The 72,089-nt window shown below is 46.6% G+C and overlaps 1 protein-coding gene across 3 annotated transcripts; it reads right to left on the bottom strand.

Moving 5' to 3' along the window:
• Window positions 1–47,291: 47,291 nt before the first annotated feature.
• On the bottom strand, window positions 47,292–48,660 carry LOC123439936. 3 transcript variants are annotated; one of them, XM_045116549.1, is made up of 3 exons: window positions 48,020–48,660; window positions 47,779–47,887; window positions 47,292–47,657 (listed from the first exon to the last, which is right to left on the bottom strand). In XM_045116549.1, the coding sequence occupies exons 1-3, from the start codon at window positions 48,029–48,031 to the stop codon at window positions 47,521–47,523; spliced, it is 258 nt and encodes an 85-aa protein (XP_044972484.1). In that variant the 5' UTR covers window positions 48,032–48,660; the 3' UTR covers window positions 47,292–47,520. The 3 variants fall into 3 exon arrangements, 2 of the variants coding, with proteins under 2 accessions (XP_044972484.1, XP_044972483.1); XR_006630224.1 differs by having other exon boundaries at window positions 47,565–47,657; window positions 47,738–47,887; window positions 48,020–48,658; XM_045116548.1 differs by having other exon boundaries at window positions 47,779–48,659.
• Between the last annotated feature and the right edge of the window lie 23,429 nt (window positions 48,661–72,089).

Genomic DNA, 72,089 nt, shown 5'->3' with positions numbered 1-72,089 from the left:
GGGGGAGGCAGGCCGGTTGTTGGGCCGGAGGGGAGGCTCGGCGCGGTGCTGGGCCGCGGGGAGGAGCTGCTCGGGCCGAGAGGCGAGCCGGCCTTGCGAGGCTGCGAGTTGGGCCTTGGGGCACCAGCCCACGCGAGGCTGGCGAGCGCTGCCTCGTCCCGTGCTCGACCCCGAGCGGGACGAGCGAGCGGCGGCGCAGGGCGCCCGCAACGGCGGCCGGCGGCACGGGGAGAACCCCCGGCGGGCGAGGCAGCAACAAGATGGGCGGGAGGCGGCAGAGTTGCCTCGGATCTGGCTCCCCTGGTTGGATCCGGGTGCGGTGCTTATGCAACAAAAGACCTTCCAACGGCGCCAGAAACACGTGCTAATGGGAGACTGTTCTTGATTCTCCTCAGCAACGGCACCAGGAATCCTTCTGCTACGCCTACGCCTTTAGGGACTTCCTAGGAAAATATGCAAAGGATTTCCCCGTGGCCTTGGAGCCTTGCGTTGGTGTTCCCTCGAAGCAGAAAGGGTGATGTAGCACAGCGGTGGTAAGTATTTCCCTCAGTTTTGAGAACCAAGGTATCGATCGAGTGAAGGAGTAGCACAAGTGCCTGCACAAACACAAAAAGCTTGCTCCCAACGCTATGAAGGGGTTGTCAATCCCTTATAGATTGTTTGCCAAGTGAGAACTGAAAGCAACAAAGTAACAAAGCAAAGTAAAAGCGGAGGTGTAAACGATAGGTGTGAATAGACCCAAGGGTCGTAGTGTTTACTAGTGGCTTCTCTCCTGAGAGCAATTAGACGGTGGGTGAACGAATTACTGTCGAGCAATTGATAGAACCGCGCAAAGTCGTGACGTCATCTATGGAAATGATTATATCTATAGGCATCACGTCCAAAACAAGTAGACCGATACTTTCTGCATCTACTACTATTACTCCACACGTCGACCGCTATCCATCGTGTATCTAGTGTATTAAGTCCAAAAGAACAGAGTAACGCCTTAAGCAAGATGACATGATGTAGATGGACAATCTCATATCTACGACAAAGTCCACCTTGTTACCCTTGATGGCAACTACACGATGTGTGCCTTGCTGCCCCTACTGTCATTGGGAAAGGTCACCACACGGTAAGAACCCAAAACCAAGCACTTCTCCCATTGCAAGAATCATAGATCTAGTTGGCCAAACAAAACCCAAGACTCAGAGAGACTCAAATGTAAATCATAGATAATCTGATCACAAATCCACAATTCATCGGATCTTGACAAACACACCGCCAAAGAGGATTACATCGGATAGATCTCCATGAAGATCATGGAGAACTTTGTATTGAAGATCAAAGAGAGAGAAGAAGCCATGTAGCTACTAACTACGGACCCGTAGGTCTGAAGTGAACTACTCACGAGTCATTGGAGGGGCGATGATGTTGATGAAGAAGCCCTCCAACTCCAATGTCTCCTCCGGCAGGGCACCGGGAAGGGTCTCTAGATGAGATCTTGCGGAAATGGAAGCTTGCCGCGGCAGAAAAATGTTTTTGTGGACGCCCTGATTTTTTCTGGATTTTTAGGGAATTTATAGGCCAAAGACCTACGGCAGGGGAGCGCCTGGGGGCACAAGCTTGGTTGCCGCGGCCTCCCCCTGGCTGCGGCAACATGGCTTGTGGGCTCCCTATGGCCCCACTTGCTTGGCCCTAAAGCCTCCCGATCTTCTTCCGTTCTGAAAAAAATCATTTTGGGGATTTTATTCCGTTTGGACTCCGTTCCAAAATCAGATCTGAAAAGAGTCAAAAACACAGAAAAAACAGGAACTGTCACTTGGCACTGAGTTAATAAGTTGGTCCCAAAAAATATATAAAAGGTAAACAAAACATCCCAAGTTGACAAGATAACAGCGTGAAACCATCAAAAATTATAGATACGTTTGAGACGTATCAAGCATCCCCAAGCTTAACTCCTGCTCGTCCTCGAGTAGGGAAGTGATAAAGAATTAATTTTTGATGCTTTCATGCTACCTAGCATAGATGTCCTTTGTAACTCCTCTTATGTGACGTGAATGTTCAGATCCATTAGATTCAAAACAATAGTTTGCTATTGACGTGGAAACAATAATACTTCAAGCAAACTAGCAAGGTAATCATGAACTTTCAAAATAACAAGGCCAAAAGAAAGTTATCCCTACAAAATAATATAGTCTGGCTATGCTCTATCATCATTGCACAACGAATTTAAATCATGCACAACCCCGGTATTGGCCAAATAATTTTTTTCACACCTTTACTTTCTCAAACTTTTTCAACTCTCACGCAATACATGAGCATGAGCCATGGTTTTAGCACTATAAGTGGTGTGGAGTGTGGTGGAGGTTGCAAGACAAAAAAGGAGAAGATGGTCAGATTAACTGGGCATATCAATGAGTTGTGGAGATGCTCATCAATAAGTATCAATGTGAATGAGTAGGGATTGCCATACAAACGATGCACTAGAGCTAAGAGTATGTGAAAGCTCTTAAAGAAAACTAGTGGGTGTGCATCCAACTTGCCTGCTCACGAAGACCTAAGGAAATTTTGACGAAGCCTATCATTGGGATATACAAGCCAAGTTATATAATGAAATATTTCCACTAGCTATATGGTGGTGACAAAACGAGAGACTCTCAATCATGAAGATCATGGTGCTTAATATGCACAAGTGTGGAAAGGTGGTAGCATTGTCCCTTCTCTCTTTTTCTCTCATTTTTTGGATGGGCTCTTTGGCCTCTTTTTTTTGGTGGGCATCTTTGGCCTCTTTTATTTCCTCACATGGGTCAATGCTCCATCAATGATGATCGTCACACTTAAAACTCAAAACTTAGAGCAACGATGACTCTATATGGAATGCCTTCGGTAGTGTACCGTGACAATGATCTAGCTTGGCATAGACATAAATGGAAACATCATGCTAGCTATCTTACAATCATGCAATGGAATGTAGACGTGGTGGCACATGTCATGGTGGTAGTTGCATCAGAATATATCTCAGAATGACTTTGAAAAAGCCATAGTAGGTAGGTATGGTGGCTGTTTTGAGGGAGGCTAATGGTGGGTTTTGTACACCGGCGAAAGTTGCACGGCACTAAAGAAGATAGTGATGGTGGAAGGTGAAAGTGCATATAAACCATGGACTCAACTTTAGTCATGAAGAACTCATATACTTGTTGCAAAAGTTTTAGTAGTAATCGAAACAAAGCATTCAACGCATACTCCTAGGGGAAGGGTTGGTAGGTATAAACCATTGCACGATCCCGACCGCCACACAAAGGATGACAATCAATAGACTAATCATGCTCAGACTTCATCACATAGCAGTTCACCATACGTGCATGCTACGGGAATCAATATCTTCAACACAAGTATTTCTAGATCCACAACACCTTACTGATATAACTTCAATATTACCATAACCACAACTCATAACTAGATGAGATGAATCAAACTTCTCTAACTATTCAATGCACATGAAGGTGGAAGTTTTCGTATCCCTTTGGATAACTACCCCTTTGAGACTACTTTCATAGCATAGATCAACTACCAAGCCACGCACCGCCATGCTCTAAAGATATAAGTGAAGCACATAGAGCAAAATCAACTAGCTCAAAAGATATAAGTGAAGCACATGTGAGCTGAATTGTCTACCAAAGGATATAAGTGAAGCTCGACAAAATCATGGTGAGTGCATGTCTCTCTCTACGTGTTCAGCAAGGATGATTGTGACACAAAAAAACAAAATACTCCTACGATACAAGACGCTCCAAGCAAAACACATAACATGTGGTGAATAAAAATATAGCCCCAAGTAACGTTACCGATGGATTGAAGACGAAAGAGGGGATGCCTTCCCGGGGAATCCCCAAGCTTAGGCTCTTACGGCATCCTTGAATAATCTTGGGGTGCCTTGGGCATCCCCAAGCTTGAGCTCTTGCCACTCTTTATATTTTTGTCCATAAGAACTTCACCCAAAACTTGAAAACTTCACAACACGAAACTTAAAGAGAAACTCGTGATAACATTAGTATAAGAAAGCAAACCACCACTTCCTTAGGTACTGTAGCAAACTTAAATTATACTTATGTTGATGTTGGGTTACTATATTTTCAATCTTCCATGGCTAATACCCCCCGATACTATCCATAGTTTCATCAAAATAAGCAACCAACACAACAAAAACAGAATCTGTTAACAGCAGACCAGTCTGTAGCAATATGTATACTTCGTATACTTATGGTACTTCAAAAATTCTGAAAACTTACGAAGGTCTGAAGAATTTGCGTAGCCATCAGCAGCAAAAAGAATCAACTCAATAGCTCTTACAGAAAAAAAAATGAAAATTATTTTCGTGAGCAGAAAGTTTCTGTCTTTTCCAGCATGACCAAACGATCATCCCCAAGACTAATCATAACGGTTTTGCTTGGCACAAACGCAAAAATAAACACAACAAAGACAATCATAACAAAATTATGGAAGTGTGGAAAACACAAAACAGAAAGAAAAAGGATAGATTCGTTGGGTTGCCTCCCAACAAGCGGTATTGTTTAATGCCCTTAGCTAGGCATTGATGATGCTCACACAAAAGACAAGGATTGAAGCACAACAAGAGCATCATGGAGCATATGGCTAGCACATTTAAGTCTAACCCACTTCCTATGCATAGGGCAACTTGTTGGAACAAGAATCAACTAGCATAGGATGGCAAAACAAGCATCGCTTCAAAAATTTCAACACATGGAGAGGAAGCTTGATACTATTGCAATAAGTAGAAGCATATAATCCTCTCTCATAGCAATTACATGTGGGATCATAATCAAATTCAACAATATAGCTATCACAAAGGATATTCTTTTCATGATCCACATGCATGCAAAGTTGACGCTCCTCAAAAATAGTGGAATTATCATCAAGTAAAGTCATGACTTCTCCAAACCCACTTTCAACATTATTGCAAATATCATATTCATCATGAGGCTTTTCAAGATCATAAGAAAAATCATCACCCCATTCATGATCATTGCAACAAGTAGTGGACATAGAAAAGCTAGCATCCCCAAGCTTAGGGTTTTGCATATTTTTAGCATGATTGTCACTAATAGGATTTATAGTGAAATCATTGCAATCATGCTTTTCATTCAAGGAGCCCTCGTGAATCACTTCATAAATTTCTTCCTCACAATTTTGGATTCACGCATCTCAAGTAAAACTCCATAAAGAAATTCAAGTGCACTCAACTCACTAGCAATTGGTTCCACATAAGTGGATCTCTTAAAGAGATTAGCAAGTGGGTGAGGATCCATATCAATGGATTTTTAGCAAGCAAAGATGCAAGCTAAAAGAAGGCACATGGTAACACAAGCAAACAGAAAGCGAGCGGAAGAAGGGCGAACGGAAAAAGGCAAATGAAAACGGCAAATGTGAAGTGGGGGAGAGGAAAACGAGAGGCAACTGGCAAAAAAGTAAATGCAAGAGATGAGTTTGTGAGACCTACTTGGATAGATCTCTCCATCCCCGGCAACGGCGCCAGAAATACTTCTGCTGATGCAACAAAAGACCTTCCAACGGCGCCAGAAACACGTGCTGACGGGAGACTGTTCTTGATTCTCTGCAGCAACGGCACCAAGAATCCTTCTGCTATGGCTACGCATTTAGGGACTTCCTAGGAAAATATGCAAAGGATTTCCCCGTGGCCTTGGAGCCTTGCGTTGGTGTTCCCTCGAAGCGGAAAGGGTGATGTAGCACAACGGTGGTAAGTATTTCAATCAGTTTTGAGAACCAAGGTATCGATCCAGTGAAGGAGTATCACAAGTGCCTGCACAAACACAAAAACCTTGCTCCCAACGCTATGAAGGGGTTGTCAATCCCTTATAGATTGTTTGCCAAGTGAGAACTGAAAGCAACAAAGTAAAAAAGCAAAGTAAAAGCGGAGGTGTAAACGATAGGTGTGAATAGACCCGGGGGCCGTAGTGTTTACTAGTGGCTTCTCTCATGAAAGCAAGTAGACGGTGTGTGAACGAATTATTGTCGAGCAATTGATAGAACCGCGCAAAGTCGTGACGTCATCTAGGGCAATGATTATATCTATTGGCATCACGTCCAAAACAAGTAGACCGATACTTTCTGCATCTACTGCTATTACTCCACACATCGACCGCTATCCAGCAAGCATCTAGTGTATTAAGTCCAAAAGAACAGAGTAACGCCTTAAGCAAGATGACATGATGTAGATGGACAATCTCATATGTACGACAAAGCCCACCTTGTTACCCTTGATGGCAACTACACGATGTGTGCCTTGCTGCCCCTACTGTCACTGGGAAAGGTCACCACACGGTAAGAACCCAAAAACCAAGCACTTCTCCCATTGCAAGAATCATAGATCTAGTTGGCCAAACAAAACCCAAGACTCGGAGAGACTTACAAGGATATCAAATCATGCATATAAGAAATCAGCAAAGACTCAAATATAAATCATAGATAATCTGATCACAAATCCACAATTCATCGGATCTCGACAAGCACACCGCCAAAGAGGATTACATCGGATAGATCTCCATGAATATCATGGAGAACTTTGTATTGAAGATCCAAGAGAGAGAAGAAGCCATCTGGCTACTAACTACGGACCCGTAGGTATGAAGTGAGCTACTCACGAGTCGTTGGAGGGGCGATGATGTTGATGAAGAAGCCCTCCAACTCCAAAGTCTCCTCCGGTAGGGCACCGGGAAGGGTCTCCAGATGACATCTCGCGAAACCGGAAGCTTGCGGCGACGGAAAAGTGTTTTTGTGGATGCCCTGATTTTTTCTGGATTTTTAGGGAATTTATAGGCCAAAGACCAAGGGCAGGGGAGCGCTAGCGGGCCACAAGCTTGGTTGCCACGGCCTCCACCCTGGTCGCGGCAACAGGGATTGTGGGCTCCCTGTGGGCCCACTTGCTTGGCCCTCAAGCCTCCCGATCTTCTTCCGTTCTGGAAAAAATCTTTTTGGGGATTTTATTCTGTTTGGACTCCATTCCAAAAACAGATCTGAAAAGAGTCAAAAACACAGAAAAAACAGGAACTGGCACTTGGCACTGAGTTAATAAGTTAGTCCCAAAAAAGATATAAAAGGTAAACAAAACATCCAAAAGTTGACAAGATAAGAACGTGAAACCATCAAAAATTATAGATACGTTTGAGGCGTATCTTGCAGCAACGAGGCACCGCGGCAGCAAGGCGATGCGGCGCGACGAGCGCAGGCGACGGCGAGGCGAGGTGGCCGGTGGCTGGAGGCCAGGCGATGGCGCTAGCTCCGGCGAGGGCGCGGTGAGGGCCTGGCGTGGTGGTGGCGATTCTCAGGCAGCGAGCGCCATGGGGCTGCGGCTACGGGCTGCTGCTTGAGATTGGATCGGATGGCACTGCGGACACCTGGACGTGTCTGGTTTGACCGCGGACATTCCTGTAGGTGGGGATTGGGGCTATGTGAGCCCTAGATCTCAGATCTGAGGGATGGGAAAGAGTAGGGAGGCTAGGGCTGCAGGATTTGAAGGGTTTGGGCTAGCAGGTGGAGTTTTTGAGGGGTGGCCGCAAAAATGACTAGGGAAAACCCTAGTGAAGTGAGAGGGGTCTCTCCAGGGGGTGACACTTATATAAGGTTGGTCTCTGGTGGGGTGGACCTCGTCCGTCCGATCGCGATCCGACGACCACGAACGGAGGAAGTGGCTAGGTGGCACTAATGGGCTGTGTAGATGGGCTATGTAGGGATGAGAGGGAAATGGCGCGGCGCGGCAACACGATTTTTAAAACACCGATAAACGTCCAACGATAGACCAAATATGGTGCCGCTACAGTCGACCGTTCGGGAACCAGACGGACTCCGATTGCGACGAAATTCGACAGGCGGCCTACCAATAATAAAATAAGACCGCGCGTCAAGTTCCAACCCAATCAGAGAAAGTTTTACACACCCTTTTTAAAACAGGGTTTTGATGATGCCGTGGGCGCGTGCGAGTGTGGTCGGGCTCAGAATGGACAACGACGAGAACTGGCAACTAATAACAGATGCACGTTTCGAAAACTGGCGGCAACGTGATGCCGATGCAATGCTGATGATGCGCATGATGCAATGATGATGCGACAAATAAAAATAATCACACGACGGAAACGGAATAGAAGGGGAATCTTCTGGAACGTCGGTCTCGGGCTGTCACAAAAGTGCAACAAAGTAATTTTCAGGATATGAAAATATGATGTGAAGTAGACCCGGGGGCCATAGTGTTCACTAGAGGCTTCTCTCATGATAGCAAGTATTACGGTGGGTGAACGAATTACTGTCGAGCAATTAATAGAATCGCGCAAAGTCATGATGATATCTAAGGCAATGATCATACATATAGGCATCCCGTCCTAGACAAGTAGACCCATACTTTCTGCATCTACTACTATTACTCCACACATCGACCGCTATCCAGCATGCATCTAGTGTATTGAGTTCATAACCAACAGAGTAACGCCTTAAGCAAGATGACATGATGTAGAGGGATAAATTCATGCAATATGATATAAACCCCATCTATTTACCCTTGATGGCAACAACACGATGCGTGCCTCGCTACCCCTTATGTCACTAGGTGAGGTCACCGCACGGTATGAACCCAAAACCAAGCACTTCTTCCATTGCAAGAATTATAGATCAAGTTGGCCAGACGAAACCCACAAGTCGAAGAGAATTACAAGGATACGAAAGCATGCATATAAGAGATCATAGGACACTCAAATAATATTCATAGATAATCTAATCATAAATCCACAATTCATCGGATCTCGACAAACACACCGCAAAAGAAGATTACATCGGATAGATCTCCATGAAGATCATGGAGAATTTTGTATTGAAGATCCAAGAGAGAGAAGAAGCCATCTAACTACTAGCTATGGACCCGAAGGTATGTGGTGAACTACTCACGCATCATCGGAGAGGCAATGTTGTTGATGAAGATGCCCTCCGTGTCCGAATCCCCCCTCCGGCAGGGCACCAGAATGGTCCCCAGATGGGATCTTGCGGAGACAGAAGCTTGCGGCGGCGGAAAAGTATTTTCGTGGCTCTCTTCCGTGGTTTTGGATTTTTAGGGAATTTATAGGCGAAAGAGGTAGGGCAGAGGAGCCACGTGGGGCCCACAAGCCTTCCAGGCACGCCCCCCGAGGCCGCGGCTAGGGGGCTTGTGGCCTCCCCCGAGGTCCCCTGCCTTGGTTCTCAAGTCTCCTGCGTATCTTTTGTTATGGAAAAAATCATCCCGTAGGTTGTATTCCGTTTGGACTCCGTTTAATATTCTCCTGTGAAAAAGGTCAAAAACACGGAAAAAATAGAAACTGGCACTTGGCACTGAGTTAATAGGTTAGTCCCAAAATAGATATAAAATAGCATATTCATGCATACAAAACATCCAAAGTTGACATGATAATAGCATGGAACCATCAAAAATTATAGATACGTTGGAGACGTATCAGTCTCACACTTGAGGGGTTGCACAACAGAGTCATCGTCGGGAGTGGTGAAGGAGGAATCACTCTCTATAACCACGACCGACTAGCTAGACTACAAAGGTATCATCATGAGTACTTGGCGAGGTGTCACCCTCGGTACCCGATAGTAGCTGTGCAGCATCGTACAACTAAGGGGGTGTAAGTGCCGTGTCGGGTCTTGGCTCGTCGATCAGGGATCGAGACTCAACAATAAAGCGGGGCAACTTGACTAAGGGGTCAGAGGGGATGATTGCTCCACCTATACTAAGCAGTTTAAAGTGCGGTACTGAAAGTAGCAGTTCATCAAAAACAGGCTATGCATAAGATATAGGAGCTAACTACAACAGTAGCAAAGTTCTAATGCAAGCATGAGGGAGAAAGAAATGGGCGATATAGGAATGATCAAGGGGGTTTGCTTGCCTTGTTGCTGTGTGGCAAAGGGCTGGTCATCGGGATGGTAGTCGTCCCCGGCAGTATCGTCAGTCACAGGGTCTACCGGTAAGAAGAGGGGGAAGAAACAATAAATAATAGCAACAGTGCAACACTAAGCATGACATGTCAATAAGCAGGGCTAGGCATGAGCTAACGCAGTATCATCCGTCATAGACGAATCGGGATGATATCATATGATATTTTCTGGGTCTTCTTTTTGTTCTTTTTGTTGTTTGTTTTCTCCTTTATCTTTTTATTATTTTCAGTTTTAGTTTTATTTTATTTTAGTGCAATAAATACCAAAAAAATAACAATTCCTAAATGACAATTCTCCTATGTATTATTTGACACCCCCGAACAATTTTATTTTTATAATTGAAAACTTTTAGCGTTTGACTTTATTTCAAGTTTTGAATTGACTTGGTTTGGAACTAATGCGAGATTAACAACAGGAATCATGGGACGTGGCATGATACGTCTCAAACGTATCTATAATTTTTGATGGTTTCATGCTGTTATCTTGTCATCTTTGGATTTTTTATGTACCTTTTATATCTTTTTTGGGACTATCTTATTAATTCAGTGCCAAGTGCTAGTTCCAGTTTTTCTGTGTTTTTTGGCTCTTTCCAGATCTGATTTTGGAACGGAGTCCAAACGGAATAAAATCCCCGAAATAAATTTTTCCCGAACGGAAGAAGATCAGGGGGCTTGAGGGCCAAGGCACGAGAGCTACACGGGGCCCACAAGCCCTGTAGCCGCCACCAGGGGGCGGCGGCTACCAGGCTTGTGGCCTCCCTCGCACCCCCTGACCTAGATCCTTCGCCTATATATTCCCTAAAATACAGAAAAAATAGGGGAATCCACGAAAACACTTTTCTGCCGCCGCAAGCTTCCGTTTCCGCGAGATCTCATCTGGCGACCCTTCCCGGTGCCCTGCCGGAGGGGACTTTGGAGTTGGAGGGTTTCTACATCAACATCATCGCCCCTCCAATGACTCGTGAGTAGTTCACTTCAGACCTACGGGTCCGTAGTTAGTAGCTAGATGGATTCTTCTCTCTCTAGGATCTTCAATACAAAGTTCTCCATGATCTTCATGGAGATCTATCCGATGTAATCCTCTTTGGCGGTGTGTTTGTTGAGATCCGATGAATTGTGGATTTGTGATCAGATTATCTATGGTATATATTTGAGTCTTTGCTGATTTCTTATATGCATGATTTGATATCCTTGTAAGTCTCTCCGAGTCTTGGGTTTTGTTTGGCCAACTAGATCTATGATTCTTGCAATGGGAGAAGTGCTTGGTTTTTGGTTCATATCGTGTGGTGACCTTTCCTAGTGACAGAAAGGGCAGCAAGGCACGCATCGTGTTGTTTCCATCAAGGGTAACAAGATGGGCTTTTATCGTAGATATGAGATTGTCCATCTACATCATGTCATCTTGCTTAAGGCGTTACTCTGTTCTCATGAACTTAATACACTAGATGCATGCTGGACAGCGCTCGACGTGTGGAGTAATAGTAGTAGATGCAGAAAGTATCGGTCTACTTCTTTTGGACGTGATGCCTATAGATATAATAATTCCATAGATGACGTCGCGACTATCAATTGCTCGACAGTTAATTTGTTCACCCACCGTCTATTGCTTTCATGAGAGAAGCCACTAGTTAACACTACGGCCCCCGGGTCTATTCACACCTATCGTATCCACTTTTGCTTTTACTTTGCTTAGTTACTTTGTTGCTTTCAGTTCTCACTTGGCAAACAATCTATAAGGGATTGACAACCCCTTCATAGCGTTGGGATCAAGCTCTTTGTGTTTGTGCAGGTACTTGTGATATTCCTTCACTGGATCGATACCTTGGTTCTCAAAACTGAGGGAAATACTTACTGTCGCTGTGCTACATCACCCTTTCCGCTTTGAGGGAACACCAACGCAAGGCTCCAAGGCCACGAGGGAAATCCTTTGCATATTTTCCTAGGAAGTCCCTAAAGGCGTAGCCGTAGCAGAAGGATTCCTGGTGCCTTTGCTGAGGAGTATCAAGACAAGAACAGTCTCCCGTCAGCACGTGTTTCTGGCGCCGTTGGAAGGTCTTTTGTTGCAGTAGCCGAAGTATTTCTGGCGCCGTTGCCTGGGAAGGAGAGATCTATCCAAGTAGGTCTCACAAACTCATCTCTTGCATTCACTTTTTTGCCAGTTGCCTCTCGTTTTCCTCTCCCCCACTTCACATTTGACGTTTTCATTTGCCTTTCTCCTTTGCCATTTTCTTTTGCCCGTTTCACTCTCTCTTCCTGCTCGTTTGTGTGTGAGATAGTCCATCAATGGCTAGACCCACCACTCCAAACGATACCCCTAAGAATGAAGTTCTCAATTTTAGGCAGAATGAGGAAGAAAATTTGAAGGACGCTTGGTACAAGATTTGCAATGCTCAAAGTAGATCTACTCGTAAGCAATCCACTACCGTCCTTCTTCGCAGTTTTTATGTTGGAATTTCTCCTTGGAATAGGTATATCCTTGATACCATTGTAGGCGGGAATTTTTTGGGGAGCCATACTGTTGACTCCTATGGATCTATCATTAATTTGGTAGGCTCACCCCCGCTCATGGTTAATGGAACTACCTTAACCTTGGAACACGTGATGCAAAGGCTTGACGCTATTGAAAACAAAATTGCCACAGTTGAACTTATTGAGGGTTTGGATAGAAAGATCCACAATCAAATTACTCAGTACAGATCCAAAGTGGGAAATGTTTTGAAAAATTTAAGGGAGAAGGAACTTATAGTTAATGATTCTTCTAGAATTGGCAAACTAGAATATGTCATAACCAACTTGGGTTCCGCTTTTGCCGTTGTGCAAAATACTCCAAATCTCACTCTCAAAAAGACCGTCAAGTCTGTTTTTGTTCCTAAAGCTAGTGGCGAGTCATCCAATAAAGATGAAGATCTTAAGATGATAAATGATCACACTACTTATGGTTTGAGCACCAAGGATGACTATACGTGATTCCATCACCTTTTGCCTAGCTAAGGGCGTTAAACAAAAGCGCTTGTTGGGAGGCAACCCAACGAATCTATCCTTTTTCTTTCTGTTTTGTGTTTTCCACACTTTCATAATTCTGTTATGATTGTGTATTTTGTGTTTCTTTTTGCGTTTGAGCCAAGCAAAATCGTTATGATTAGTCTTGGGGATGATCGTTTGGTCATGCAGGAAAAGACAAAAACTTTCTGCTCACAAAAAGAATTTTCATTTTGTTTCTATAAGATATTTTGAGTTGATTCTTTTTGCTTCTGATTTCTACGCAAATTCTTCAGACCTTCGTAATTGTTCAGAATTTTGGAAGTACCAGAAGTATACGAAGTATACAGATTGCTACAGACTCGTCTGCTGTTAACAGATTCTATTTTTGTTGAGTTGGTTGCTTATTTTTATGAAACTATGGATAGTATCGGGGGTATTAGCCATGGAAGATTTAAAATACAGTAACCCAACATCAACATAAGTAGAATTTAAGTTTGCTACAGTACCTAAGGAACTGGTGGTTTGCTTTCTTATACTAATGCTATCACGAGTTTCTGTTTAAGTTTCATGTTGTGAAGTTTTCAAGTTTTGGGTGAAGTTCTTATGGACGAAAAGATAAAGAGTGGCAAGATCTCAAACTTGGGGAAGCCCAAGGCACCCCAATATGATTCAAGGATGCCATAAAAGCCTAAGCTTGGGGATGCCCCGGGAAGGCATCCCCTCTTTCGTCTTCAATCCATCGGTAACGTTACTTAGGGCTATATTTTTATTCACCACATGTTATGTGTTTTTCTTGGAGATTCTTGTATCGTAGGAGTCTTTTATTTTTTTGTGTCATAATCATCCTTGCTGCACACCTAGATAGAGAGACATGCACTCACCGTGATTTTGTCGAGCTTCACTTATATCCTTTGGTAGACAATTCAGCTCACATGTGCTTCACTTATATGTTTTGAGCTAGTTGATTTTGCTCTATGTGCTACACTTATATCTTTTAGAGCACAGCGGTGCCTGGCTTGGTAGTTTATCTATGCTTTGAAAGTAGTCTCAAAAGGGGTAGTTATCCAAAGGGATATGAAAACTTCCACCTTCATGTGCATTGAATAGTTAGAGAAGTTTGATTCATCTCAATTAGTTTTGAGTTGTGGTTGTGGTAATATTGAAGTTATGCTAGTAAGGTGTTGTGGATCTAGAAATAATTGTGTTGAAGTTAGTGATTCCCGTAGCATGCACGTATGGTGAACCACTATGTGGTGAAATCTGAGCACGATTAGTCTATTGATTGTCATCCTTTGTGTGGCGGTCGGGATCGCGCGATGGTTTATACCTACCAACCTTTCCCCTAGGAGTATGCGTTGAATGCTTTGTTTCGATTACTACTAAAACTTTTGCAACAAGTATATGAGTTCTTCATGACTAATATTGAGTCCATGGTTTAGATGCACTTTCACCTTCCACCATCACTATCTTCTTAGTGTCGTGCAACTTTCGCCGGTGCACAAAACCCACCATTAGCCTCCCTCAAAACAGCCACCATACCTACCTATTATGGCTTTTTCAAAGTCATTTCGAGATATATTGTCGTGCAACTACCACCATGACATGTGCCACCACTTCTACATTGCCATTGCATGATCGTAAGATAGCTAGCATGATGTTTCCATTAATGTCTATGCCATGCTAGATCATTGTCACGGTACACTACCGAAGGCATTCCATATAGAGTCATCGTTGCTCTAAGTTTTGAGTTGAAAGTGTGATGATCATCATTGATGGAGCATTGTCCCATGTGAGGAAATAAAAGAGGCCAAAGATGCCCACCAAAATAAAAAAGAGAGGCCAAATAGCCCACCAAAAAAAGATGAGAGAAAAAGAGAGAAGGGACAATGCTACTATCCTTCCACACTTGTGCTTATTAAGCACCATGATCTTCATGATTGAGAGTCTCTTGTTTTGTCACCACCATATAGCTAGTGGGAAATTTTCATTACATAACTTGGCTTGTATATTCCAATGATAGGCTTCGTCAAAATTACCTTAGGTCTTCGTGAGAAAGCATGTTGGGTGCACACCCACTAGTTTTCTTTAAGAACTTTCACATACTCTTAGCTCTAGTGCATCATTTGTATGGCAATCCCTACTCATTCACATTGATATCTATTGATGAGCATCTCCACAGCTCATTGATATGCCTAGTTAATGTGATCATCTTCTCCTTGTTTGTCTTGCAACCTCCACCACACTCCACACCACTTACAGTGCTAAAACCATGGCTCACGCTCATGTATTGCGTGCGAGTTGAAAAGGTTTGAGAAACTAAAGTTGTGAAAACAATTACTTGGCCAATACCGGGGTTGTGCATGATTTAAATTCGTTGTGCAATGATGATAGAACATAGCCAGACTATATGCTTTTGTAGGGATAACTTTCTTTTGGCCTTGTTATTTTGAAAGTTCATGATTACCTTGCTAGTTTTCTTGAAGTATTATTGTTTCCATGTCAATAGCAAATTATTGTTTTGAATCTAATGGATCTGAACATTCACGTCACATAAGAGGAGTTACAAAGGACATCTATGCTAGGTAGCATGAAAGCATCAAAAATTAATTCTTTATCACTTCTCTACTCGAGGACGAGCGGAGTTAAGCTTGGGGATGCTTGATACGTCTCAAACGTATCTATAATTTTTGATGGTTTCATGTTGTTATCTTGTCATCTTTGGATGTTTTATGTACCTTTTATATCTTTTTTGGGACTAACTTATTAATTCAATGCCAAGTGTCAGTTCCTATTTTTTCTGTGTTTTTTGGCTCTTTTCAGATCTGATTTTGAACGGAGTCCAAACGGAATAAAATCCCCGAAATAAACTTTTCCCGAACGGAAGAAGATCACGGGGCTTGAGGGCCAAGGCAGGAGAGCTAAAGGGGGCCCACAAGCCCTGTAGCCGCCATCAGGGGGGCGGCTACCAGGCTTGTGGCCTCCCTGGCGCCCCCCTGACCTAGCTCCTTCGCCTATATATTCCCTAAAATACACAAAAAATAGGGGAATCCACGAAAACACTTTTCCGCCGCCGCAAGCTTCTGTTTCCGCGAGATCTCATCTGTAGACCCTTCCCGGTGCCCTGCCGGATGGGACTTTGGAGTTGGAGGGCTTCTACATCAACATCATCGCCCTCCAATGACTCGTGAGTAGTTCACTTCAGACCTACGGGTCCGTAGTTAGTAGCTAGATGGCTTCCTCTCTATCTTGGATCTTCAATACAAAGTTCTCCATGATCTTCATGGAGATCTATCCGATGTAATCCTCTTTGGCGGTGTGTTTGTTGAGATCCGATGAATTGTGGATTTGTGATCAGATTATCTATGATATATATTTGAGTCTTTGCTGATTTCTTATATGCATGATTTGATATCCTTGTAAGTCTCTTCGAGTCTTGGGTTTTGTTTGGCCAACTAGATCTATGATTCTTGCAATGGGAGAAGTGCTTGGTTTTGGGTTCATACTGTGTGGTGACCTTTCCTAGTGACAGAAAGGGCAGCAAGGCCCGCATCATGTTGTTGCCATCAAGGGTAACAAGATGGGATTTTATCGTAGATATGATATTGTCCATCTACATCATGTCATCTTGCTTAAGGCGTTACTCTGTTCTCATGAACTTAATACACTAGATGCATGCTGGATAGCAGTCGACGTGTGGAGTAATAGTAGTAGATGCAGAAAGTATCGGTCTACTTGTTTTGGATGTGATGCCTATAGATATAATCATTTCCATAGATGACTTCACAACTTTGCGCGGTTCTATCAATTGCTCGACAGTAATTTGTTCACCCACCGTCTACTTGCTTTCATGAGAGAAGCCAGTAGTGAACACTACGGCCCCTGGGTCTATTCACACCTATCGTTTCCACTTTCGCTTTTACTTTGCTTTGTTACTTTGTTGCTATCAATTCTCACTTGGCAAACAATCTATAAGGGATGGACAACCCCTTCATAGCGTTGGGAGCAAGCTCTTTGTGTTTGTGCAGGTACTTGTGATATTCCTTCACTGGATCGATACCTTGGTTCTCAAAACTGAGGGAAATACTTACCACCGCTGTGCTACATCACCCTTTCCGCTTCGAGGGAACACCAACGCAAGGCTCCAAGGCCAAGGGGGAAATCCTTTGCATATTTGCCTAGGAAGTCCCTAAAGGCATAGCCGTAGCAGAAGGATTCCTGGTGCCGTTGCTGAGGAGTATCAAGACAAGAACAGTGTCCCGTCAGCCACGTGTTTCTGGCGCTGTTGGAAGGTCTTTTGTTGCAGTTGCATGGCACCATTAGCATAGGTTTACTGTAGCTTAATTTAATGGGGCATCGCACACTCACCTCCCCAGCAACGGCGCCAGAAAAGTGCTTGATGTCTACTACACAACCTTCTTCTTCTAGACTCGAGTTGGGCCTCCAAGCGTAGAGTTTTGTAGGACAATAGCAAGTTTCCCTCAAGTGGATGACCTAAGGTTTATCAATCCATGGGGGGCGTAGGATGAAGATGGTCTCTGATGACCCACAAGTATAGGGGATCTATCGTTGTCCTTTCGATAACTAAGAGTGTCGAACCCAACGAGGAGCAGAAGGAAATGACAAGTGGTTTTCAGCAAGGTATTCTCTACAAGCACTGAAATTATCAGTAACAGATAGTTGCGGGATAAGATAATTCGTAACGGATAACAAGTAACAATAGTAACAAAGGTGCAGCAAGATGGCCCAATCCCTTTTGTAGCAAGGGACAAGCCTGGACGAACTCTTATATAAGGTAAAGCGCTCCGAGGACACATGGGAATTTCTGTCAAGCTAGTTTTCATCATGTTCATATGATTCGCGTTCACTACTTTGATAGTTTCATAGTTTGAGATGGTGCTGATGAAGATGAGTCCCCTCCGATGAGAGGAGTGTTGGTGATGACGATGGCGATGATTTCCCCCTCCGGGAGGGAAGTTTGCCCGGCAGGACGGCCCTGCCGAAGCTCTAGATTGGTTCTACTTAAGTTCCGCCTCGTGGCGGCGGCGTTTCTTCACGAAAGCTCTCCCTTGATTTTTTTCTGGGATGAAACCCTCTATATAGAAGAAGATGGGAGCCGGAGGGGTAACAGGGGGCCCACGAGCCACCCAGGCGCGCCTGGCAGGCTCGTGACCTCGTGGTGGCTCCCGTCTGGTATTTTTTCCGCCCAGTATTGTTTATATATTCCAAAATAATTCCTCGCTGATTTTCACGGCTTTTGGAGTTGTGCAGAATAGGTATCTCAAACTTGCTCCTTTTCTAGCCGAGAATTCCAGCTGCCGGCATTCTCCCTCTTCATGTAAACCTTATAAAATAAGAGAGAAAAGGCATAATTATTGTACCATAATGTGTAATAACAGCCCATAATGCGATAAATATCAATATAAAATCATGATGCAAAATGGACGTATCAACTCCCCCAAGCTTAGACCTCGCTTGTCCTCAAGCGGAAGCCGAGATCAATAAATATGCCCACATGTTTAGAGATAGACGTGTCGATAAAATAAAATACAGACATGCAGGCATCATAATCATATTTAGAACAACAATATCGTCATATAATCTCTTATGCTAAAGTGACAATTCCTTCACAATGTAAAGTATGGATCAAGAACCTTATTGAGAATTAACAACCAATAGTCTTTAGTCATTGAAGCAATTACAATTTATCATAACATCGGAAAGAGTCAAATAAGAGCTTGTAGAGCAAATCCACATACTCAATCATCTTTTAGTCTTCTACAATTGCTAAAACTCACGCGGTACTCATGAGATCAAAGTTTTAGTTGGACACAAAGAAAGATAGGGGCTTATAGTTTCGCCTCCCAACTATTTACCTCAAGGGTAATGTCAACAATAATGATTCATGATTACTTACTTCCAAGTTGATATATGAATATAGATCTTTCCCTAGCACATGACGCTTGCCACGATAATGGCTAAATAAGGAATTGGTGTCGATCACCATGACTCTTTAAAGATAAAAAGTAAAGGTACAAGATAGGCCCTTCGCAGAGGGAAGCAGAGGTTGTCATGCGCTTTTGAGGTTTGGATGTGTGATCTCTTAGTGTGAAGGAACGTCACTTTATATTGCCTCCTGTGATAAAGAACTTTACTATGCAGTCTGTCGCTTTTATGTCTTCATCATCATAGATTCGTACAAAGCTTATTTTCCACACACTAATAGATCATACATATTTAGGGAGCAATTTTTATTGCTTGCACCGATGACAACTTACTTGAGGGTTCTTACTCAATCCATAGGTAGGTATGGTGGACTCTCATCACAAAACTGGGTCGAGGGTTTATGGATGCACAAGTAGTATCTCTACTTAGTGCATAAGTTTTGGCTGATATGAGGTGGAAGCAAGCGTCACATGCTAAGGGATCTCTAGTCATATAACATTGTTCGGAACCAAGCAAACATAATTCATTATGTTGTCTTCCTTGTCCAACATCTACTTCTCAGCATGTAATAGTTTAATGAGTGTTCACAATCATAGACGATGTCAAAGATGATATATTTATATGTGAACCTCTATTTCTTTATTACTTCCTATTAATTGCAAAAATGACCAAGGTCTACGTTTTTCCACCCACAACAAGTTTCAGTCAACATTCTTTTTATATGTGAAGCCACCACTTCCCATAGGATCATGACATGATCTTTCATGCTTTTATTCTATTATTATTCTTTTCTTTAGATCATGTCATGAAGCAAAGCCCTTAACTAAAACACTCTTTATTATATGACTCACGAACTCGATTACATTGGGGGTAACACAAAGCAAAACTCAAGCCTAGATCATACTAAGAACTTTATTCTACTAGATAAAGATATTACCAAAAAGGATCGAACTAAGATAAAGGTAAAGGCAAAAGATGTGATGGTGATACGATACCGGGGAAACTCCCCCAAGCTTGGCACAAGCCAAGGGGAGTGCCCATCCCCATGTGTTTAATTGTCTTCCTTCGGAGGTGATGGTGGTGGAGTTGGGGCAGAATGCTTAAGCTTGTTTAGTTTCCTTTTTAGCACAAAGTTCTGCTCTTTTAGATCGTTAACTTCCTCTTCAAGCCTCAACACCCTTTGACATAATTCTTGCTTACTCTCCTGCAAAACACGAGAAGGGGTAAACAAAATCTTAGGCTTCTTCCTTGAGTTAGGGATACTCAACTTCTTGAGCTGCACATGCATGTCCCCAGGTTGGGGTAGAGGAATTTCCTCTTCGTCGGAACTTGTTCCTTCCTTCCCCTTAGGATCATAATCTTCTTCCTCATCTATGGTCCAATCATAAGGATCTAAGTCTCCGTAGACCTTCGGGTTAGCAAGGTAATTAGCCACATAGCTCCCTCTCTGAATCTTGAGAAGACATCTTTGCTCTAAATCTACTGCAGAAACAGGCTCGAAACAAAATCAGAGGATATTTGCATGATACGAGGGTCAGACCTTTCGGGAGATTATATAATGAATTTTTACCAACCATAAGGAGTATTCCACAAGAAAATGGAGTCCGGGAGACACACGAGGTGCTCACGAGCCCCCCCAGGCGCGCCTGTCAGGCTTGTCACCTCCTCGTGCGCTTTCCAGACTACTTTGATTTTTTCTATTTTTCTAAATATTCCAAAACGGAGAAAAAATGCTATTGGAAGAGTTTTGGAGTCGGTTTACTTACCGTATCACATACCTCTTCGTTTTTGGAGTCTGAAACAAGCTGGTAAATATCCCTTATGTACACCTCCGGAGTTATGGTATTAATAATATTGCTTTCAACATTTATGGGAGTACCTAAGATATAATTCTTGATTCTTTGCCCATTTAGAACTCTTGGAAAATTACCTTCCGCGTTGTTGATTTTTATGGCACCGGAACGATATACTTCCTCAATAATGTAAGGTCCTTCCCATTTAGAGAGAAATTTGCCTACAAAAAATCTTAAACGAGAATTGTATAGCAAGACATAATCACTGACATTGAACTCACGTTTTTGTATCCTTTTATCATGCCACTTCTGATCTTTTTCTTTAAACAACTTGGCATTTTCATACGCCTGAGTTCTCCATTCATCAAGTGAGCTAATATCAAATAATCTCTTCTCACCAGGAAGTTTGAAATCAAAGTTGAGCTCTTTGATTGCCCAATAAGCCTTATGCTCTAGCTCAAGAGGTAAATGACATGCTTTACCGTAAACCATTTTATACGGAGACATGCCCATGGGATTCTTATAAACAGTTCTATAAGCCCATAGTGCATCATCAAGTTTCTTAGACCAATTCTTTCTAGACCTATTAACAGTGTTTTACAAAATTAATTTAATTTCTCTATTACTTAACTCTACTTGACCACTAGACCGAGGATGATAAGGAGATGCAATTCTATGGTTGACATCATACTTAGCAAGCATTTTACAGAAAGCACCATGAATAAAATGTGAACCACCATCGGTTATTAAATATCTAGGGACTCCAAATCTAGGAAACACAACTTCTTTAAGCATCTTAATAGAGGTGTTATGATCAGCACTACTAGTTGGAATAGCTTCTACCCACTTAGTAACGTAATCAACAACAACTAGATTATGAGTATACCCGTTGGACTTTGGAAAAGGTCCCATATAATCAAAACCCCAAACATCAAATGTTTCAATAACAAGTGAATAATTCATAGGCATTTCCTAGCATTTACTGATATTACCTATTCTTTGACATTCATCACAAGACAAGACAAACTTACGAGCATCCTTGAAGAGAGTAGGCCAATAAAAACTGAATTGCAATACCTTGTGTGCAATTCTATCTCCCGCATGGTGTCCTCCGTAAGCCTCGGAGTGACACTTCTGTAGGATCTGTCCCTATTCATGCTCAGGTACACAACGTCTAATAACACCATCTAATCCTTCTTTATAAAGGTGAGGATCATCCCAAAAGTAATGTCTCAAATCATAAAAGAACTTTTTCTTTTGTTGGTATGTGAAAGTGGGTGGTATATATTTAGCATAATCAGCATACCATGGTGTACTGCGTGAAGCATTGATGACATTCACTTGTTCATCAGGAAAGCTATCATCAATAGGTTGTGGGTCATCAAGAACATTCTCTAACCTAGACAAGTTATCTGCTACGGGGTTCTCAGCACCCTTCCTATCAACAATATGCAAATCAAATTCTTGTAGCAAGAGAACCCATCTAATAAGTCTAGGTTTAGCATCTTTATTTTGCATGAGATATTTAATAGCAGCATGATCAGTGTGAATAGTAACTTTTGAATCAACAATATAAGATATGAACTTATCACATGCAAACACAACTGCTAAAAAATCTTTTTTAGTAGTAGCATAGTTTCTTTGGGCACTGTCTAGAGTTTTACTAGCATAATGAATAACATTTAATTTCTTATCAACTCTTTGTCCTAGAACAACACCAACAGCATAATCACTAGCATCACACATAATTTCAAAAGGTAGGTTCCAATCAGGTGGTTGAACAATAGGTGCAGTTATCAAGGCCTTCTTAAGTATTTCAAATGCTTCTTCACAATCATCATAAAAAAACGGAATATCTTTTTGCAAGAGATTGGTGAGAGGCCTAGAAATCTTAGAGAAGTCTTTAATAAACCTTCTATAGAAACCAGCATGACCATGGAAACTTCTTATACCTTTAATGTCTGTAGGGCATGGCATTTTCTCGATCGCATCAACTTTAGCCTTATCGACTTCAATACCTCTTTCAGAAATTTTATGTCCCATGACAATGCCTTCATTAACCATAAAGTGTCACTTCTCCCAATTCAAGACAAGGTTAGTGTCTTTACATCTCTGCAAAACTCGATCAAGGTTGCTCAGGCAATCATCAAAAGAAGATCCGTAAACGGAGAAATCATCCATGAAAACCTCAACAATCTTTTCACAAAAGTCAGAGAATATAGCCATCATACATCTTTGAAAGGTAGCAGGTGCATTACATAAACCAAAAGGCATACGTCTATAAGCAAAGGTACCGAAAGGGCAAGTAAAAGTGGTTTTCTCCTCATCAGATTGTGCAACAGGTATTTGGGAGAAACCAGAATAACCATCTAGAAAGAAAAAGTGTGTATGTTTAGACAATCTTTCTAGCATTTGATCAATAAAAGGTGAAGGGTAATGATCTTTCTTAGTAGCTTTATTTAATTTCCTAAAATCAATTACCATCCTATAGCGAGTAACAATTCTTTGTGGGATCAATTCATCTTTATCATTAGGGACAACGGTAATACCTCCCTTCTTAGGGACACAATGCACCGGACTTACCCAATCACGATGAGAAACAAGATAAATAATACCTGCTTCTAGGAGCTTTAGCATTTCTTTTCTTACCACCTCTTTCATCTTAGGATTTAATCTTCGTTGGTGATCGGCAACTGGTTTGGAATCAGGATCGGTTTAATTTTATGCTGGCATAGAGTGGGACTAATGCCCTTAAGATCATCATGAGTATATCCAATAGCGGCAGGGTGCTTCCTCAAAGTTTTCAATAATTTCTTTTCTTCATGCTTTGAAAGGTTAGCACTAATAATAACATGATATATCTATTTTTCATCAAGATAAGCATACTTAAGAGTATCAGGTAATTGTTTAAGCTCAAACACAGGATCACCCTTTGGTGTAGGTGGATCTCCAAGTAATTCAACACGCAAATTATTCTTAAGGTTAGGACGTTGTTCAAAGATAACTCTATCTATCTCATTCCTTTCATCCATATGCATATCATTTTCATGTTCAAGCAAGTATTGCTCTAAAGGATCAATAGGAGGCACAGCAATAGAAGCAAGAGCAATAATTTCATCCTTACTAGACAATTCTTTTTCATGAGGTTGTCTACCAAACTTAGAAAAATTAAATTCATGTGACACACATCCAAAGCCAACAGTAACAGTTTGTTTCTCACAATCAATTTGACCATTAACAGTATTGAGGAAAGGTCTACAAAATATGATGGGACAAAATCTATCTTGTGTGGTAGCAAGAACGATAAAATCAGTAGGATACTTAGTTTTACCACACAAGACTTCAACATCTCTAACGATTCCCACAGGGCAGACATTATCTCTATTAGCAAGTTTAATAGTAACATCAATAAATTGCATCTCGACATGTGCAATCCCATATTTAATTTCATTATATAAAGATTAAGGTATTGCACTAACACTAGCACCCATGTCACATAAACCATGATAACAATGATCTCCTATCTTAACGGAAACAACATGCATGCCAACAACAGGTTTATGTTTGTCTCTAGCATGAGGTTTAGCAATTCTAGCAGAAGCTTCACAGAATTGAATAACATGCCCATCAAAATTATCGGCCAAGAGATCTTTAATAATAGCAATACTAGGTTCAACTTTAATTTGCTCAGGGGGTGTGGGTGTTCTAATGTAGCCCTTACGTATCACAGTTGAAGCTTTAGCATGATCCTTTATTCTAACAGGGAAAGGTGGTTTGTCAATGTAAGCACTAGGAACAATAGAATCATTATAAGCAATAACTTTCTCTTCAACTGGATTGGGTTTTACTACATTAACTTCTATGGGAGGATGATATTTAAACCACTTCTCCTTAGGGAGATTAACATGAGCAGCAAATGATTCACATAAAGAAGCTACTATCTCAGAGTCAAGTCCATGTTTAGCGCTAAAATCACGAAAAGTATTTGTTTCAACGAAGGATTTAACGCAATCGAACTTAAGATTCATACCTGACTCCTTACCTTCATCAAACTCCCAGGCTTCAGAGTTGCATTTAATTCTTTCCTATAAATCCCATTTGAAATCAATATCTCTCTTCATAAAAGAACCGATACAAGAAGTGTCAAGCATGGTGCAATTGTCATGAGAAAGCCAAGCATAAAAGTTCATAATAATAATTTCTCTAGGGAGCTCATGGTTGGGGAATGAATATAACATTGACTTAAGCCTCCCCCAAGCTTGAGCGATACTTTCTCTATCACGAGGCCAAAAATTATAGATATAATTCCGATCACGATGTACCAAATGCATAGGATAAAACTTTTGATAAAATTCCAATTTCAATCGGTTGTAGTTCCATGATCCAGTGTCATCACATAGCCTATACCATGTCAATTATTTATCCCTCAAAGATAAGGGAAAGACCTTCTTCTTAACCTCATCCTCGGTCTGACCTGCAAGCTTAAATAACCACAAACTTCATCTACATAGATTAGATGCAAGTCGGGATGTGATGTTCCATCTCGTGTAAAAAAAATTAGCCAACAGTTTCTCTAGCATACCCGAAGGAATTTCAAAATAAATATTTTCAGTAGGTGCAGTAGGTTGAGGAGCAAATTTTTGTGCTTCCGGTAGAGGTGAAGATACCATGAACAAGCCCCTCAAAGGATTAGTTTCCATAGTGACAAGTGACAATAAATTTCAGCACACTATATAAATGTTTCATTACCAAATTCCACTCACCAAAGGCGCTTCACTCCCCGGAAACGTCCCAATCCCTTTTGTAGCAAGGGACAATCCTGGACGAACTCTTATATAAGGTAAAGTGCTCCCGAGGACACATGGGAATTTCTGTCAAGCTAGTTTTCATCATGTTCATATGATTCACGTTCGCTACTTTGATAGTTTGATATGTGGGTGGACCGGTGCTTGGGTGCTTTCCTTACTTGGACAAACATCCCACTTATGATTGACCCCTCTCACAAGCATCCGCAACTACGAAAGAAGAATTAAGACAAAGTCTAACCATAGCATTAAACTGGTAGATCCAAATCAGCCCCTTGCGACGCAGCACATAAACTAGGGTTTAAGCTTCTGTCACTCTAGCAACCCATCATCTACTTATTACTTCCCAATGCCTTCCTATAGGACCAAATAATGGTGAAGTGTCATGTAGTCGACATTCACATAACACCACTAGAGGAAAGACAACATACAACACATCAAAATATCGAACGAATACCAAATTCACATGACTACTTATATCAAGACTTATCCCATGTCCTTAGGAACAAACATAACTACTCACAAAGAATAATTATGTTCATGATCAGAGAGGTATTGAATAGCATTAAGGATCTGAACATATGATCTTCCACCAAGTAATCCAACTAGCATCAACTACAAGGAGTAATTAACACTACTGGCAAGCTTACAAGTACCAATCGAAGTCGCGAGACGGAGATTGGGTACAAGAGATGAACTAGGGTTTGGAGATGAGATGGTGCTGATGAAGATGTTGATGGAGATGAGTCCCCTCCGATGAGAGGAGTGTTGGTGATGACGATGTCGACGATTTCCCCCACCGGGAGGGAAGTTCCCTGGCAGGACGGCCGTGCCGGAGCTCTAGATTGGTTCTGCTCAAGTTCTGCCTCGTGGCGACGGCGTTTCTTCCCGAAAGCTCTCCCTTGATGTTTTTGGGATGAAACCCTCTATATAGCAGAAGATGGGAGACAGAGGGGTAACAGGGGGCCCACGAGCCCCCAAGCGCGCCCAGGGGGGTGGGGCGCGTCTGGCAGGCTTGTGACCTCCTGGTGTCTCTCCTCGAGTATTTCTTCCACCCACTATTTTTTATATATTCCAAAATAATTCCTCGCTGATTTTCACGTCTTTTGAAGTTGTGCAGAATAGGTATCTCAAACTTGCTGCTTTTCCAGCCCAGAATTCCAGCTGTCGGCATTCTCCCTCTTCATGTAAACCTTATAAAATAAGAGAGAAAAGGCATAAGTATTGTACCATAATGTGTAATAACAACCCATAATGCGATAAATATAAATATAAAAGCATGATGCAAAATGGACGTATTAGTCTCTGTGAAGCAACCCTGGAATCAAATAACAAAGAGTCTCTTGTGTCCCCAACACACCCAATACAATGGTAAATTGTATAGGTGCACTAGTTCGACGAAGAGATGGTGATACAAGCATAATATGGATGGTAGATATAGGATTTTGTAATGTGAAAATATAAAAACAGCAAGGTAGCAAATAGTAAACAACGAGCAAAACGTTCTATAAATGCTTCGAAACAAGGCCTAGGGTCCATACTTTCACTAGTGCAAGTTCTCCCAACAATACTAACATAGTTGAATCATATATAAATCCCTGACATGCGACAAATAGTTCACTCCAAAGTCACAAACAACAGAGAACAAACGAAGAAATTATTTTAGGGTACGAAACCACCTCAAAGTTATATTTTTCGATCAATCTTATGAGCTATCCCTATAAGTGTCACGAACATCCCTAGAGTTCGTACTAAAATAACACCTTAAGATACACATCAACTAAAACCCTAATGTCACCTAGATACTCCAATGTCGCTACAAGTACCCATGGGCTTGATTATACTATATGCATCACACAATTTCAGATTCATCATGTTCAATCCAACACAAAGAACTTCAAAGAGCGCCCCAAAGTTTCTACCGGAGAGTCAATACGACAACATGTGCCACCCCTATGCATAGATTCCCAAGGTCACGGAACCTGCAAGTTGACCACCAAAACATATATCAAGCGGGTCAATAGAACACCCCATTGTCACCACGGATATCCCATCACAAGACATACATCGAGTGTTCTCAAATCCTTAAGGACTCAATCCGATAAGAAAACTTCAAAGGGAAAACTCAATTCATCACAAGAAGATAGAGAGGGGAAAACTCCATATGATTCATCTATATTAACAAAGCTCGCGATACATCAAGATCGTGCCATCTGAAGAACACGAGAGAGAGAGATATCAAACACATAGCTACTGGTACATACCCTCAGCCCCGAGGGTGAACTACTCCCTCCTTGTCATGGAGACCGCCGGGATGATGGAAATGGCCTCCGGTGATGGTTTCCCCCTCCGGCAGGGTGCCAGAACGGGCTCCCGATTTGTTTTTCATGGCTCTCGAGGCTTGCGGCGGCTGAACTCCCGATCTAGGTTTCTTTGTGGAGGTTTCTTGATTAACAGGAATTTTTGGCGTCATTCTCACGTCAAAGCGGTGCCTGAGGGGCCCACAAGATAGGGGGGCGCACCCCTTGGCTTGTGGCCAGGTGGTGGCCCCTCCTCTTGATTCTTTTGCCAGTATTTTTATATTTTGCAAAAAATTTCTCCGTAAATTTTCAGCTCATTCCGAGGACTTTTATTTCTGCACAAAAACAACACCATGGTAGTTCTGTTGAAAACAACGTCAGTCCGGGTTAGTTCTAATCAAATCATACCAAAATCACATAAAATTATTGTAAACTTGGCATGAATACTTCATAAATTATAGATACGTTGGAGACGCATCACCTACTCATCCAACAATGGCGTCAAGTGAGGAGTCAAACTTATGTTTAGTGACAAACGACCTCCCGAAACAAAACACGTGCATCCACCAAAAAAAGTAAAGATCTGCACACACACACGAACCAACTAAGCCGCATTGGAATGCCACCCGAACTGCACTCGATGGGGCGCCGGTGGATTGCATTATTGCCGACATGTCTTTTCTGGGCTTCTGTTGCAACTGAACTTTCAACGCTAGTGAGCACAAGGAAGATTAGCGAGGGGGGTGTTTGGACAACACAATCGACCTACAGAACTTCGTTGCAAAATAAAGAGAGCGGCAAGTCATGCACCACAGAACTTCATGACTCGGGGCACAATTATATTTGGCGCCACATACATCGATTTTGGTCCGCTCGTGAGCTTGGAGCAGAGTCATACCAACTGACTGAGGTCGTTTCATCGTCCTTGGTGTCGCCTCTTGTCCATGAATTACAAATTCCAGCATACGACAGGAAGTTGAAATTCAGCATTGCTATCTAGCTCTGCAAGTCAGTGGACAGTGGTTCGATGCCACGCATCGACATGTTAAATTGATCACAATTATCAAAAGGGAAAAGGGGCGTGACTAAATCAGCATGGACGATGTTGTGATAGTTTCTCGCCTTGGAACCGGCATGATCGGACACGGAGAACGGCCTCCCTCCACTTCTTGGCCTGCCACGTTCCCTCTCTGCCGCTGACGGCCCGAGATCTGTGCATGTCATGCTTGGATAGGGCCTTGGCGGAGCCTAAGAAGTACCAGCACCGCCTCTCCTCGTCACTCATGGGCGCCAGTAGGACCACGGGTAGGAAGCCAGAGACGATGGCGTGCGGGTCGTCGGAGTGTAGGAACCTTGTGGTGGGATCATGGAGGGGCTCGCAGGCTATCATGGCGTGGAGGTAGGCATAGATGAGGTTAGCGTCGGACTGGCTGAACCTACAGTATCCGGACCAAAATCTGAGGGCGTCGACGAGCTATCTATAGGGCGGTTGCCGGGTCGGATCCATCGCCGGTGATGAGGCGGGCCTCAGATACTTCATCCTCCCCATGAATCTCTCCATGGGTGGTTGATACGTCTCCGTCGTATCTACTTTTCCGAACTCTTTTGCCCTTGTTTTGGACTCTAATTTGCATAATTTGAATGGAACTAACCTGGACTGACGTTGTTTTCAGCAGAATTGCCATGGTATTGTTTTTGTGCAGAAATAAAAGTTCTCGGAATGTCGTGAAAATTTACGGAGATTTTTTCTGAAATAAAAGAAAAATACATGCGTAAAGATCCACCGGAGGAGGTGGACCAGTGGGCCACAAGTCCACAGGCCGCGGCCACCCCCTGGCCGCGCCGTGAGGGCTTGTGGCGCCCACGTGGCTCCACCGCCCCCAAAATCAGGAAAAAAATCAGAGAGAAGGTTTCATCGCGTTTTGCGATACGGAGGTGCTGCCACATCCTGTTCTTCATCTGGAGAGCAGATTGGAGTCCGTTTCGGGCTCCGGAGAGGGGAAATCGTCGCCATCGTCATCATCAACCTTTCTCCATCGACAATTCCATGATGCTCTTCACCGTTCGTGAGTAATATCATCGTAGGATTGCTGGACGGTGATGAGTTGGATGAGATCTATCATGTAATCGAGTAAGTTCTTGACGGGGATTGATCCCTAGTATCCACTATGTTCTAGATTGATGTTGCTACTACCTGGCTATGCTTAATGCTTGCCACTAGGACCCGAGTGCCATGATTTCAGATCTGAACCTATTATGTTGTCGCCAATATATGTGTGTTTTAGATCCTATCTTGCAACTTGTAGTCACCTACTATGTGTTATGACCTGGCAACCCCGGAGTGACAATGGCCGGAACCACTCCCGGAGATGACCATAGTATGAGGAGTTCATGTATTCACCGCGTGTTAATGCGTTGGTCCGGTTCTTTATTAAAAGGAGAACCTTAATATACCGTAGTTTCCATTAGGATCCCGCTGCCACGGGAGGGATGGACAATAGATTTCATGCAAGTTCTTTTCCCTAAGCACGTATGACTACATACGAAATACATGCCTACATTAGATTGACGAACGGGAGCTAGTTACATATCTCTCTGTGTTATAGCTGTTACATGATGAATCACATCCGTCATACTCATCCATCACCGATCCACTGCCTACGAGTCTTTTACTAATGGTCCTTGCTACGTTACTTTGTGTAGGCTTGTCCCTTGCTACAAAAGGGATTGGGCCACTTTGCTGCTACTGTTGCTACTGCTGTTACTCTGCTGTTGCTGCTACTGCTGTTCCTTGCTACTTCGCTGTTACTTGTTGCAAGATCTTTTCCGACACTGTTGTCGGGGAAGAATAGTTACTCGCCCGCGTGCAACCTATTGGCGCCATTGATACAACAGTTAGGAATAGTCTGCCGTCAACAGATCGTTTCTGGCACCGTTGCTATCATACTACTTTGCTACTGATACTTTTCTTGCAGACACTAATCTTTCAGGTGTGGTTGAATCTGACAAACTCAGCTACTAATACTTGAGAATATTCTTTCGCTTCCCCTTTGGCGAACCAACAAATTTGGGTTGAATACTCTACCCTCGAAAAATGTTGCGATCCCCTATACTTGTGGGTTATCAGTGGTGGCCGTAGCTTGCCGATCTCGTTTTTACCTCGGCAAGGCGTATCCCCACCGGTGCTTCGGTGTAGGCCGACCGCTGATTTTGCCAGATCAGGCCACCAACGCATCGGGTGGTTTGATTTTGGGAAGGTGGTCGTGCGCCCTGGATTTCGCTCAGGCTAGGGGTGGGTGGTGGGGCATTGGAGGTAGGGCTGGGTGGTGAGGCGCCATATGGAGGGGGTGGTCGGGAGGGAGGGGTCGGTGGTGGTGGGCGCGGGGTGTGTGGGCGCCGCCATCAGTGGAGGTAGTTGGGAAAAAACCGACAGTGCATGGATGGCGGCGGGGTTTGGACTAAGCCCACGTGAGAGAAGGTGGATCATGGGTGGGGTGAGTTCGTGGAAGAAATGAGTGGGTGGGGCGCTACTGTGTTTTTTCTAGGAACGATGCGGTTCACAAGTGTTAGCAGAATAAGCTATTTTTGTTATGACAATATGGTCTTAATGGGTGTTATTAGAGTAGACCCACCCTATCTATATATATATATATATATATGTGTGTGTGTGTGTGTGTGTGTGTGTGTGTGTGTGTGTGTATATATAACCACTCTCTCGTTGTTAGTCAATGTGATGGACATCCACGTGAACCCATGAATGGCTTCCCATCGACAACATATGTATGGAAATGTTGTGTCATGTTTAAATACCCAACACACAAACATTGATGTGGCACCCTCGCTAATCACGAAGTCCCCACATGGAGAGAGGTTCACGACACATATATAGTATACATACCCCCCTCCCACACAATTCCAGTCAACGGGAGGCATTCAAGCGTATTCATACGTCCATTTTGCATCATGTTTTGTTAGTGTTATTTATATTGTTTTTATGCATTTTTGCACTTAGTGGAGTAATTCTAATGCCTTTTCACTCATAATATGCAAGGTTTACATCAAGTGGGAGAATGCCGGCAGATGGAATTCTGGACTTGAAAAAGCAACGCTAGAGACACCTATTCTGCACATCTCAAATTGGGCTGAAACTTTCCAGAGATTTATTTAATAAAAAATAAAAAATACTGGAGCGAAGAAGTACCGGATTGGGGCTACTAGGCGCCCACTAGACACTAGGGCGCGCGAGGCCCCCCTGGCGCGACCTGATGTCTAGTGGGCCCCTGGCACACCTCCGACGATCATCTTCTGTTATAAAATCCCGTTTACCCTGGAAAAATTAATAGAAGGACTTTCGGGATGAAACGCCGCCATCTCGAGGCGGAACCTGGGCAGGAGCACTTTACCGCTCCAGCGGAGCGATTCCGCTGGAGGAACTTGCCTCCGAGAGGGGGAAATCGAGGCCATCGTCGTCACCAACAATCCTCTCATCTTGGGGAGACCAATCTTCATCAACATCTTCGTCAACACCATCTCCTCTCAAAAGCCTAGTTCATCTCTTGTAGTCAATCTTGTACATGAATTTTGCATTGGTACCCGGGGTGTGTCTAGTAGTGTTGATTACATCTTGTAGTTCATGCTTTATGGTTTATTTGGTTGCCAGAATCGGGGCTCCGCAGACCCAAGGAAAGGTTCGAACACTTGGGTGCATTCGCCCTCCAATCCTGTTCAGCCTCTCAACCTCACGACGACTCTACGGTGGTGCGAGCTAAGATGACGAGCTAGGACGCGCGGCAATTTACCCAGGTTGAGGCCACGATGTGGTGTAAAACCCTACTCCTGCTTGGATAGATTGCTCGAGGTGGAAGAAGGGTACAAAGGTGGGTTCTTTCCCTAATACAATAAACTAGGCTTCGTATCCCCTTCTCTACGGAGGTCGGACTTCTATTTTATACCGGCCTTGGTGCTCTTCCCCGAAAACACACCCGGCGGGAAGAGCAGCCACAACAACCATTTTGAAAGGGGGCAAGACTGCAGCTTGCCGTGGCAAAGGTGGTCTTCGCGTGCAAAAGCTTCTCTTAGTGACGCGCGGGTGGGCTCGGGGTTGACCTCCATCCTGCCGAGCTCCCAACCTTGGTCCTCTTGCACTGATTATGAAACCTTTGGTGGCTCCCCTAGGGAACCCGCATCCGGCCTTGGTCCCCTTAACACCAAGGGAGAAAACCTCCCCATCAGTGCCTCCTCGCACCAGCCGTGGCACTGCGGGGAGTGGCTAACATCACCCACATTAGGAGTCCAGACTATGCGACCCTGGCAAGCCTCCCTTGGCAGTTCCGCCCCTCGGGAGGAAGGGCGTCAGGAGGTGCTTCCTCCTCGCGAGCGTCAAGAGAAGCCTTCTTTGGAGAGGGCCCTGCGAGTGGCCCCTCATGAGGAAGGGTCCTGATCAGTGTCGTATCCTTGGGTCTTGATAGGGGGTGCTCTGTGGCCTGCAAAGTGTAGTGGGCCCTGGACCGCAGGCCGGAGGGCCTATGTACCCTTGGTCTGAGGGCCCCGATAGTAGCCCTCAAGCCCGTGGCATTCGCGGCACACCAGACTGGGGCGAGACGGCTTGGGCTCTCATCGCCTACGGGCCCAGCCCAACGCGCGGCCCGTGTTGGGCCACGGGCCGCCCCACCTTGTCGCAGTGCATTTGGTAGAGGCTAGGGTTCTACCAGGTCTCGGACGTAGGTTGTAGGGGTGGAAGTGCGGGCTGCGAGGTTGGGGACGCCGGCGCCGGCTGTTGGGCGCCGGCGCGGCGTGAGAGAGAGAGAGAGGCGGCTAGGGTTTGGGGCTCTCGTCTCCTGAGGGAGGCGACAACAGAATATACTGTTTATTGTCTGCTTAATATCGAAGGGGTACATGTGTTTATATAGGAGGATAGCCTCCACTAAACCCTAGATAACTTGGACTCTAATATAACTTGGACTCTAAGATAGGTAAGATAACTTGGGCTAAGACCGTAATTAACCCTGCCCATTGGGCCTCCTTCGTTGGTACGTTGTACCGGTCATAACATCTCTCCACGCCTTCTCAAACAGCTCGTCCTCGAGATGAACATCTGGAAACTGCTGGCGGAAATCGTCAAGCTTCACCCAAGTCGCTTCCTCCTCTGGCAGGCCGGTCCACTGTACCAAGACATGCCAGACACCGCGACGCTGCTGCGCCTGCAGCACCTTCGCCACCTGTGCGGAAGCTGGAAGGAGGCGGCCATCCGAAGTAGGAGGAAGGGCCGGCGTCGCTGCAGGAGGGTCCCCGCGGTAGGCCTTCAGTAAGCCGACATGGAAGACGTCGTGGAGGCGAGAACCAGCTGGCAGCTCCAAGCGGGATGCGAGTGTGCCGACACGCTCCAGCACACGAAAGGGACCAGCGTAGCGAGGTCCCATTTTGCGCTTGGAGCGCGGGTCCAGAGACTGCGTGGTCCTGTGGAGGAGGCGCAGCCACACCCAATCACCCACCGCGAACTCCGCCTCGCGATGATGAGCATCGTAGTACTTCTGAGCCAGCTGTTGTGCTTGGAGAAGACGCTAGCGTGCCTCAGCCAGAATGTCATCGTGGGTGCGGAGTAAGTCACCCGCCGTCTCAGACCGAGCCGTCCCAGGTTTGTAAGGGAGCATCGCTAGAGGTGGGCGCCCGTAGACCACCTCGAAAGGCATGGTGCGCAGGGCGGAGTGATAGGAGGTGTTGTAGCAGTACTCCGCCCACGCCAACCAGTCCACCCAAGCTCGTGGACGATCACCGGTAACACAGCGCAGGTACATGGCGATCACCTTGTTGACCACCTCGGATTGGCCGTCTGTCTGAGGGTGGAACGCCGTGCTCATGCGGAGCTTCATGCCCGCCAGTTCAAAGAGATCCCGCCAGACATGTCCCGTGAACACGGGATCACAATCGCTGACGATGGACGACGGAAAACCTTGGAGGCGGACGATGCCGTCGAAGAAGGCCCGTGCCACGGAGGCGGCTGTATATGGATGACCAAGGGCGATGAAGTGCGTGTACTTGGAAAAGCGGTCAACCACTGTGAGGATGACGGACTTGCCGCCCACCTTGGGAAGGCCCTCGATGAAGTCCATGGAAATATCCGCCCACACCTGGGAGGGTACGTCCAGCAGCTGCAGTAGACCCGCGGGTCGTAGTGTCTCCGTCTTGTTCCGCTGGCACGTCACGCATGACCGCACCCAGTCGCGGACCATCGCGCCATCACCGGGGATGTAAAAATCAGCACGGAGATGATGGAGAGTCTTCTGCACGCCCTCGTGCCCTGCAGAGTGCGCCAAGGTCAGGACCTGGTGGCGTAGGTCGCCATGGTCGGGCACGAAGATGCGGCGGCCATGTAGGAGTAGCCCCTCGTCCAAGCGCCAAGGCGCGTCCAGCTCGCCGGCGTCAAGGCGCTGGCGCAGGCCCTGGGGTCCACGGCCGTCGAAGTTGCCCGGCGAATGTCGTCGATGAAGGTGAAAGATGGCCTGGAGCGAATGCACATGATAGTGCCAGCCATGGCGACGTCGTCCGCGACATCCTCAGTGTCGTGGCGAGACAACGCATCGGCGACCGTGTTGAGACGGCCGGGGTGGTACTCAACGGTGAAGTCAAAGCCAAAGAGCTTGCTGATCCACTGGTGTTGCGGAACTGTGGAGAGGCGCTGGTCCAGCAAGAACTTGAGGCTGTAGTGGTCCGTGCGCACATGGAATGACCGGCCCCAAAGATAAGGCCGCCAGTGGCGCACCTCCTGAACCGGCCCAATAAGCTCGCGCTCGTAGGCCACGAGCTTGTGATGGCGAGCGGCCAAGGGGCGGCTGAAGAAGGCGAGCGGTCCCTCGCCCTGGTGGAGGACGGAGCCGAAGCCGATGCCAGAGGCGTCGCAGTCCACCATGAACGGCATATCAAAGTCCGGCATCTGGAGGACGGGTCCTGTCGTGAGCGCCCGCTGGAGAGCCTCGAATGTCGTAGTCGCCTCCTCGTCCCAGGAGAAGGCATCGCGTCGAAGGAGACGCGTCAGTGGCGCGGCGATGAGGCCGAAGTCCCGGATGTACTTCCGGTAGTAGCCGGCGAGGCCCAAGAAGCCGTGGAGCGCCCGCGGTGACTGCGAGATCGGCCACGCAGCGACGACGGCGACCTTGTCATCGTCCATCGCTACCCCGTCCGCCGAGATGACGTGCCCCAGGTACGCGACGGAGGTCGTGCCGAACGAGCACTTCGAGCGCTTGAGGTGAAGACGATGCGCTCGTAGCTCGTTGAAGATGATGGCCACGTGTTGTAGGTGCTCCGCCCAAGATGCACTGTAGATGAGAATGTCATCAAAGAAAACAAGCACAAAGCGACGCAAGTATGGGCTGAGCACGTCGTTCATCAAGGCCTGGAAGGTCGCCAGCGCATTGAAGAGGCCATGGTGAGTGCGGAACGTCGTCTTCTCGATGTCGTCAGGGTGCATGCGCACCTGATGGTAGCCCGAGCGAAGGTCAAGCTTGGTGAAGAAGTGCGCTCTGTGTAGCTCGTCCAAGAGCTCATGCACGACGGCGATGGGAACTTGTCCTTGGACGTCAGGGCGTTGAGGGCGCAGTAGTCGATGCAGAAGCGCCATGTGCCGTCGGGCTTGCGCACAAGGAGCACCGGGGCAGATAACGGCGATGTCGAAATCCAGATGATGCCCTGCGCGAGCATGACCGCCACCTAACGCTCGAGCTCGTCTTTCTGCAGCTGATGGTACCGGTACGGATGCACGGCTACACGTGTCGTGTCCGGCAACAGGTGGATGCGGTGGTCACAGGGCCGCGCGGGAGGGAGGCCCTGTGCTCGTCGAAGATGTCGCTGTGCTGCTGCAGGAGGTCGGCCAGGAGGGGATGCGCCTCATCCAGTGCGGCCGCCATCAACTGGAGTTGTGGAGTCACGGCGCCGGAGCCGCCGATGCCTGTCCACTGAACGCGACGGTCGTCCTCGCGCCAGAAGATGAGGGACAGCACATCGAGGTCCCAAAGGATGGGGCCGAGAGTGGACAGGAAGTCGATGCCGAGGATGAAGTCATAGCAGCCCAGGTCGATGCCGACGCAGTCGATGGAGAACGGTTCGTCGCCGATGAGGACGGGAACCTGCCGCGCCACCCCCTGGCAAGCAAGGCGGTCCCCGTTTGCGACGGTGACACTGAACTTCTCCGACCCGTCGGTTGGAGCGCGAGGCGGCGCATGGCGTCCCCGGACAGGAAGTTGTGCGTCGAACCTGTGTCCACGAGCGCGGTGAGACGCTCCCCGTTGATCGTCACCGGAAGCAGCATCGTCTTTGCCGTCTTGTTGCCAGCCATGGCATGAAGGGAGACGACGAAGGCGGTCGCGTCGACCGGCCCGTAGGTCGTGACGCCGGCCTCGGAGAGTGTGGTGGCGTCGACCTCCGCGGTGAGGGCCTCCACCTCCGCGTCGTCGATGGTCTCCAAGTAGAACATGCGGGCGCACGTATGACCCAGCGCATACGGCTCGTCGCAGTGGAAGCACAGGCCCTTGCGGCGCCGCTCGAGCTGCTCGGCCGACGTCAAGCGCCGGAAGGTGCGTGTCGGCGCGGGGGCAGCCGCAGTAGCGGCTGGCAGGGCGGGGCGTCTCGGGGTGGCGGCCGTCGGGGTGGGGCGGGTCAGGGGATGCGTGCCGCGCCCCGGGAACGCCTGCTGCAGGGCGTTGGCGCGCTGCTCGTACGCATGTGCGTAATACATGGACGTCTGCAGGTCCTGGGGGTCGCGCATCTCGACGTCGATGCGGATGTGGTCGGGAAGGCCGCCGACGAAGAGCTCGGGGCGTTGGCGAGCCGTGACGTCAGGCGCATGGCAGGCCAACGTCTGGAAGCGGTCGGAGAAGTCCTGCACCGAGGTGGTGAAGGGAAGGCGACCGAGCTCGGCCAAGCGGCTTCCACGTATGGGCGGGCCGAACCGGAGGAGACACGGGTCGCGAAAGCGCTCCCACGGAGGCATCCCACCCTCGTCCTGCTCGAGGGCGTAGTACCAAGTCTGGGCGGCGCCACGGAGGTGGTAGGAGGCGATCCACGTGCGGTCGGACGCCATGGTCCGCTGCCCCCTGAAAAATTGGTCGCACTGATTGAGCCAGTTCAAGGGGTCGACGGTGTCGTCGTAGGTGGCAAACTCCAGCTTGGTGAAGCGGGGTGGCTGCTGCACGTGTGGCGAGGCCGCGTAGGTGCCCTCGTGACGACCCAGCGCGGCGGAAGGAGAGTGATGCGGCACCACGGAGCTCCCGGCGTATGGATCAGTGTACCCGCCGAACCCCCGAAGGTGGGGGCGGGTGGCTGCAACACCGTCGGCTGTAGTGGCGCCGTCGTGTAGGTCGGCGTGTCAATCCACGTTGGTAGGGGGGACGGCGACGGCGGCCACTGGACCTGGGTGATCGGCAGGCCCTGGGGCACGACAGTGGCCGGGGGCGGTGGCGCGAAGGGCGCCGCCCGCGGAGGCGGTGGTGGAGGGGTTGCGTACGGAGCCTGGAGGAAAGTCCGGAGGTTCGAGACCGCCAGGTTGAGGTTGCAGATCGCCGAGGACATCTCCGCCGGGGAGAGGATGGGGGCGGGTTCGGCCGCCAGGGCCGCGGGACTGGAGGCGGCCGGACCTGAGGTGGCCGGCGGCGACGGCGGCTGCTGTGAGGTGGCGGGGAAGGCGGTGGTGGCGGCGGCGGTGGTGGTGGGAAGGTCCAACAAACTCATCGAACCCAAGCTACCTGATACCAAATTGGTAGAGGCTAGGGTTCTACCAGGTCTCGGACGTAGGTTGTAGGGGTGAAAGTGCGGGTTGCGAGGTTGGGGACGCCGGCGCCGGCGGTTGGGCGCCGTCGCGGCGTGAGAGAGAGAGAGAGAGAGGCGGCTAGGGTTTGGGGCTCTCGTCTCCTGAGGGAGACGACAACAGAATATATTGTTTATTGTCTACTTAATATCGAAGGGGTACATGTGTTTATATAGGAGGACAACCTCCACTAAACCCTAGATAACTTGGACTCTAATATAACTTGGACTCTAATATAACTTGGACTCTAAGATAGGTAAGATAACTTGGGCTAAGCCCGTAATTAACCCTGCCCATTGGGCCTCCTTTGTTGGTACGTTGTACCGGTCATAACAGCATCGCTATTCTCCCTAGCTGTCATTACTCTCTTGCACGCCATTCTCACCTTCCTGCAACTTCTCCTTTCGTGCTAGGGTGTGCCAGATCCAATCTTCGAGCAAGTCGCCACCTCGCCCCCTTTGCTGCTTCGGACGACAAATGGTGCCCACCGGCAAGAAGGGAAGGCCGCGACACCTCCCGCAAGCGCCGCCACCACCGGGCCACCTCTCTTGCCTTCCAGTGTCTCAAAGTTGGAGGAACTGGGTCCGGTGCTCCCGTTCGTGGCCAGAGACACGCACGAGTGGTATGTGACTGATGGCTGGCTGCGCTCAGCGGTGCCGAGCATCTCGGTGAGGTCTGCCTACCCCTTCTTCCTACACAGCGTTTACGCTAGGCTCGTCCCGCCATTCTCCGACTTCTTCTAGACTATCATCTCCCATTACCAGATCCGAGCTCTGCACCTCCAGCCCAACTCCAATCTCCTCTTGGCCATCTCCGCCTTCTACTGTGAGGCTATCATGAGCGTGAGGCCCTCGGTGGCACTATTTCGTCACTTCTTCAGTCTGCGATCCACCGTCCCAGGCCAACGCTCCGCGTGCGTCTCCTTCGTTGATGTCGGAGCAAGGGGCTCGACGACAAGGACTCAAGGTGTTTCTTCTGCCATGGGAGCACAGTTTTCTATGGAAAGGACATTCGGGCTCGCCGGAGCCACTTTCTCGCTGGCAGCTGTCCTGTCTCCCCCGACAATCTTCTTAGCGGACACTGGTGGCTGTGCCAGGAAATAGTTGTCGGAGTTGACTTTCCATTTCTTGGCTCCTCGATGTGAGGCTACGATAGATGGCTAAGTAAGTCGGAGTACAAAAGTGCCTGGTTCCACAAGCAACTTCTGAGCTGCTTGTTTCAACAGGTCGTCGGCAATGTCATTCTCTGCACAGGGGACGTGCTCCATTTGTAGACCGTCAAAACGTTCCCCCAACTTCCTCACTTCATCGACTTATGCTTCCATCCGAGGAATTTGGTAATCTTTTTCACTTGACGCACAACCAGTGAAGAATCCCCTTCGACTATCATCCTCTTGATACAAAGGTCGGCTGCTATTCGTAGTCACACAAGCAAACCTTCGTACTTTGTTGTGCTGTTCATCGATGTGTCCCGTGAAAAGTGCATTTGTCCCACGTACTTGAGGTGCTCTCCGGTGGGTGTGACAAGCAGCACACCGGAACTGGCACCTTGTAGCGAGAAAACCCCGTCAAATTACATGACCCATTCTTGAGGTTCCTCATTTCAGTGGAGGGCCATTTCCGGGATCTCTTCATGTTGCGTTAGTGTTCGTTCTGCAATGAATTTTTCCATGGCTCTAATCTGAATGGTTGATGTACTCTCAAAACTTGCTAGCTCGAGGGACCACTCAACAATCCTGCCCACTGACTTGCAGAGCCACACAACAATGCTGAATTTCAACTTCATGCCATTTATTGGAATTTGTGATTCCTTGACAAGAGGCGACACCAAGGACGATGAAGCGGCATGACTCAGCTGGTATGACTCTGCTCCAAGCTCACCAGCGGACCAAAATCGATGTATGCGGCGCCAAATATAATTTGGCCCCGAGTCATGAAGTTCAGTGGTGCATGACTTGTGGCTGTCTTTCTTTTGCCGCGAAGTTCTATAGGTTGATTGTGATGTCCGAAGAACCCCCCTCGCTCATCTTCCTTGTGCTCGCTGGCGTCGAAAATTCAATGGCAGCGGAATCCCACAAAAGACATGTTGGCAATAATGTAATCGAGCGGCGCCCCGTCGAGTGCAGTTTAGGTGGCATTCCAATGCGGCTCAGTTGGTTCATGTGTGTGTGCAGATCTTTACTTTTTTGGGTGAATGCATGTGTTTTGCATTTCGGGAGGCCGTTTGTCAATAAACATAAGTTTGCCCTCCTCACTTGATGCCATTGTTGGATGAGTAGGAAAAATCTCGATGGAGCTCACATGGTGTTCGATTCTGAATTGCACTTCGCCACGCTTCTCGACGTGGTTTGGTTGCCCCGATGCTGCAGTGTGCTTTGCAGTGTGCTTGGAGTTTTTCTTTGGTGTTCCACTTTGTTCTTGAATATGTGAGAAGAAAAATGAAAAAAATGAAAAATAGATGCAGTCCGTTGTAATGCGTAGTGTGCAAAGAAAAAATGCAGTCCACTCACCACGTACGTGTAGTGCATATGCAGTACAGAAAATTGTTTTAGACATGACAAAAAAATAATGCGGTTAGTTTTTCGATAGTGATGCGGTTCACTTACGTTCGATGCGAAGCACACTTCCCTTCCTCATCTCGGACATTTAAGTCACACGAAAATATATCATGCAGTGCACTTGTCCGTCGGATGCAGTGCGGTTTTCCATCGAAAAGTAGTGCGCTCTTCTATCCGATGCGGTTCACGCGTTGATTTGGGTGTCGCAAAAAAAAAAACAGAGTGTCCGCATTTAGGTAATCTCAAAGTTGTTGTTAAACCATAAGGAATTAGATAAATCGTTCTACATGAAAAGGTTGGTCTCGTCGATATATTTCAAAGGTCGTGTCATTTGCATCGTTCCGACAAGCAGTTTGGAAAAAAATACGAAAATACGCTTGCTGCCACTCGTAGGCAGCTACACCATTTACAAAATTCATTTAAAACTGCGAGGAATCTCAACAAATGGACAACATATAAAATTTGCACCTATTCCACATATTTTCAACGCCATATCATACATCTCGTTCCGATGAACGCTTTAAAGACTGCAGCGAAAAACATACAGAAAAAATCAAAAAGTTTGAAAAACCAAATTCTGTTTTTAGTAAATTTGAAATTACTCTCAAAACGTAAGGAATAAAATGGAGTAATATACAGGAAAAATATGTGGCTCGGCGTTATCTTTCCAACGACGTATTGTTTGCTTCGTTCTGGCGTGCGGTTTAGAAAACGTCGCAAAAATACGCTCTGTGCAGCCTGTCACTCGCCACTATTTTTGAAACTTCTCTCAAACCACGAGGAACCTTGAAAAGTGTTCAACAAGACGAAGTTGGAAATTTTCCGTAGCAATCCAACGGTATACTATATGTCTTGATTCAACTAATGGTTTAAAAATTGGGGCTAAAACGGTGTCAAAAAAACGCGTACAGTTTTTTCTCATGACATTGCAATGTTTTGTATATGTATATATATATATACATATATATATATATATATATATACATATATATATATATATATACATACATATATATATACATATATATATATATAGGAAGTCTATTAATCATCGAGGATGCAAAAAAAGTTATTCTTCACCCGAGGTAATCTTACGATCATTTCATAAATAAATTATATTTGAAATGTAAATAGCTATATTTATATTGATTCACTACATAAAGTTTGACATAAGAAAACAAAAATATAGGTCATAAAACCACGAAAATTGCATTTTATGCATATTTTGCATTATGTTTTTATGTTTGTAATTTTACATGACATAAAATATTTTTTGCGATGACTATATATTGTCTTAGTCTCTTTTTACGTATGAAATAAGACAAAATTTACGGAATGTAAAATTAAGGTGCATTGACATGAAAATAGAGGGGTTGAAGAATAACTATTCCTCGTCCAGGATGACGAATAGTCAATCTGTACACACAGACACACACACACATACATACACACACATATGGTGGGTCTATTCCACGATCACCCTCTAAGACTTGATTCTGATAACACTTGGCCTTATTGTGCTAACAGTTCTGCACTACTCTATCCTACTGAACTTGACCGCACAGCGACGCGTGAAAACTACATTAGCCCAAAACCACCTCCTTCCAGCTCTGCATGAATCCCACCTATGTGTCCACCTTCTTCCCCCACCTAACCCGCACTATCAGAACCGACCCACCATCGGTGTCCGCATGTGCAAACCGATCCTTCATCCCCTCCTCCCCTGCCTTCTTTCTCCCCTCCCCCCAACACCACACCACCTCCCTTCCCCAACCACCCCACCACCTCCTTGCCTTCCACCACAGCCACAACCAGCGTTGTTCTCCTGCGCCCCCGCTCCACCCGTGACCTTCCTCCCCTCGCCTGTGGCCCACCTCTCCCCCAACTACCTCCCATCATGAGCCGACATCGGATCCGGGCCGCGACTACCCCTACAACATCTCTACCTCGAATCCAGGCTATGGCGCACCCGCGATGCCCCGCTGCTGGAGCGAGGCCACGATAGTCTCCCGTGACGCCGCAACCAACGTCACGTGGATTCACCCGCCTCCGCATCGCCTAGGCGACAAATCCGAGCTCTCCCGCCACCATGCGACCAACCAACGACAAATCCGAGCTCTCCTGCCACCCAGTGCCAAGCTGTGACGGATCTAAGTTCTCGCGCCACCCCGTGCCCAGCCGACGACGGATCCGAGCTCTCCCGCCACCCTGCACCTATCCGACGACGGGTCCGAGCTCTCCTGCCAACTCCGACGATGGTTCCAAGCATCCTCGGTCTCATCCAGCGGCCACGGTTCGTGCAAGCGAGGGATCCCGAGCGGGTGCGCCTCTTGCTCCTCCTAGAGTTGTCGTCTCCTCTTCGTACATGGGCCACCCCATCGCATGGACCCGAGTCCAAGACCTCCTCCCCGATGAGGTCAACATCATTGACCCGCTACTGTATGATTTGGTCATCGTCGACCCCGTCCACAATACAGTGAAGTGCATCCGACATTGCAGCTCACTCCCTCCGGTGTTACTTTTTTGTCCAAATGCAGGTCATTTCGTCAACATCATCGGTTGTTTGATGGGCGACATGCAGTTCACCCCTTCCCTTGGCGGCCCAGCGGCCACCACGAGCCGGCGACACCCTATATGGTGCAGTTCCTTTGCGTTGATGTTGAATTGATTAGCCCCGTGCAGTTCGCTGTGAGGATTTGGGGTTCCTTTTTGCGGGCATCGGCTCGCAGTGCACTGTGTGGGTGTGTTCTGCATCTTGCGTTCTGGTCCGGTTCACTAGTGAGCCAATGCATCTCAGATGGATGTGCGATGCGATTAGTTTTTTTGTACTAGATGATTTTGTATAAGTGATGTACTGTTGCTGCATGGTTGTGTTGAAACAGTTCTTTGTGAAAACATTTGTTTGTTACTGTATGAGAAAAAAACAATGATATAGTTTAGTGCGTATACGTTTTTGATTGGAAAAATATAAAAAATAGGGCAGTCCATTCACATCATTCTTGGAGTCCAAAACATAATAAAAGATACAAATATACAAAAAAAACTAATGAAGTTTAGTAGAATGGATAAGGAGGTTCATTGTCGGTAATGTCACGGTTCACTTACTCATAGTGTGAAGTACAGAAAAAATATTACGAAAATAACAAAAATCTTGATACTGTTACGGTTCACTTTTGCCCGATGTGAAGTGCACTCCACATCCCCGTGTTGGAAAAAATTAGTTTGCTAAAAAATTCATGAAGTTCGCTTTCCAGTCTGATGCAGTTCTTATCCTATGTGAAGCAGTGCGTTCTTTTGTGTGATGCGGTTCACGCGTCGATTTTGTTGTCGCGAAAAAGAAAGTGTTCGCATTTTGGTAATTTCAAAACTGTTCTTAAACCGTAAGGAATTAGAGAGGGTGTTCTACATGAAAAAGATGTGCATCATCGATATCTTTCCAACGCCGTGTCAATTACTTTGTTCCGACAAGCGGTTTGAAAAAATTGATGAAAATACGCTTGCTGCAACTCATAAATAGCGTCACTGTTTTCAAAATTCGTTTAAAACTATGAGGAATCTCAAGAAATGACAAACATATAAAAGTTGCTCATATTCCACGACATTTGAACACCGTATCATATGCCTCGTTCTGACGAACGGTTTAAAAATTGCAGCAAAAAACTTACCAAAAAATCGACAATTTTGAAAAACAGAATTCCATTTTTTAGTAATTTTAAATTACTCTCAAACCGTAAGTAATTAGACAGATTAATCTACATGAAAAAGATGTGTCTCAATGATATCTTTCCAACGCCATATCATTTGCTTAGTTCCGACGAGCAGTTTAGAAAATACCGCGAAAATATGCTCGCTCCAGCACGTCATGCACCCACCATTTTTGAATTTGCTATCTAACCGCGAGGAATCGCGAAAAATGTTCAACATGACAGAGTTGGGATTTTCCGTAGCAATCCAACGGTATATTATACGCCTAAATCCGACAAACGGTTGAAAAATTAGAGCCAAAACGGTGTCGAAAAAGCACGTGGAGTTTTTTGTGGTGACATTGGAGTGTTTTGTTTGATAGGAATGCAGTGCAGTGAGGTTGAGTGTGCAGTTGAGAAGTGTGTACAGAATAACTAATCTGCTAATATTAACAGAATAGTATATATATATATATATATATATATATATATATATATATATATATATATATATATATATATATATATATATATACATACATCCTACCACCCACGGGTAGTTACCACACATGTTCTATATGCGGTACTATATATTCTAATTTATCAGTTTAATTTTGTTCATGTACTATATATAAGATTTTTAAAGTGAGTTAAATGAAAAAAATTACAAGTTAACCCATTGTTTTTATTATATTTATGAAATATATATATATGTACGTAAAAAAGAGTATACACAAAATATGATACATAATATAAAAAATAGTATATATACTAACGAATCATTATTATATACAATATACTACGTGTAAATACTCTTTGATTTCATAAATACTACATACAACAACAAAACGCAATTGATGTTAACTACCACTAGTGGTAGATAAAATTTGTCATACATATACATATATATATATATAGAAAGTCTATTCATCATTCATAATGCAGAATAAATTATTTTTCATTCGAGTGATTCTTATGATCGTTTCATAAACAAAATTACATTTGAAATGCAAATAGTTATATTTATATTGATTCACTACGTAAAGTTTGACATAAAAAAATTAGGTCATAAGACGAGAAAAATCACATTTTATGTATATTTTACAATATGTTTTTGTGTTTGTAATTTTACATGACATTATATATTTTTTTGTGGTGACTATATTTTTCTACGATCTGTTTTACGTATAAAATTAGACAAAACTTACGAAACATAAAATTACGGTGCATTGATATGAAAATAGAGGGGGTGAAGAATATTTCTCACGCAGGGTGACAGATAGTATATATAGATATTATGCTAATATTAGCAGCATAGTTATTCTTCTTACACTTCTCAACTACACGCTCAACGGTAGTGCAGTGCATACCTGTAAACCGAACAATGCAATGTCATCAGAAAAAACTACACGTGTTTTTTCAACACAATTTTGGGTCTAATTTTTTAAATATTTATCCAAAAATTCCCAACTTCCTCATGTTGAACACTTTTCGAGATTCCTCGCAGTTTGAGAGCAGTTTCGAAAATAGTGGGTGCATGACGGGCTGCAGGGAGCGTATTTTCACGATGTTATCTAAACTGTTCGTGTGAATGAAGAAAATGATATGGCGTTGGAAATTTATTGTCAAGCCGCATCTTTTTCATGTAGATTACTCTCTCTATTTCCTTACGATTTGAGAGTAATTTCAAATTTACTAAAAAATGGAATTCTATTTTTCTTTAATTTTTTTATTTTCTCTATGATTTTCGCTGCAGTTTTTAAAGCGTTCATCGGAACGATGCATATGATACGACATTGAAAAGATGTGGAATTGACGCAACTTACATACGTTGGCCATTTGTTGAGATTCATTGCGGTTTTAAATGAATTTTGAAAACGGTGCCGCTGCCTATGAACGGGAGCAAGCGTATTGTTGCAATTTTTTCAAAACCGCTTGTCGGAACGATGCAAATGATATGACGTTTGAAATATATCGACGAGGCGCAACTTTTTCATGTAGAACACTTTATCTAATTCAATACGGTTTAAGAACGACTTTGAAATTACCGAAATGCACGCACTGTTTTTTCGCGACACCCAAATCAACACATGAACTGCATCGGATAGAAGAGCACACTGCTTTTTGATAGAAACCCGCAGTGCATCCGACAAACAAGTGCACTGCATGATATCTTTTTGTGTGATTTAAATGTACGAGACAAGGAAGTGAAGTGTGCTTGACATCGAACATAAGTGAATCGCAACACTATTGAAAAATGAACTGCATTATTTTTTGACATGTGTGTAACAATTTTCTACACTGCAAATATTTTGGTTAATGAAATATGCACTACACGGACGAGGCGAGTGGACTGCATTTTTTGTTTGCACACTACCCATTACAACGGATTGCATTTATTTTACATCTTTTTCATTTTTCTTCTCACATATTCAAGAACAAAGTGAAACACCAAAGAAAAACTCCAAGTGCACTGCAGCATCGGGGCAACCGAACGACGTCGAGCTTTTTTCCTACTCATCCAACAATGGCATCAAGTGAGGAGACAAACTTAAGTTTAGTGAAAAACGCCCTCCTCAAATACAAAACACATGCATCCACCCAAAGAAGTAAAGGTCTGCACACATGCATGAAGCAACTGAGCCGCATTGGAATGCCACCTGTATTGCACTCGACGGGGCGCTAGTGGATTGCATTATTGCCAACAGGTCTTTTGTGGGATTCCGCTGCCATTGAACTTTTGACGCCAGCGAGCACAAGGAAGATGAGCGAGGGGGCGGGGGGTTCTTCGGAGAGCACAATAGACCTGCAGAACTTCACTGCAAAAAGAAAGAGAGCAGCAAGTCACGCACCACCGAACTTCATGACTCGGGGCCGAATTATATTTGGCGCCACATACATCGATTTTGGTCCGCTCGTGAGCTTGGAGCAGAGTCATACCAGCTGACTGAGTCCGCTTCCGCTTCATCGTCCTTGGTGTCGCCTCCTGTCCAAGAATCACAAATTCCAGCACACAGCAGAAGTTGAAATTCAGCAGTGCTGCCTGGCTCTGCAAGTCAGTGTGCAGTGGTTCGATGATAGGTATCGATAGGTCAAATTGATCAGAATTATCAAAAGGGAAAAGGGGCGTGACTGAATCAACATGGGCGATGTTTTGATAGTTTCTCGCTATGGAACTAACATGGTCGGACATGCAGAACGGCCTCACTCCCCTTATCAGCGTGCCACGTGCCCTTTCCGCCGCTGACGGCCCGTGATCTACGCCTGTCGTGCCCGGATAGGGCCTTGGCGGAGCCAAAGAAGTACCAGCACCACCTCTCCTCGGCGGTCCTAGGCGCCAGCAGGACCGAGGGCGGCCGGGTCGGCGGAGTGCAGGAACCTGGCGACGGGATCTGGGAGGGGCTCGCAAGCGATCATGGCGCAGAGGTAGGCGTAGATGAGGTTGGCGTCGGACGGGTTGAACGTGCAGTATCCAGACCAAAATCTGCAAGGCGTCGACGAGCTATTTGTAGGGCGGTTGCCAGTAGGATCCATCGCGGGCGATGTGGTGGGCCTCAGATCCTTCATTGTCCCCACGGATCTCACCGGGGGCGTTGGTTCTAGCTCGCCGACCTCCTTTTCCATCTCGGTCAGGTGTAGCCCGACCGGTGATTCGGTGTAGCCCGAGAGTTGGTTTTGCCGGATCAGGTCACTGACGCCCCGGGTGGTTTGCTTTTGTGAACGTGGTCGTGCACCATGGATTTCGCCGGGGCTAGGGTGTGTGGTGGGGCGCTAGAGGTAGGGGTGGGTGGTGAGGCGCCAGAGGGAGGGGTGGTCGGGCGTCGGAGGGAGGTGTGGGTGGTGGTGGGCGCGGGTGGTGGGGGCACCGCCGCGGGTGGAGGCAGTCGGGAAAAAAACCACACTACATGGATGGCGGCGGGGGTGGGGACTACGCCCATGAGAGAGAAGGTGGATCGTAGGTGGGGTGGGTTCGTGGAAGAAAACAGTGGGTGGGGCGGTACCGTGTTTTTTTCTACCGACGATGCGGTTCACAAGTGTTAGCGGAATAAGATGTTTTTGTTATGAGAATAAGGTCTTAAGGTGTCTCTCTCTCTATATATATATATTGCCCGTCTATTCTACTAATGTTAGCAGAATAGTTATTCGGCTAACCCTTTCCAACTGCATGCTCAATGATAGTGTACTGCATCCTTTTCAAAACAAACACTGCAATGCCATGAGAAAAAACTGCACAGGCTTTTTCGACACCGTTTTGGCTCTAGTTTTTAAACTGTTTTGACGGAATGAGTCGTATAATATACCATTGGATTGCTATGGAAAGTACCCAACTCCGTCATATTGAACATTTTTCATGATTCATCGCGGTTTCAGAGTAGTTTCGAAAATGGTGGGCACATGACGGGGTGCATCGAGTGTATTTTCGCGATTTTTCGAAACCGCTCTTCAGAATGAAGCAAACAATATGGCATTGGAAACATACCGTCGATACACATCTTTTTCATGTAGATTACTCTCTCTACTTCCTTACGGATTGGGAGTAGTTTCAAATTTACTAAAAAACGAAATTCTGTTTCTTGTAATTTTTTGTTTTTTGGCACTATTTTCGCTGCCGTTTTGAAACCTTCCTCGGAACGAGGCGTATGATACGACGTTGAAAACCTGTGTAATATGCGCTACTTTCATGTGTTGGACATTTGTTGAGATTTCTCACGGTTTTAAATGAATTTTGAAAACGGTGTAGCTGCCTACGAGTGGCAGCAAGTGTATTTTCGTAAATTTTTCCAAGCCGCTTGTTAGAATGATGCAAATTATACTGTGTTGGAAATATATAGACGAGGCACATCTTTTTCATGTACAACACTATCTCTAATACCTTACGGTTTAAGGACAATTTTGAAATTATCGAAATGTGGACACTCTTGTTTTTCACGACACCCAAATCAGCGCGTGAACCGCATCGGATAGACTGCATCCGATGGACAAGTGCACTGCATGATTTTCTTTTTGTTTAACGTGAATTTTTCATGACGAGGATGTGGCTCGCACTTCATGTTGGGCGTAAGTGAACCGCAACACTATCGAGAAGTGAGCCTCATTGCTTTTTTTGTCGTTCTATAACGTTTTCTATACTTACTAAATGAATAACAACAAACGACCGCACTTCTTCAGATTCGGAAATGCACGACATCAAATGGCCAAGTGGACTATTTGATTTCTTTTGTCCTCTCTCTAACTTATATTTTATGGACGAGAGTCGACCGTTGAGACGAGACCAAGTGAACCGCAACAATTTGTAAAGGGCACCGCCAAAGGTTTCTCAATAAATTGCATCCTTCTTAACAAATTATAAATTATGTCCATACAAATTTGCAAAAGCATTTCATCCAAAAAAGTGAACTCCTGTGTACAATTTTTTACAAAGTGAACTCCTCTATACTATGCACTGCACTGCAAATCTGATTAAATGATTTTTATAAACACTAGAAGAGCCCCAAAATCTGCAACTGATGTGCACCTTACTCACTGAACAAAATGAACTTTTGTGCCATGTTAAACGAAACATCATAGTCAAGAAACATCACTACACTGCACGCTCGCACTGCATCCCATCGTCTCGCAGAGCCACTACTGACCATGGAGGTGTTGCCACCGTTACTCGAGCCGGTAGCATGCCCAGCTCCACAGATTTTGTATGACGTATGCAGCCGGGCAAAGATGGGTGGTGGGCGCCATTGGAACTGTAGACTGACGGGGGATGACCATGCCACCTTCTAACCAGAATCCAAACGGATCCGAAGAGGGACGTCGTCCCCATATGCCCGGAGCCTCCCTTCATCACCAATGCCGTGTATATGACAAGGGATCCATGGATCCATGGCTAGGCAATCGGATCCAATCGGTTGCCGCTCCCCTCTTTTTAGCCAAGAGTCAAGGTGGAAGGAGGAGCTGGCTCTCCGGCGGTGGCGTGGTTCGCATGACGGAAGGGGGAACGGTGCGTGTGTCCTGCCTTGTGCATCAGGGGGGTCATGGTGGATCCGACCGCGACTAGCTAGGGTTGTGCGAAGTGGAGGCAGGGTAGTTGGGAGTGCCGGGTGGTGGATGTGACAACTCAGCCTGGACGTACCGAGCGGGCTTTTAGGCCCGCTCGTGGCCCGTTCGATTTTGGCCCGCTCGGTCCTGGCCCGACAAGAAAACTGTCCGGTCCGGGCCCAGAAATTCAGACCGAAAAAAATCGGTCTGGTCTGGTCTTTAACCGGGCCGAAAGAAAGGACCCAGCCCAATAACAACAAAACGAGTGGCCTCCTCCTCGTTGGACGCTCGTTCCCCCTCCTCGCTCGTTCCCTCCTCCTCCTCGCTCGCAGAAGAACGGCGGCTCCCCACAACCCTAACCCTAAGGCGACGGCGCCGTCGTCCGCTCCTCCGCGACCTCTCTCCTTCACCGACGAGTCGACGACGACGTCTCCTCTTAGTCCAAGCTGGAGGATCGTCCTCACGTCGGGGTCGCAACAAGACCACGCCGTCGATCCCGCCTCCCCTGGTTCCTCGCCGAGCGCCACGAGGAGGAAGAGGTAACCACGCCGCCTTCCCTCACTCCCTGGTTGACTGTGTTCTTTCTTTCCCGTTTCACATGCTCTATTCTGAATCCTCGTGGTCGTGGCTGGTGGTGGTGGTGTGACTGGTGTCACTGTCATGTCTGGTGGCTGGTGCTATCATCGTAGAGTCATAGTCATGTAGAAATCTCTTTGGGTACAATCCGGTGGTGGTGGACTGGTGGTGTACTGTTATTGAACTGCTGGTGCTGGTGGTGTAGAATCTGGTGATGGTGGATCGGTGATTCATTGGCCAAATATGTTTGTGTAGAATCTGGTGATGGTGGATCCGTGGATGGACTGCTGGTTTAATTGTTTCTGAAGAAATCTAGTCATTGCTTTGATTTTTCTGAAAAAATCTGTTTTTTCTGAAGAAATTGTTGCTGCTTTAATTGTTTCAGTAGCCAAATATTCCGCTGCTACCTATAATTTTAGCTGCCGCTGCTGCTGTAATTTATGTGCTAACTAACTGCTATGATGTGGGTTTTTTTGTAGGGAATGGTGAAGGGAAAAGGAGCAGCTGGTAAGGAGAAGGAGAATGGGAAGGCGAAGACAAAGGCGAAGAGCGTTAATTACCTAATTAGGCAAGATTTGCCGCTGCCTCCGCTGGTTCCGAGGAAGGGCAAGCATAAGGCGCGGATTAGGAAGGCAAAAGAATTTCCCAATGCCCCAATGGGAGAGTTTATTTGTAGCATAAAGAAACACCCTCCGCCTCCTCCGCGTCTCCCCGATCGCACCGGTGCCGGTGTGCGTGCCGCGGAAGCCGCTGCCTCCGGCTCGAAGCTGCCTCATGTTAGTCATGTATGATTCCTTTCCTTGATGCTTGATGTAGCCATATTTCCATATAACCATATAGATGTTTTTTCTTATTTGTGTGATCATGTGTGGTAGGTGCTACACGACGAGGAGAAGGAGGAGGACGCCGAGGACGAGGACGCCGAGGACGAGGACAAGGAATATGACGAGCAGAATCTGTTTGTGGTCCCGCCATTGCAAGGAGGTGGTGATATGTCGGATGATGATACATCAGATGGGTACAAGGAATCAGCTGATGAACTAGAAGGTAGTGACACTATGTCCGAGGAATTACTTGTGCATGTCGTCTCTAGTGAGGACTCTGAGGAGGAAGCAAGAGAAAGGAAGAAGAAAAAGAACAAGAGGCCAAGAGCCAATGCTCTTGTTAGAACAATATCAAATGTTTGGGCCCATTTTCACAAGGTCAAGGAGCCATCGTTGAAGAACCCCGGACAAATTGTGTTGAAGGCTTGTTGCAATTATTGTCCAAATAAGTATGCGTATGAGAAAGGTGGCAGCACCTCAACTATTGGAAGGCATCATTTGAAATGTTTGAATTACAAGGCCAAGATGGCTAGGGCTGCCATCCAAACAACTCTTGAATTGCGCAAAACCAATGGTACATCAAGTGTTTTTAATAGAATACTTGCTGTTTTTAATAGAATACTTGCTATTTTTAATAGAATACTTGCTGTTTTTAATAGAATACTTGCTGTTTTTAATAGAATACTTGCTGTTTTTAATAGAATACTTGTTGTTTTTAATAGAATACTTGCCGTTTTTAATAGAATACTTGCTGTTTTTAATAGAATAATTGCTGTTTTTAATAGAATACTTGCTGTTTTTAATAGAATACTTGCTAATTTTCTCCTAGGTACAAGATGAATTACATAGAGTGGGCCTTTGGAGAACTATATGGAAAAGAAACTACGAGATTCAGAAATGAAATGAGTGATGTGAAGAAACAGTTGGAGGCCTTGTATGACAAATGTGTTGCCCAAGATAAGCGAGCTGGAAATGGAGCAAGTTCTTCATCTACAACTACAAGCATTCCTAGTATCCCGGTTCAAGCTGGGTACCAGTCCTTCTTATCAGCCTGTTCAACAAGAGTATCAAAGAGTGAGTCGAGGAACTACTTAGAGGATGAAGTTGCCGCTGCCGATACATGTCTTGATATTCTTGATTGGTGGAAGATTAATGCTCTTAGGTACCCAATTATGGCCAAGATAGCCAAGAGGTTCCTTGCTATGCCGGCTACCTCCGTGTCTTCGGAATCTACCTTCAGCACGACCGGACGGATTTTAGGTATGTCAACTCCTACAAATGAACTTTAGATATAAACTTGTCAACTTCTCATCCTCGAACTACTTCTCATACTAGATGCCTACCGGAGTTCTTTAAAGCCGGTTATGGTAGAGGCGTTAGTTTGTGCTGCAAGTTATATCAAGGGTGCACACGTTGACTTGAATATGGTGGTATGTTTCGAGTATCTTCCTTGCCAATTTTGGTCTTGTTGTATGTGATATGATAATTGTCTAACTTACACACTTGTAGCCGAGGGATGAGAATGAAGAAGATGATGTTGAGACCATCAAGTTACCCGTTGTGGAGGAGATCAATGATTGAATTTGTGGTATGTTCGAACTTGTCGAGTCATGGACTATGAATTGCTATTGCAACTTTGGAGATGAACCTCTCATTTGTGTTATATTCAACTTGTCAATTGACATGGACTCTAAATTGTCATTGCAAGTTTGTAATCGTGTCGTTGAATGATGAAAAGACTTTATGTTTGTGGATGTGATATTTGTGCTATGAATCTGATTTGTGCTATGTTTCCTATCTAAATGAGTTGTTTTGATGTCCAAAAAACAAATGAAATGTTGTCCAAATTTAGTCCTGCTTGCTGTCCAAATGAATTTGTAATTGTTTTGCTCTCCACAATATCTAAATCAGTCTAAAAAAGCTTGACCAGATTATTTGTACTTTTTTTTGCTCTCCACAATCAATACATGCCTAAACAGCAGCTAACTAGACCTTAAACTGAAGCAGCAGCAGCTAACTGCAGGTAAATAACACTAAGCAGCAGCTGGAGCTGTATTTTCTTTCAATCTAGTCTCTAGTGTCACTGCTGCTGTAATTCTACTGTTGTAATTCTACTGTTGTTGCTACTTAAATTCTGCTATAGTTCTTGCTGCTGTAATCCTACTGCTGTTGCTACTGAAATTCTGCTGCTGTAATTCTATGTATGCTGCTGTAGTTCTTGCTGCTGTAATTCTACTGCTGCTGCTGTAATCAGGACATCTGGACATACATCAAGTATTCTTTTTGCTGCTGTAATTCTGATGTTGTTGCTCTGAAAGTCTGCTGCTGTTGCTCTGAAAGTCTGCTGGCAGCTCGACCTGGTTCTGGAATCGGTCCAGTCGGTCCAGAAAAGCTTGACCGAGCCAGCTCTAAAACGGTCCGGTCCTTGGAAAGCAGCCCGCTTGAGAGCTCGGTCCGGTCTGGTCCGGACCGCCGCCCGCCGGTCCAAACGCCGGACCGGACCGGACCGGACCGTGTCCAGGCTGAGTGACAACGCTCGGGTGAGGTGGTCGCCATGGGCGTGCGATGCTGTTGGGACTTGGCAGCGGGTTGTGTAGGAGCGAGATGTGGTGGGGTGATAGGCCGCAGCCGAGCAGGGGCAAGAGGTTGCCGGGGCACTGCAGATTTGGATCGGGGAGTGGAGGTGCTGTTGAGTGGGGATGGGGAGGCACGCCGGCCGGGATTCACAGGGAGGTGGTTGGGGGCTGTCACCATGGTTGCCGGCTGCTGGGGCTGCGTCGACTAGATCTATAGGGAGGTGTGGTGGTGGAGCTGCATGGAGCGTATGTGCTCAAAGGGGGGGCGAGATAGTGAAGGGAGGTGGCACCTGGAGGAGGTAGGTAGGGGCGCTCCGGCGCGGGGGAGTAGATGGCAAGGTTTTAAATTGCCGGCTATTGAATTTAGCGGCTGGCTTTTTCATTGAGCTATTTGGGGCTATAGCTGGGTTATTTGAGGCTATAGCGGCAAGATTGTGACGGAAAGCAAAATAGCTGGACACTGCAGAAACAGCAATAGCGGCAGCCATAGCTGATAATAGCCGGCAATTTAAAACCCTGGTAGGTGGTGGGGTGGTGGACAGCTCGGTGGGAGTGGGAGGTGAGGCAGGTAGGAGGGACAGGTGAGGGTGAGTGGGTGAGAGGATAAGGTTGACCGAGGAAGAACGTGGGTTTTGATGGGGTGGGCAGTTTGGTTTGTTCCGGTGCGGGTAGGGATGCAGGGTGATGTCGAGGTGTGTGTAGAATAAGGGTCTTAGGGGGTGTTTGCATAATAGACCCACCCTATATATATATAGAAAAGTCAAAGGGGGTGTTTGCATAATAGACCCACCCTATATATATATATATATATATATAGAAAAGTCAAGATATAAAGTTTCGCTGGAGCGACTGCAATCAGTGTTGCACGTTATGTGTTGGGATATGGTCCCTTCTCTTTCCTCTTTTTCATTTCCTATATATTCGGTGGTTGATTGTTATTTCTTCATATAGATGAATTGGACCACACTTCACTATTCACATGTGTATGTATATGAGAGAGAGAGAGTGAGAGGTGGTTAACTACACAACAAAACTTATATCACATGCTCACCCAAAACGGTTCATGCTCAAATACCAATGCTAGAAAGGGCATGTGTGCATTCTTCGAATACTCGTGTCAACATAGGTCATAGGCTGCTGTTTTGGTCCGCTCCTTTGTAAAGGACCACCACATGGCTTCCTCTTTGGTAATTGACATCATCCAAAATTCAAGAAATAGGAACCTTATCTACAAGAAAGTTCGAATCTCGATGCAATCAAAGGGTTCAGATAGTAACCACCCTAGCTAGTGTTGATAGCAAATCCATGCTCTCTCTCTCTCTCTCTCTATATATATATATATATATGTATATATATACCATAACACAAACCAAGAAGAATCATCGTGCCATCATGTTAACCACTCTCTTATTGTTAGTTAATGTGATGAACATCAACGCGAGCCCATGAATGGCTTCCTATTGACTAAGCATGGATGAACATATGTATGGAGTGTCCTAAGATAACCACCGTCTAAGCATGGATGAACATATGTATGGAAATTTTGTGTCATGTTTAAATACACAACACACAAACATTGATGTGGCACCCTAGCTAATCACAAAGTCCACACGCGGAGTGAGGTTCACGACATGGTATATATATCCCTCCACACAATTCGAGTCGACGGGAGGCATTCATGCGTACTGATACGTCCATTTTGCATCATGTTTTGTTAATGTAATTTATAGTGTTTTTATGCATTTTGTCACTTAGTGGAGTAATTCTAATGCATTTTCACTCATAATATGCAAGGTTTACATCAAGTGGAAGAATGCCGACAAATGGAGTTCTGGACCTGAAAAATCTACGTCAGAGATACCTACTCTGCACATCTCCAATTGGGTTGAAAATTTACGGAGATTTATTTTATAATATATAAAAGTACTGGAGCGAAGAAGTACACGGGGGGGGGGGGGGCTACCACGCGTCCACTAGACACTAGGGCGCGCCAGGCCCCCCTGGGGTGGCCTGATGTCTAGTGGCCCCCTTGGCCCACCTCTGGCGTTCATCTTCTCGTATAAAATCCCTTTTACCCTGAAAAAATAGGAGGACTTTTGGGACGAAGCGCCGCCGTCTCGAGGCAGAACCTGGGCAGGAGCACCTTTGCCCTCCAGCGGAGCGATTTCGCTGGAGGAACTTGCCTCCGAGAGGGGGAAATCGTGGCCATCGTCATCACCAACAACCCTCTCATCTTGGGGACGCCAATCATCATCAACATCTTTATCAACACCATCTCCTCTCAAAACCCTAGTTCATCTCTTGTACTCAATCTTGTACCGGAACCTCGGATAGGTACCTGGGGTGTGTCTAGTAGTGTTGATTACATCTTATAGTTCATGCTTTATGGTCTATTTGTTTGTGAGAATCGAGGCATCGCAGACCTAAGGAAAGGTTTGAACAATGGGGTGCATTCGCCCTCCAATACAGTTCAGTCTCTCAACCTCACGACGACTCTACGATGGTGTGCGCTAAGACGACGAGCTAGGACGTGCGGCAATTTACGCAGGTTCGGGCCACCGTGTGGTGTAAAACCCTACTCCTGCTTGGATAGATTGCTCGAGGTGGAAGAAGGGTACAAAGTTGGTTTCTTGCCCTAATACAATGCACTCTGCTCCAGGCCCCCCATCTCTACGGAGGTCGGGCTTCTCTTTTATACCGGCCTTGGTCCTCTTCCTCGAAAACACACCCGGTGGGAAGGGGAGCCACAACAGCCATTTTGAAAGGGGATAAGACTACAACTTGCCCTAGCAAAGGTGGTCTTCGCATGAAAAAGCTTCTCTTAGTGACGCGCGGGTGGGCTCGGGGATGACCTCCATCCTGCCAAGCTCCCAACCTTGGTCCTATTGCACTGATTAGGAAACCTTTGGCGAGTCGCCTAGGGAACCCGCAGCCGGCCTCGGTCCCCTTAACACCAAAGGGGAAAGCTTCCCCATTTGTGCATGCTGACACCAGGCCTGGCATTGCACAGAGTGGCTCATGTCACGCACATTAGGAGGCCAGACCGCATGACCCTGGCAAGCCGCCCTTGGCAGATCCTCCCCTTAGGAGGAAGGGCGTCGGGAGGTGCTTCCCCCTCGCGAGCCTCATGAGAAGCATTCTTCAAAGAGGTCCTCATGAGCGGCCCCTCATGAGGAAGGGCCTGTTGGAATTATGCCCTAGAGGCAATAATAAATGTATATTTATTATTATAATTCATGTATCAAGATAATAGTTTATTATCCATGCTATAATTGTATTGAATGAAGACTCATTTACATGTGTGGATACATAGACAAAACACCGTCCCTAGCATGCCTCTAGTTGGCTAGCCAGTTGATCAATGATAGTCAGTGTCTTCTGATTATGAACAAGGTGTTATTGCTTGATAACTGGATCACGTCATTGGGAGAATCACGTGATGGACTAGACCCAAACTAATAGACGTAGCTTGTTGATCGTGTCATTTTGTTGCTACTATTTTCTGCGTGTCAAGTATTTATTCCTATGACCATGAGATCATATAACTTACTGACACCGGAGGAATGCTTTGTGTGTATCAAACGTCGCAACGTAACTGGGTGACTATAAAGATGCTCTACAGGTATCTCCGAAGGTGTTAGTTGAGTTAGTATGGATCAAGACTGGGATTTGTCACTCCGTGTGACGGAGAGGTATCTCGGGGCCCACTCGATAATGCAACATCACACACAAGCCTTGCAAGCAATGTAACTTAGTGTAAGTTGCGGGATCTTGTATTACGGAACGAGTAAAGAGACTTGCCGGTAAACGAGATTGAAATAGGTATGCGGATACCGACGATCGAATCTCGGGAAAGTAACATACCGAAGGACAAAGGGAATGACATACGGGATTATACGAATCCTTGGCACTGAGGTTCAAACGATAAGATCTTCGTAGAATATGTAGGATCCAATATGGGCATCCAGGTCCCGCTATTGGATATTGACCGAGGAGTCTCTCGGGTCATGTCTACATAGTTCTCGAACCCGCAGGGTCTGCACACTTAAGGTTCGACGTTGTTTTATGTGTATTTGAGTTATATGGTTGGTTACCGAATGTTGTTCGGAGTCCCGGATGAGATCGCGGACGTCACGAGGGTTTCCGGAATGGTCTGGAAACGAAGATTGATATATAGGATGACCTCGTTTGATTACCGGAAGGTTTTCGGAGTTACTGGGAATGTACCGGGAATGACGAATGGGTTCCGGGAGTTCACCGGGGGGGGGGGGGCAACCCACCCCGGGGAAGCCCATAGGCTTTGGGGAGACACACCAGCCCTTAGTGGGCTGGTGGGACAGCCTCAAAGGGGCCTATGCGCCAAGGATAAGAAATCAAAGGAAAAGAAAAAAAAAAGAGGGAGGAGGTGGGAAGGGAGGAGGACTCCCTCCCACCAAACCTAGTCCAACTCGGTTTGGGGGGGGAGAGTCCTCCCCCTTGGCTCGGCCGACTCCTTGGGGTCCTTGGACCCCAAGTCAAGGCCCCCCCTCCCTCCTCCTATATATATGGAGCAATTAGGGCTGATTTGAGACGACTTTCTCACGGCTGCCCGACCACATACCTCCATGGTTTTTCCTCTAGATCGCGTTTCTGCGGAGCTCGGGCGGAGCCCTGCTGAGACAAGGTCATCACCAACCTCTGGAGCGCCGTCACGCTGCCAGAGAACTCTTCTACCTCTCCGTCTCTCTTGCTGGATCAAGAAGGCCGAGATCATCATCGAGCTGTACGTGTGCTGAACGCGGAGGTGCCGTCCGTTCGGTACTAGATCGTGGGACTGATCGCGGGATTGTTCGCGGGGCGGATCGAGGGACGTGAGGACGTTCCACTACATCAACCGCGTTCTCTAACGCTTCTGCTGTACGATCTACAAGGGTACGTAGATCACTCATCCCCTCTCGTAGATGGACATCACCATGATAGGTCTTCGTGCGCGTAGGAAAATTTTTGTTTCCCATGCGACGTTCCCCAACAGGGTCCTCATGAGTGTCGTATCCCGGGGCCTTGATAGGGGGTGCTCTGTGGCCCGCAAAGCACAGTGGGCCTTGGACCGCAGGACGTTGGGCCTGGATACCCCGGTTCAAGGGCCCCGATAGTAGGCCCCGAGCCCACGGTGTTTGCGGCACACTAGACTGGGGTGAGACAGCGTGGGCTCTCATTGCCTGCGGGCCCTACCTAGCGCGCGGCGCGCTTCGGGACGCGGTGCGCCCCACCTTGCCGGAGTGCATCGCTATTCGCCCTGGCTGGCATAAAGCAAGCACATTGGGTGGCATTTTCATTACTCTCTTGCACACCATTGTCATCTTCCTGCAACTTCTCCTTCCGTTCTAGGGTGCACCCGATCCAATCTTCGAGCAAGTCACCTCCTCTCCCCCCTTCAAGGCTTCGGACGGCAAATGGCACCCACCGGCAAGAAGGGGAAGGCTGTGTCACTTCCCGCGAGCGCCGCCACCATCGGGCCAGCTCGCTTGCCTTCCCGTGTCTTGAAGTTGGAGGACCTTGGTCCAGTGGTCCCATTCGTGACCGGAGACACACATGAGTGGGAAGTGACCGCTGTTTGGCCGGGCTCAGGGGTGCCGAGCAGCTTGGTGAGGTCTGCCTACCCCTTCTTTCTCCACAACATTTATGTCGGTCTGGTCCCGCCATTCTTCGATTTCTTCTACAACATCCTCTCCCGTTACCAGATCCGGGCTCTGCACCTCCAGCCTAACTCCGTTCTGCTCATGGCCGTCTTCGCCTTCTACTGTTATGCTTTGATGGGCGTGAGGCCCTCGGTGGTGCTCTTTCATCACTTCTTCAGTCTGCGATCCACCGCCCCGGGCCAGCGCTCCGCGTGCGTCTCCTTCATCGATGCGAGAGCCATGGGCTCGACGACAAGTACTAAAGATGTTTCTTCTGCCATGGGAGCACAATGTTCTATGGCAAGGGTAGTTGGGCTCGCATGAGCCAGATGCTCAGTACCAGCTGTTGTGTCTCCCCGGATAACCTTCTTGGCGGCCACTGGTGGCTCTGTCGGGAAGTAGTTATGGGAGTTGACTTTCCATTTCTTGGCTCGTCAATGTGATGTTGTGATAGATGGCTAAGTAAGTCGGAGTACAAAAGTGCCTTGTTCCACAGGCAACTTTTGAGCTCCTTATTTCGACGGGTCATCAACACTGTCATTCTGTGCACAGGGGACATGCTCCATTTGTAGACCGACAAAACGTTACTCCAACTTCCTCAATTCATCGATGTACGCTTCCATCTGAGAACTTTGGTAATCTTTGTTCACTTGACGCACAAGCAGTTGAGAATCCCCTTGGACTATCATCCTTTTGATACAAAGGTCGGCTACTATTCGTAGTCCCGCAAGCAAACCTTCATACTCTGTTATGTTGTTCATCGATGTCTCCCTTGGGAAGTGCATTTGGCCCACGTACTTGAGGTGCTCTCCGGTGGGTTTGACAAGCAGCACACCAGAACTGGCGCCTTGCAGCGAGAAAGCTCCGTCAAAGTACCTGGCCCATTCTTGAGGCTCCTCCTTGTCGTGGAGGGTCATTTCCGGTATCTCTTCATCTGGCATTGATGTCCATTCCATAATGAATTTTGCTAGGGCTCTGCTCTCAATGGTTGATGTACTCTCAAAACTCACATCAAAACTTGCTAGCTCCACGGACCACTCGACAATCCTGCATGTTGCCTCTGGGTTTCTGAGGACGCGCTGCAATGGAAAGCGAGTGTCAACGGTAATGTGGTGAGCTTGGAAGTAGTGGCACAGCTTCCGGGAGACCATGAATAGGCCGAAGAGTAGTTTCTATATCCAGGAGTACCTTGATCTTGCCCCCTGCATGGGAGAACTTACAAAGTCCATTGGTCACTGCACCATTTTCTTCTTTTGCATAATCTGCCGCCCGACATCCAGTGCCGCATCCTTCCTTTGAGTTCTTGGTTTGTCGGGGGCGGACCCATTTTTTCATTCGCCAACTCACGGGATGTTGCCTTGTCTTCCTCAACTTCCCTCTCTGCCACTAGCGCAGCGCTAACCACTTGGTTCGTTGCCGCCGGATATAGGAGAAACGGTTCCTCGGGTTTGGGCGCGACTAGGGTTGGCGGAGATGATAGGTACTTCTTCAAGTCTTGCAACACAACCTCTGCCTCAGGAGTCCATTTCATAGGACCTCACTTCTTCAAGATCTTGAAAAATGGGAGGATGCATTCCGCAGACATGGCTATGAACCAGCTGAGGGCGGCGATGCAGCCCGCGAGTCGACGTACATCCTTAACTCGCTTCGGGGCTACAAACTGCTCAATGGATTAAATATTGGCAAGATTTGCTTTTATCCCTGCGCTGAGACACAAAGAAATCAAGGAGCTTGCAGGGTGCAACTCCAAACACACTTACCGAGGTTAAGATTCAAGTTGATCTTACGCAAATTAGCGAAGGTTTCTTCAAGGTCTTGAACCAGCGTGGCCTCGTCCTTGGTCTTGAGCACAATGTTGTCCATGTAGGCGTCTACATTTCCGTGCAACTATGGACAAAGACCAATCTGGATGGCCCTCGCAAAGGTTGATCCTATACCCCTCAGTCCAAATGGCATGTGCTTGAAGCAGTAAGTACCACAAGGAATGATGAACACTGTCTTCTCTCCATGTTCCTTGGCCATGAAAATCTGGTGATAACCGGATTAGGCGTCAAAGAAGGACATACAGTCACAGCTAGCAGTCGCTTCTGCTATCTGGTTGATGAGCGGCAACGGGAAGGGGTCGTTCGGGCAAGATTTGTTGACATCAGTGAAGTCGATGCAAAGTCTCCACTACCCATTCTCCTTATGTACTACCACACGGTTCGTAAGCCATGTTGGGTGGAGGACACCTCTGACCAGGCCTGCTGTTTCCAGGTTCTTGATTTCCTCGGCAATGAACTCTTGTCACTCCAATGCCTGCTTTCGGATCTTTTGCTTGACGGGACACGCATGGGGACAGACGACAAGGTGGTGCTCGATCACATCCCTTGGAACTCCGGGGATGTTGGATGGTTACCTAGCAAACACATACACATTCACCCATGGGAAGGAGACGAGCACGCTTTCTTATTTGGTGTCAAGGGTGGCACTTATAGTGAAAGTGCCACCCTCGGCGCATCTTCCCGCATAGCCACTTGCTTCATCTCGGGAATGGTCACCTTATTCTTCTTGCTTCTAGTGGAGGAAGTATTTGGCGATTCCTTGATGCGCATGCAACACCTTGGGGCGCGCTTCGCGGAGTCATCGTTAGAGTCCTATGCATACTTCTTGCTCTTCCTCTTTCCCCCGGGGTTTCGCTGGCAGGAGCAAGTGCTTTGTTATCACATGCTGCTACTACTTCTCAGTACAGTTTGTCAATGCTGAGGACTGCGTCTTTGTTGTCAGCATGGATGGTGATTATTCTCATCGGCCGTGGCAACTTGTTCATGTTGTAGGCATGGTGGTACGCCGCAATGAACTTCACCACCGCCAGTTGGCCCAAGATCACATTGTATGGCAGGGACATTTTGGCAACATTGAAGGTGACGTTTTCTGTGGTGAAGTTGAGCTCATTTACAAACATCACCAGCAGGGTTATCTTCCACTTGGGCTGCAGTTTCCATGGGTTGACCCCCGTGGAGGGACATTGTCGGTTTCAGATCCGTGTCGTGAATCTTCAGCCGCTTGATCACGCCGGGTGAGATCAAGTTCGAATCAGCCCCATTGTCGACCAACATCTTGTCACCTTAAGGTTGCAGATTGTTGGTGATACCAACAATGGCACACATCGGACGGCAGTGGTCAGGTCGGGGTGATCCTCGACGTCAAAGATGATGGGAGTTTTGCACCACTTGAGGGATTTCCTTGCTTCTACCACTGGTTCTGCCGCATTGACCTCACGAGCCCACTGTTTCAGCTGCGTGTGGGAGGAGGGCAAAGATGCGCCATGATGGATGCACATAGCATCTACATCCTTCTAGAATTCTTGGTCTTCAGATCCTTATTCGTCCTCATCCTCATCAGCTTCTTTGTTGTCGGATTTCTTGTCGCGGCCACGAGCAGGTTTCTCCTTCTGTTGCTTGGCCTTGTCGTGGTAGTTGCCATGTTTTTTCTTGCCGGATCCACCCGCACCATTCGGGCCCTTCTCCTTGTCGCGCCTCTCGTATTCCTTCTTGTGATTCCCAGCAGGTTGTTCCACTTGTCGGCACTTAGTAATGTCATGACCCTTGGTGAGGTGAATCTTGCAGTATGGTCTGCCAGTTTTCTCCCTTGCCGTGACTTCGTCGTATTCAGAGCAGGCGGGAACGTATTTGTCTAGCTCCTCGGAATTTTCCTTCTTGCCGACAATGGAGTTGTTGTCGCCTTCAACAACCATAACTGCCTTGCCCTTGTTGTACTTATTGCGCTTCCAACCCTTCCCTTTGGAGGTGGATGCGTTGTTGCTATCGTTCGAGTCGACTTTCGCACCTGCATCCTCTCACAGAAATCTTTTTCCTTCCTCGGCCCACATACACCTGACAACCAAAGCTTATAGCTCGGCGACGTCCCGTATCTTGTTGAGACTCATGTCCTCGCGCATCTGGTGATTGCATATGTTCATATGGAACGCAACAATCATCGTGGCAGGATGGATGGCGGGATGTTGTGGTGTATAGGGCTGAATATCTAGATGTACTTGTGGAGGGTCTCGCCGTCTCTATGAGGGATCACATGCAGATCATTGGGCTGCCCTGGGAGCTTGAGCGACCATGGTAGGCACCAACGAACTGGTTGCACAGATCCGATCAGGAGGAAATAGATCCCTCCGGCAAGTTCATCAACCAACTCCATACGTTAGGCTTGAGCTCCAACGGGAAGTAGTTGGCGAGCACCTTCTCGTCGTGTCCCCCGACAGACTGCACCCCTATGGTGTAGATGCCAAGGAACTCTTGCGGGCTGATCTTGCCGTTGTACTTGTCCGACAGCTCCGGCTTGAAGGGTCTGCTAGAAGGCCAGCGGACTTGCCGCATCTCGCGGGTGAACACCGGACAACCAACCTCGTAAGGTAGGCTGTCGGGTGCTCCCAGTGCTGGCTCGTCGACGACTAGGTGTGCGTGACTGTACGTTTGGCGACGTGTCTCTCGTTGCCTCTCAATGGTGGTATGTGCGTCCTCCTTGTGCATGTCTTTCAAGACCTGACGTTGATCTTTCTTTAGCAGCAGGTCCGTTGAGGCGTGGGACAGCTCGTCCTACTCGTCGGTCCCGATTGATGTCGTGGGGGACGACTTCACAGTAGGTGCGCCGCTGGCACTGCGGCCGGTGGCATGCTTCGTCTGGGCCGCCTGAGCGAGTGCGAGGTTTCCGCCTTGTTTGTCCGGTCGCGGTTCTGAGAGCTGAGCAGACTCTGGATGGTCGCCCTCCACTCTTGCATGTTTTCTAGCATGGGAGGGCAGTTAGGCAATAGTTGGGCTTGCGCTACGACTTCCCCCTAGTTTTGGGCATGGAGCGATGCGAGGCGTGGGTCGCGCTCTCACTGCTGGTGATGCTAGAAGGAGCACCTCCGTGCGCCATGGTGTGTTGCCCATTCTCACCAGGAGGTTGTTGATGATGCTGGCCCTGTGCACCCTGAGGTTGGTGCACAGGGGTCTTGTCTGCATGCTCCTCCTCGGGGTCGCCTCCCCAGGAGATTGATTGCGGGTGTCTTGCGAAGTGCACGACGGGTGCGCTGCCTGACGTGCCATGGTATTGGTCGTGGCGTTCACCGTCGTCGCAACGCCACCCCGGACCTCGCCGGTGCGCTCTGGGACACCACCACTGTTGTGGCTATGCTTTTCGGCGTGAAGAGTGTGTTGCTCGTCTCTGCCTCCGTTGCCCGTAGCAGCCGGCATGGGCAGCTTAGATGAAGATGGAACGACTGCTTATGCTCCCCTGGCATTCTTTGGCGCCATGGGAGCTTGATGAAGATGGTTGATGGGATACACTGTGTTCGAGAAGATTCGTGCACCAAATCCTCCAACCTGGCATGCCAAAGATATCACGGTGCTTGACCGACGATCTATTGGACCATCGAGGTCCCTTTGCTACGGTTCTCCGGGGATTACGGATGCACAAAGAGCTTCACCGACAACAGCATACACGGGTGATTTAGATAGGTTCGGGCCGCTCGGAGCGTAAAACCCTACGCCCTATGTTTTGGTGAATTATGTGGATGATCACAATACAAACATGCTCGCCCGACAAGGATGCTCAAGGGAAGAAGCCACACATGTGGAATGAACGGGGTTTCACCCTTTCTAAAGGTATCAACGGTACTTCTTTTATAGCTCAAGGGGCTACCACAAAGGCTAAATTAGTCTTCTTGTGGGAGAACAGTCCACCATCTAGCTACCAAAATTACTAATAGAAAAAACAATGGGAAATACCTAAGTCTTACTAACGGGGACAAACACATCAAATGCGCCACAAAGTGGCGTGCTGGCGATGCTCCCCGGCAAGGATTGCCCAGCTACCTTCTATTCACTTGACATGTCATGGTATGGATGTTGTTAAAGCGACCACATGCCTCTCACCAAACCCAGCTAACAGCGTACTCACTCGACACCTTGCTGATGCTGACAATCAACTCGATGAGGTGGAGCTGCTTAGATCTAGAGGGTCCTTACCAGGCATGGTTGATGTTTGGCTTTCCTCCTCCCAGCAAGGTGGCTTGCCGGGGCCTTGTTTTTGCTCTTCACTCGTTGAAGTATGAAGTCTGGTGCAGATTGGTAGTGTCTTGCTGGGCCAAGGGCCGCGACTGCGTGTGTACAAGTGTGGGTACTGAATCCCCCATATTATGCCGGATCCGGCGGCCAAAACTCCATAGAGCCTATCCGACGAGTGAGTACTGAATAAGGGAGGAGGGATACGGCAGCAGGAGAGGGTCATTGGTGGGGAAGAATGGCAACAGGGGAGGGTCGCCGTGGAAAGTCTTGGGGGCGGGGATGGAAGTACACGGGACTTAGGAGGAGTTGCGGTTGAGGTAGTTGACGAGCGCGATGGCAACTGTGGAAGGAGGCGGACCCAACAAAGATTGAGGGAGGATCAGGAAAGGGGGCCCATGGAAGCGCAGGGTCACACGGTCGTCGGCTAGAGGAGGTGATGATGGAGGGGAGACAACGGATGATGGCAACCTCTATGACCTGGATAAATATCCGAGCTGCCATCCGTGTCGATCTTCGAAGGGAACGTCGGGGACCAGTGGGATTTGAAGCTTGGTGCTGGGATCGAATGCATAGAGGTGAGATCCATCTCGCGACAGCGACTGGGTTGCCGTGGGACAACGGGTTGTGACGGTTGCCCGGGGCGAAGGCACGTGCGGTTGCTCGGGACGGCGGCTGGTGGGGTTGACGAGGCGGTGGCGCACGGGGCTGCAGTGCGGCGGCGCGCGGGGATGCAGGGGTGGATGTGCATGAAGAGGGTGAGGAAAACGTGGGGGTCGGGTTCAGAGGTTGAGGACGTGGGTGGGGTGGGTGTTTTTTTCTTTTCTTTTCAGGTTGTATCATTTTGGTTTCAGTGATTTTGTGTTCCGGTATATCCTCATGCGCTCTATACAAGGATATATATATATATACTAGCAAAAGAACTAGTGCGTTGCAACGGGAAAAAAATACAACGGACTCTTAATTTATAAAAATAGTCTTTAACTTTCTTAAGCTTATTATCCAATTGTTTGTTTAGCAGTTCCAAACTCGTAATCCAGCTAGAAATTTTCTTGGGCTCACGAACTCGATTCGACTCAAGCAAAGTAGCTTCTTTCTAAAATGAAACATCTCCTCTGCTAGCTCCACCAGCGGCTAGAACGACTCATTGAAACAAAGTCATCATGATTTCCCACGGTGGCTCGGACACCCCACCCCTCGGCCATAGAAACGTTCTGGAGTTTGCATACTGATAATGCAAAGTACAAAAAAGATACATAATACATTTTTCTGGAGTGTTGATCTAAATTTTCAAAAAAGCAGCCCGTTGATATTTGAAAAAGAGGTTTGAGGTGAGCAAGATCCTCAAATAACAGTAGCTTTATTAGTGAATACTCCCTCCGTTCCTAAATATTTGTCTTTCTAGAGATTTCACTACGGACTACATACGGATGTATATAGACATACGGAATAAGCCAGGATCTGCTACCCAGTTGTCCTCCGCATGACCTACCTATATATGTTAACCTCCTCTACCATCCCTCCTACTCCTCCTTGCTCCCCCTTCACCCATCACAAATAGCAAAGGATCAAAATATGCAAGCCTGGAGAAAAAAAATCCTGAGTACATTGTGTAAGCAAGGAGCATCAAGAAGGCAAGTTCCTCTAGGTATGAACATTTCTCGGTCTTCCTCCTCTCTAAAAGTGTAATGGTTATTAGATCAGGATCATGTTTGGTTCAGGTATACTATCAAATTGTGAATCACGAACAACATTGGAGATAGTGCCAACTTATAAAAATCTCATAGACACTGCAAATTTATTGTGGGTCTAATCAAGCAGTCCTATTAGGTGGGATGCAACTAAAGAAAAACAAATCCTTTAGAGATTTTAGGCTAACAGTCTATTCTGGACATTGCCAGTGTGACATACCCCTAACTTTTAAAGTGATGAGCATAGTTCACTGCCTAAATTTGCATAGCCAACCAATTTGTTTCCAGAATGAAATCTCAACATTAGATTTTATAATTTATAGCATGCTTTATCTTGCATTTTCTGTATATTCGCCTACAAAAGTATGCATGCAAGGGGCGCACATGCACTTGCCCTCATACAACTACAAGGGGCGCATGCAAGTGCGTGTGCGCTCCTTGCACTTATCAGGACACATTAATCTAATCTACATAGTTCACTGCCTAAACTTGATTTTCTGAAGCTCTCCAAATGCAAGGGGCGCACACGCACTTGCCCTCATACAACTACATAGATTAGATTAATGTGTCCTGATAAGTGCGCAAAGTTAAATGAATTTGACCAAAATGTGTTGTGGTTAACTAAAAAATTAACAGTTTAGACTATCGTCAACTAAAAAAATTAACAGTTTTGACTAAATAATTGAAGTTAGTAGAAATTATAGTGTGCAATTGAGTACTCCTCTAAATATAACTTTAAATGTGGTGCAATTAACTTTAAATGTTTATGTCAGCAAGGAGCAATAGCAGAACATGCAGGCAACAACAGGAGAACCCCAGTAAGAAAGCAAGCAAAATGTTTCAGTTAAATTAACAGAAAAAGGTTTCTTTTTTTAGCTAAGAAAAAGGTTTCAGCAAGCAAGCAAGCAAACAACTTGCTATTGCTACTCTAGTGCAAGCAAACAAGCAGTGCAAGAAAGCACAACTTGCTACTGCTACAGAAAAAGGAGTAGGTTGCAAGTAGTGCAAGCAAGTACAATTTGCAAGGTTAATTAGGTGAAACTTAATTAATGGAACTACAGAAAAAGGAGTAGCAGCCGCACACACTAAACTACTGAAACTATTGCAAGCAAACACATGAAAATCTGACATTAAACTAAAAACATTTCAGTTAATTAGTTGAAACTTAACATCAGCCACACATGCCATACTACTGCAAAGATAATTGCAAAGATTCGTTTGCAAAATTGACAAAATTGGCTGAAACTCCACACCTACTGCAAATGCTACTCCCAAAATTGACAAAATTGCTTCATGTACAAAAGTAACAGTCGCTCTAGTGGAGAAGAGAAGAGAAGCTTGCTTCTTGCGGTGGTCTTCCCTCCTTCTAGGCCTACACGCATGATGCATCAGGGAGTTCGAGTGCAGGGGAAACCTTCCATGGCAGACCTACATGTCCAGGGATAAGAATGGACCATAGCTGATGCTGTTTACATGGCAGCTCCTCCACGTGGACGCGGCCCCCGGCGTCCAGATGGAGGCGGCCTCCCTCCTCCTGCCCGAGCACGGCGCCGGCGGCGCTAGATGGAGGCGGCCTCCCTCCTCTTGCGCGAGCACCGCATCCGACGGCGAACAGATGGAGGTCGTCTCCCTCCTCCAGTGCAAGCACGACGTCTAGCGCCGCCCAGATGGAGGCGTCCTCCCTCCTCCCGGCCTTAGCACGACGCCCGCGACGGCCAGATGGAGGCGGCCTCCCTCCTCCCGCCCGAGCACGGCGCCGGCGGCGGGCAGATGGAGGCGGCCTCCCTCCTCCTACACCGCCCATCACCTCGCCGCGGCTGCAGAGTCTGGATAAGATGAAACAGAGGCTCGGAATTGAAATTCTTACAAATGTAGGGGGCTTTTTGAAAACATGAAACGTTTTCTTAGATCCACTTATGAAGGGACTGCGGGTTGAATGTCATAAACATCAAGGGCTTTTTTGTAAAATCACCATGGCGAGTTTTCCGACAGAAACGATAGCCTCTTTATTATTAGGTAAAGATATGTATGTATATATGTGTGTGTGTAGGGTCTATTCTAATAACACCCCTTAAGACCTTATTCTAATAACACCCCAACTAACCAAAGTGAACCTTATCCTCTCATCATCCTCCCCCCTCTCTTTCTCCCTTCCATCCTGCCACCTCCCTAAGCCACCCCACTAGCTCCCTCCCCTGCGCCGCCATAGCACCTCCTTCCCCTGTGCCACCCCACCACCTCCCTGCTTGGCTCCGCCCCACAACCCCTCCCCCATGTCATCAAACCACCTACTTCTCCGTGCCTCTTCCCTCATCCACCTCCCCACCACTACGGCTCCCGATCCCCACCTCATACACCTCACCACCACCTTATACCATGAAGGAAGCCACCCCCTGGCCATGGCAGAGCCCTGACCCACTCCACCAGCTCCTTCCTCTAGCGCCGCCCCCATGGCCATGCTGGAGCCCAACACTTCCTCTCCCGATCCTTGCTACGGTGCAAGCCCCAAATCCCCCGAATCCAGCGCACGTACACCACCCCCCGGCAACCCTCCACTGAGTCACCGCTACGCCAAGCCTCCACGCCCTACTACCATTCCCACCATGGGGAGCGCTATCGTCCTTGCACATGACTCCCACCGGATCTGGATTGGGATCAGGTCGCCACCGTCCCACCTTCTCTACCCCACCCAGTGCTCCTTCCCTCGTCCCTCCTCTACCCGGTGAGCTCCTCTTCCATGGCCGCCAAGAACTAGCACAGATGGACCCCCACTTACACCCCCGGCGATGAGCTTGCCCCGCCCCTACCCGGCGAGCCCCTTCCACGAACTGCTCCTCCGTGACACCACTTCATCGGTCACTCGTCTAGGGCTACTCCTTCGCACCTTCATGGCGGCATATCATTGAACTCCTCCTCTCTCTCAAACATTGCAGTTTATAGGCATGCCCTGTGTGGTTCTCTAGCCCGCCCTCTTGCAGTCCGGCGACCGCGGACGTGCGCCTCGGTGGCATTAGATGCCATTCAGTGCTCATGTAGGTGCAGTTCGTTGGCGCACTTCAACGATGGCAACGACACAGCGCCACCGTTAATTGGAGTGACGACTAGAGTGGGCTTCAATTTTGCTTTTTTATTTTCTAGATGGAATCTTTTAAGTGCACTGCAGTTTTTAGCACGTCGTGCAGTTCAAAAAAGGGACTAGCAGTTCATGGGTCATCATGCGATGATGAAATAGATGTCTCCATGGTTTTGTTAAGCTGTTCTTACGGTTCAGTTTAGAACGAGAAGATGAACAACAAAAGATGAAAAAATCATGAGCACGATGTGATTCAGTTGTTGCGCCGATGCAGTTTGCTCGGATTCAGTGTTGCATTATTCACTAGAATTTTTTGTTTCAAAAATGGTGGGTGCTATGCCTCAGTTTGGCTTGCCCTTCTAATGCAGTGCGGTCTTTAATCCAAAGTAGTGAGTTCTTCTATCTCGTTCGATTCACGGGTGGATTTTGGTGTCCCGAAAAACAGAGTGTGGGGCAGTTTTTGCCAACACGAAGTTCAATACTCTTTGTATTGCAGTAGCATTGCCACAAAAGTGCAGTGCCCTCACATTGAGCGTGTAGTTCGTAAGTGTTAGCAGAATAATTATTCTGCTTATATATATATATATATATATATATTAAAAATTAATCTAAACTATATTAAGTTACAAATTCAGGTTTTAATGTTGATATACGTGATTACGTATGCGAGTTATTAAAGTAAATAGAAAGTTATTTATTTATTTTATATTATTTTAGTACGAAGTGTTTTTAAATTATTTCGCTTATATTGCAGGATCTTTGAGGGGCTGTCGAGGCCAACAAGAC

Source organism: Hordeum vulgare, chromosome 3H (genome assembly GCF_904849725.1).
Source record: "Hordeum vulgare subsp. vulgare chromosome 3H, MorexV3_pseudomolecules_assembly, whole genome shotgun sequence".
In the NCBI taxonomy this organism is placed as follows: Eukaryota; Viridiplantae; Streptophyta; class Magnoliopsida; order Poales; family Poaceae; genus Hordeum; species Hordeum vulgare.
Note: the sequence above shows the minus strand (reverse complement) of the source record. Positions and strands in the feature narration are given on the sequence as shown.

What these genes read in the sequence shown, in the direction of transcription:
- LOC123439936 (XM_045116548.1), bottom strand. Translation starts at nt 48,031, where the DNA reads ATGTCCGACCATGTTAGTTCCATAGCGAGAAACTATCAAAACATCGCC. An exon ending in GAAGCGGACTCAGTCAGCTG is followed by an intron (nt 47,658 to 47,778) that starts GTATGACTCTGC and finishes TTCTTTTTGCAG; the next exon opens with TGAAGTTCTGCAGGTCTATT.